Genomic DNA, 55,529 nt, shown 5'->3' on the forward strand with positions numbered 1-55,529 from the left:
TGTTATAAAAAGGAAAACGGGCAATTCCCTTTTTTTTTTTTTTTTTAAAGTTATCCTAGCCTTCAGTACAACATGCACTAAAAATAAAAATGAGATTTTGAAGATCTGATTTGCTATTGCAAATTCCCCATTCTCTTCCCACTGACGTTCCCTTTTACTGGGAAAATACTTAAGCCAGATACTACTGATAGTAGTTGTAGTGTTGTGTCCACTGCCTTACAGTTTCATTCAATACCTATCAAGTAAATCAGGGTCCTGCTGGCTTTTGTTCAGATCCCCACTGTCACAGGGTGGAGTCAGGGGATTCTGTCTAAGCTTCCACCATCTTTTCACTCAAGCTAACATTCAATACACTCACATTAATCTCAATCCAATACAGTTGTCCTCTCTTCCCCACAGTAGAATTGTCAAAGATATTTAATAGCAGAAGAAAACTTGGGAAGCATTATTACTTCAAGAAACCTAAGAATGGGTCTCTTTTATTATTAATTTCTTTTCCTTGCGCATCCAATACCTCCCAGCTCTGAGAGGGAGAGAACTTTTTGAGAATTGTATTTGTTTTGCATCTCATCAGAACAGATGATTAATAAAAGCAGCCTGACTTTCTCAGCAGTACTGGCCTGCTACCTCAATCATTGGACTACGTTGCTGTCCATTCTTAAGAAAGTTTTTGATCTTCCTGTGAAAGTTCTTGTCCAAACTAACTGGAATAAATGTTGAGTGAATGAATTCATGTAGTGGTGCAAGAAATGCTTTCCTGAAGTCCAAATAGGCATCTGAATGACCTTCATCTTGCATTTTGTAATTAAGTCCCAAAATAGTGACGTTTAGAAAAAGGATTTTTTTCTCTATATATGTTTTTTGCAGTTAGGAACTGTGAGAAATGAGTGGAAAGCACAGAGCGAATTATAGACTTGACTTAATCTTTTATCTCTTGGGAAGAATTAATAATTTAGCAGTGGATACTGAAATAGTTGATAGGAAATGTCTACAAACCCACTAGATATGAAAAGATTTGGACCATTAAAGGAACTGAGCTAAGGGGTGACTTTTGATATTGTGAAACATAAATAATCATGGACTGTGAATCAAAGCAGATAAATTCTGCCTTTGTTTATATAATATTGTATCTTTTAGATAAATAAAAATAAGCAAGGCTAAGTGAGGGCAGTATTTGAATATGCATTTTAAATTTGCCATCCAACATTTGTTTTAGCTTGAGGATTTTTGAAACTATTATAGAGAAAATTATTTTGAACTCTTGTGTGCATATATAGAAAAACATACACTAAATTATGGTTGCTATGTTCTACTTGATTGGTCTCTTTGCTTGTCCTGTGCACATTATTTATGGGTTTTAATCCTGCGCAGATGTGCTTTGGCATACTTTGGACAGAGAAGATTACTCAATTACTTTACAACCAAGTAGTTAACTCCGATTTCCTTAGAAGGCCAGTGTTTTTTTTTCCCCTTCCTAGGTAAACAGACACAACTATAAATGAATGAAACTTGTAATAGGTTTGAATTAACCTCCCTTGCCCCCAATTATCATGCAGTATTGAAATCATATTGCCTCTTTGCTAATTTAGATATCTCCATTTGTATTTGGGTTTCAGTCAATCTTTAGTCACTACACATAGATATTTTGATTTTTCTTTAGTTAACAGATAGTGGTTTTTACAATTATCTATTCACTGTAGTTCTCATCACACATGGATTTTCCAGAGAAGTATTAGCTCAAACCGAGAATATATTTCATGTATGCTAATTGGTCTTCCTGTTAGTGCTTTAAGAGCCTTCAGAACAGCATATTTGAATTTCAGTGTCTCGCTGAATTACCTGTGCAATTTCCAGCAATCAGTGTTAGAGGATTGCATGCCAGTGGTAAAAATAGAGGGAAGATAACTGATAGAGTTTTAGTCTGGGTTAAACAGACACAACAGTAACTGATTTTACAACACATTTCTTGTAGTTGCATCAAGCTGTACAATAAACAGCAGTGATCTCATATGTTGTAGTCAGTATATCCTACAAAATGCTGTTTATTGTATTATAGTTGTGTTAAGAGGACCCAGTCTTGGTGTAAAAGCAGAAAAGAAGTAGATATAGAATGCTTGCTTTTTGTGACTACGACAGGTTTGGTTTGGGTTTGTTTTTTTTTTAAAGGATGGGCTTTTTGTAAAATTACCTCTGCCAGCCCATGTACTGTCAGTTGTTTGTCATCCACCAGTCTCTCGTAGGACGTGCCTGCTGGATAAGAAAAACTTCCAAAGACAAGAGCAAGTGTGATCCAAGGGAGAATGTGGCTTGGGTTAGGAGGCAGGTTTGCATGTAGGTACTCGGCTCCCCACAGCCCTCTTGATTCGGTAGCAGTGGGATCTTTGAGCTAGGTATATGAGGACCTTTGGGGTACATGAGTTTTATATGTTAAGTAGCAGCATTTGTATTTGTATTATTTGTAGTGAATTAATCTGTACAAGGGAGCTAAACTCACTTAGATGTAGTCCCCTTTATATTGGCTGATAATAGCTTTGTTAATGCTAGTACAGTGAGATACTTAGATTTTGAAAGGTGGTTTAGTTGTAATAACTTAATCTAAATGTGGAGAGGTCTTTTGTACCGTGCAAGCAGAAGAGAAGCTCTTATCTCAATCCCAGGCTCAGCTTTGTGTTCTTCTGAGGATACTTCAGGGCACTGAAATATTGCATGAGAAATCTCTTACATGTTACCCTTCCTTTTGAGGGAGTTGTTACAGCAGGGTTATGCTTAATAGATGGTCTAGGTGCTTAATAAATAACTTTGTATATTTTATGTTTTAGGTGCATTTTACATTTCAAGAATCAATTCCAAGAACAGCCTGCACTCTAAGATGATTATAGCTGTTTTGGGTAGTTCTGTTTTCTTCAAACTACAGATAGAGTAACTAGTTTACAGCTACTGCAGATAAAAAAGCTAGTTTACATCTACTGCAGGTAAAAAAGCTAGTTTACAGCTACTGCAGATACAGAAACTATTTTACAGGTCACAATTAATCCTTGCATTGCCATTGTCATCCTCGCAAAGTTGTAACTTCAAGATAAAGTGGCTACTTACTAGATCAGTTCTTCCAGAAATGGCAAAATCAAAAATCAGCTGGTTTGAAGAGAACAGGAAATAATTGTGTGCGTGTGTGTTTGTGAAAGTCTAAGTCTACTTTAGAGGAAACTGAACTGCAGTTTGCTATGGTTGCCTGAAGGCAGAGATGTCGAGGAGTCAACTCGTATCTCAGGGCTAATTGCTTGCTACATAGCTGTTAGAGTTGATACCAGCTACCTGACTGAGACAAACCCTCTGGAGAATTGGTGTTAGTTGAGGCAATGGAGGCAGCAGTGCAGGAAAAACCCTGCTGCTGGAATTCACTGCGGATGAATTGAGTGCATTTTTTTTACATCATATTGTACATCTCCATGTATATCACATGGCGTCACTATGTGTGAATAAAAATTGAGAGGACCTCCACTGATTTGTTTTAATTCAGAAAGAACATATGAAGTCTTTTATCAGTTTTGGCTTTCATAAATTACTAAATTTCTTCCTACTTTTTTTCCATTGCAGTTTGAGTTCATTCAACTACAATATAAAATTCACTGCACCGGATATAAAAATGACAAAAAACTGGATCACATTTTTGCTGTTCTTATCAGTGACTATGGTGAGTCTTATGAATTTTTTTAAATCACTTCCAGTTTTAACAAATGTGTACAGAATACCATAGAAATTATTAATAAGGAAATGCAGAAACAACTAATCTTGCGTTCAAATGTAGTTTCTGCACAGCAGGATCTTTATCTACCTTCTGTTCTCCTTTTAATTCCTGTGGTAAAGGAACAGAAATAGTATTTACTTCTGCTGAACGCAGCATATCCTTTGCTGGCAGAGAACTTCACAGTAACAGTTGACAAGTGACATATAAGCAGTACTATGCAGACCCCAGGAAGAGTGGAGGAGACATCTAACTCAGATTCAGAGGACATCTTTGGAACTTTTAATTTCACCCCTTATATGATAGTGGTACAGTATTTCAATCTGCAGCTTTGTTTTTCCGTGAAGTTTAGTAGCTTCCTATAAAATATTTAACTCCTTTTAAAAATGCACTTAAAAGGTTCAGGTTTTGATCAAATTCCACTTTCTAAAATTTTTTTTTTTATTCTTTTCAATAACTATAAAAGTGGATGTCATGTCTTTTGAATACCTTTCTGTATTCTGAGGGTTGACTTTGTGGTTCACAAGATTATAGAGAAACCAAATAGCTCTAAACAAGCCAAAAGCTTCAGTGCGTAGAGTATATGGAAAGTCTCTTTTCATAAAGGATCATTTTGGGTGTGATTCAAATGCCTTTTAGACTAATGTAACTTCGATATATTTTACTGGATTTTGCAAAAGCTGTTTATATGCTTCTGACTGTCTCAGTGCTTACTATGCATTTTTCCATTATTATTTACAAACCTTGCAGATTGCTACTCCCCCATGCTCATTCAGGAGATATTTGTCAAGATTCAGTAGTAAGAAGAATTGCTATATTAACCAGAAAAACACAAAAACATATTGTCACTAATAAGATTTAAAGATCATTTTCCTTCAGTAAAATAATATTTAAAATATAATATTTAAAAAGATTGAAGTTTAAGAAGTTTATATTGGAGTTTGTACATGACTTGCTAAAAAAAAAGTCTTTTTCCTCTTAGTTTTTTGCCACTGCTATACCGTCTGAAGGGCATCAGAATATGACGGAGGACTTCACTCAACTGAGTGTTACACGGAATAAAATTATGACAGCACAGTATGAATGCTACCAGAAAATTATGCAAGATCCTATTCATAGGAAAGAAGGTAGAGATTCTTTTCTTATAAGGTTTTACAAAGGCAAATGGTCAACAGATATAATTACAGTAGTTCAGGATTCTTTAGTTATACTCATTTCTTGTCTTGGTAGCAATTGTTTTTCAGGCTGTAACTGTATTTGTACAATTTTTTAGAAATGTCACTTTGGGATTCATGAAGATAAAGTAATATGTTATATTACCTGTCCATAGCACCACTTCTTATATAACACAAAGCTTTTATTTCTGATGAGATAAGAAAATGTTAATTTAAATAGATATCCAGATTAAAAAATGGTGACTGATTAATCTTACCACTTTATTTCATTTCATGCTCTTACAATACCTCTTTCTCCTGGTCACATCTGCCTTTAAAAATTGAAAGTATCTTGATACACATAATTTTCCTGCTCTGAGGGTTGTGTTAGTGTCATTAATGCTTTTTCTGGTAACTCATTCAGAGATAACCTCAGTAACTCTACCTGTCACTGTATTCACTGTTTCTGACTTTATAACTTCTGGAAACATTGAATGGCTTTTGAGGCAAGAAGATGTAGTTGCATTCTTTTACAATGAGGTTTTTTTCTCTTCTGAAATGATTCTTTGGAGGAACTGAATGTCTGGAGGTCAGAAATGGATATGAGTATGACAGTGTAAGCTTATGTCCAGCCTGCGGCATCACAGCTTCAGAAGGATCTGGACAAATTGGAAAATCTTCTGATGAGACGAGGAGGAATTACATGATGTTTGAAAAATGCAGCCTTTGAGATGGGGGGCTTTATAACTTCTGGAAACATTGAATGGCTTTTGAGGCAAGAAGATGTAGTTGCATTCTTTTACAATGAGGTTTTTTTCTCTTCTGAAATGATTCTTTGGAGGAACTGAATGTCTGGAGGTCAGAAATGGATATGAGTATGACAGTGTAAGCTTATGTCCAGCCTGCGCATCACAGCTTTTCAGAAGGATGGACAAATTGGAAAATCTTCTGATGAGACGAGGAGGAATTACATGATGTTTGAAAAATGCAGCCTTTGAGATGGGGGGCGTTATTAAGTCTTAAAAAGAAAACTGAAGGAAGATGCTAAAAACATCTTCAAATTTGTAGAGAGGGTCAGTCATTCTGCGTGCCTTTTTGGAAAGGATTTGTTCATAAAACCCCAGCTCATTCTCAAGGGAGATTTATTTTAGATGTTAAAATTTGTGTGAGCGCAATGAGGCATTGAAACAGGCTCTTGAGGGACACTGTGGATTCCCTGACCCTGGAGCACTTAGAGAAGTGTCTGTCCACAATGACCGCTGCAGTCCCAGCTCTGCCTGAGGCAGAGGAGCTGTGGCTGCCTCCCAGCCAGGCTTTCTGATGGCTTCTAGGATACCACGGTGTTTTCAATTAACTAGTAAACACATGTATAGGCTTGTTATACATCCAAAATGTAAATAAATTCAGTAAAATGGTCTTTGCAAGCTTAAGGCTCTTTGCTAATGTGCATTATTTGGTCTGAATTGATTTAGGTTTTTTTGCCTACCGTGCTCTAGATCTGAGGTTTGTAAATTGTAGATGTAGACCGTTTCAAGGTGAGTGATGATGGATTTTAAAATGCGTTTGAAGAAACGTACATATAAGGAACTATTTTTATTAAGTGGAGTTTTAACTAACTACTGCTAAATCTTACGTTTCTGTTTTCTTTTTTTCTCATTGCTGTGAGAAACTTACCTTATGCAGTCTTACATCTTACTTTTGAAAGACTATTATGAAAGAAGGGTTGTTATTTTATTACCAGGTCTCTACTTGTTTGCAGGTCCTTACTGTAACAGGACATGGGATGGCTGGTTGTGCTGGAGTGATGTTGCTGCCGGAACTGTGTCAGTACAGCGTTGCCCTGACTACTTTCAGGATTTCAACCCATCAGGTAAGTGTGCATGGGCTTCTACATCAACATATTTCATAATAAAATGAGGTTTTGGGTGCTTGATGCCTCCTGTATCCCCACTCAAGTCACTAATGCTCCAGAATTTCAGTAACTCCAAACCCATTATTTGCATTTTACCTTTATCACATAGAAAACTGACAAGTTACTTATTTTCTTTTCTGAAATATGTCCTTGAGGGATTCTGTAGATTAGGAAATAGAAATTGAAGTTAGATCACAGTTTTTTCCTCTTAGAGATGAGCTTTTCTCTCTGACAGACAAGCAGAAATATGACTTACTCTTTTACCTCAATTTAGCAGCTGAAGTCGACAAGAGTTTCTCCCAGAAGTGAATCTTTTCCTGTTTCTGTAGGCTAAACTTCGCATCTGTGAGCATGTGGAAAATGTCATAGACTTCCACTCTTGTCTCTTTCTGCTGCGTTTGGTATTTCCCAGGGTCCTTTCATGCCTCTTTTTCTATTTGACAATAGAAATCATTATGCAGTCCCAGAAATTTTCCAGTTTGGTTCTTGAGCAGTTTCTCTATTGATGTTTTCCTGCGTGTCCAATCCTAATTTACAGTGGTAGGATGTCAGACTTCAGTTTAGATCTTGGATGTTAAACAAGCCATTTAAATATTCTTGTCACTTCATCTGGTAGTTCTCTAACAGTTAGTTTGATATATTTTGATACTTACTGGATTGGAGGAGGCAAATCTATTTGTTTTCTTAAGTAAAACACATCATCAGTTGCCCTTGCCAAACAAAAGCAATGGCCTCTAGTTTCTCATAATTCATAGTAACAAGCAATGTCTCTCTAGTCATATTAATAAAGCTGTCATTTGTTTGCCAATCTTTCTTCATTAAATACTAGGCATCAGGAAGTAGAACTTCAGTGCTGACTGTTGTGTTTTTCTTTTGTTTTTCTTTTTTGGTTTTCTTTCCATCTACTTTGACTGTAGAAAAAGTTACGAAGATCTGTGATCCAAGTGGGAATTGGTTTAGACACCCAGAAAGCAACAGGACGTGGACAAACTATACCCAGTGTAATATCTATACGCATGAAAAAGTGAAGGTAGGAAAAGAATGGATGCATGTTACCAGTGTCAAGAAACTGATCTGAAAAATTTCACAAGTTTCAAAACTCGAATGGCAGCAGAGTTGATGCAACATCAAAATGCAAAAAGAAGAAAGCACGACAAATAAAAAGGATGAATTCTGCATAACAGACTCAAAAAACCCCAATCCACCTGCTTTGGCTTTTACAGCTGATTTCAACTGCTTGAATAATATGATCATTTTTTTTTTTTTAATGGGTATTTTAAATGTGTAGGTACTAGTACTTGTTTAGGTCATCCACAGTCATCTAGTGGAAAGCAAAGTGTATGCCGTATAAGAGCAGACCTTTACATTTTGCTCTGTAATTTTGAAGTTCAGCAGAACTGCAGGAGGTTTGCACATCTCTGGAAGGCGTGCTGAGTGCATGGGTTTATCCAATTAACTCATAGTGACAGATTCTCAGCAAGTGCACAACCAGAGTTTTACTTGGGATTAATACATCTTCAGGGCAGCTTTAAGTAGAGTTCTGATGGTTTGATTTTTTCTCCCCAGTGTGAAAAGCAGAGCTAATCTTTTTTACAAAAGTGTAGGCAAGCTGTAGTTGAGTAGGTTCACCACAGGATCTTTGGAGGCCAAAGGGAAGTAAATGATGAGAAGTGTTAAATATAGGGTTTGGTTTTCCTTGTGATCTTTTTCCTGTGTACGTCTTGTGTCCTGACTCACAAGTGCCATTTTTTCAGTTTCTGAGATATTGAGCTGCTCACATGAATGAAAAACCTATACTTCAAGTTTATTTAAGTGAAATTTTGGAAGCATCCAAAATTATCTCAGGCCAGGCAGCAAAATGAGTTGAGAGTGTTGTTTTCTATATATCAAAGGTAGACTCTATGTACACACATACCCATGTGGGTATATGTATAGATAGTATTTTTAGAGACTTCAGTTTATCTTGAAGATGCCCATCCATTGACAGATTTAGGGGGAAAAAAAAAATCTGGTAAACCTCCAAATGCCCTCTTTCTGAGATACTCTGTAATATGTGAGGATATAATGGGCAAAATTTCATATTTTGCCCTCCCCCCCCCATGTCCACTAATATTCTTTATGTTTATGAAACATTCAGTCATGGGAAGCAGCAGTAAATTGAAACTGTAAATGCCCAAGAACTAGGAATATAAAATGCGGGTCAGGATAGACTGTAAATTAATTTGGACCTCATGGAAAAGAGCTCATAGTAGCAGATTGTGTCAAGAATACTGACATCTAGCAGAGATCCTAACTGCCTGCATCATTGCTGTCAAGAGTGCTCTAGGGTATTCACCTAGAAACCATATTGAGAAAAGGTGGTAATAGATGATAATAAGGCATTTTTGTATTGCTTTTTCTCAAATCATGAGACATTGAACACGCTAATGGCAGTTTAATTCTACTAGCAGAGATGCTATAATTCATTGATTCTTGCTAATATTTGGCTGGAAACTGAGAGAATATTATTCAGACAGGAGCAGATCCATGCAGGTCCTTCTTTATGAATAATGAGCTAGTTTTCCTCAGGCTGTTTTGCCAGCATATTTCAACTCTGTCATGCATCAGAAGCTATTGTTTAAATGGAATAATAGCTTCGAAGAAAGCCTTACTGCTTGCTACAGTTCTGTGTGTTGTTATATTAAACAACATTATCTTTTCACTTTGCTCGGAAGGCGGGTTAGATAATGCACAATAAATGTGACTTGTCCATTGTTCAGTTCTTATTGTTATTGCCCTCATCAGCAGTCCCTGCTGTACCGCTGTTCCGTGCCAGTTCTAAATTGTGTGGAAATCTTCTAAATCCTTAACATGCACCTTTGCCTAAATTGGTCACTGAGAGAGGTCGTGATATGGGATATGGACCTGTCATAGAAAGGCTGTCATTATGTATATGTAGCCCAGCTTTAGCATTTCGGGGGTAATCCTTTTTTTTTTCTCACTTCCAAATTTTTATGAAAGTTTCACTTAAACCTATTGCATTGCTTTTGGTTTTTGTTTTTTTTTTTTTAGTTATCTCATTGTTAAGCATAATGATAATTTGAAAAATTCTAGCATGAACAAAGAGGTACCCTTGTCTCATCTTACCACCTTCTTAAAGCTTTACCTGGAATCTTTTTATATTATTTCAAAAGTCAATATATGTAGCAAGCTGCAGTTAGTCTATCTTAAATTGGAATAATAAGTTCAGAGTATACATACAGTTTGGAGTAGATGAGCATTTGTATGTATGCTCTAATTCTTCCTGTAGAATCCAGATAGTTATGCTTTATTGTGATAGTATAAGGTTCAACCTGAAAATCTTCATTTCCTTATGTACAAAATGATGATCTTGCATTTAATCAGACAAGAGAAATTTTGTGAGGCAGATTCCATGACTGAAAGCAGGGGTTTGTTACTAGTGGAATTTAATATATTTATTAATTCAAAGAATTAATTATAACATGTTATATATATTCCAAATATTAATTTACTAGTTCCTCTTTTTACCTTTTGTATCTACCCAGCTTTTAATAATGCTATAATTTAGCTGTAGGCTTATTTAATAAGACTGTTTAGTCTTCACTATTTTTGAGTCATTGTTAATTTTTTTTCATGCCCTTCCTTAAATGCCGAATGAAAACTAAATTTCCAATATCATAATCACAGCTTCCTTTGAAGGAAGTATCTTTAAATGATAAGAAAAAACCTTCTATGAGGAAAAATATACATAAATTCATATAGGAAGCACATGTTTTACTTAAGAGTTGTGTTAATAGATGAATCAAGCTTCAGACAGGAATGCACTCAGTGCAGTAGCATAAACAGCCAGATTTATGTAAATACTCAGAAAACACATAGCAGTATATATTAGAAACCTAATGTTTTAACTGATAAAAAGTAAGTTATAGTGATGATTTCAATGAATCTGTTGTCTGTCCTACAGAAAGAGATTTTGGTAAGGTGTTGATTTGGATTGTTGATCAAGGATTCTAGACTTGACTCATCATTTTCTGTAATGTTTTTATTTTCTTAATCCTATTATAGTCATTTTGTATGCAGAAGAGATGTATAAGTATGTGCTTTATCAACAATAGTTCTGTATGCATCACAGGTGCTTGGTTTTGTTCTTGTATTGCAGACTGCTCTCAATTTGTATTACTTGGCCATCATTGGACATGGTCTTTCAATTGCATCACTTCTGATTTCTCTTGGCATATTCTTTTATTTTAAGTAAGTATATTTAAAATCCTTTACCAAATATCAGTGGTTGCAACAATCCTAATTTCGATACTTTGAAACACCAGCCATCCCAATGAAATTAGATGGAGCAAGAAGGTGAAGAAAGTCAGTATATTCATTTGGCATTGAACATTATATTGTGATAAAATTTTAGGTTTCTCAGAAACCTAAAATCCCAAATCTGCAAACCAAAAACTGTAGAATGTATTGAAAATAGAAAATGGGAACATTTTTGTTTGTTTGTTTTGCATTTGGGGTGTGTGTGTGTGTTTTTTAATAATAAGTTACAGTGTGGATATGCCAAGCATCAACCAAACTAAAGAGCAAATGGAAACCAAAATACTGACGACAGATGATAGGTACAGTAACATTCCAAAGTAGGTAGCCACAAAATACGATAAACTGTAAAGAAAGTAAGGCTAAGAGCTACAGTAGGAATGGGAATAATAAAAATAATCCTCGTTTTTTATTCACCATATTATGTCTGTGACAGTTATATCATATCCACTGACTAATAGTTATTATGTTACCTTCTCAAAAGAAAGTTTGAGCGGTGTATCACCTCTGTCACAACAACTTGTGATATAATGCACAGGTCTTTTAAAATTAGTCTTCTTATTACTTCACATTTTGTGAACTTACTTTTCTTTCCCCTGAAAGACTCTTTAAGAAGTTGATGAGGCTTAGTAGAAAGGTGAAACCAGGAGTGTTACCACATGAGCAGAGCTGAGAGAGACGAGTTGTTATCTCTGCCAAATACTGCACTGCACAGTGTAGGCTTTCTTTGTTAAACTGGCACTAGTTTAATCATGCCTGCATCGTTTTTCATTGGATAATATAGATCTGCTCTACGGTCTTACCTGTTTCTTACCGTTATATCCTACTGTCTCACTCCACCTTTTATTTTTTCCTAACATTTAGATATGAATAGCACATACACCAGCAACTCTAGGGCTAGCTCAGGTTTTGCTCTGGACTTTGATTAGGTAGGGGTAGCAGATATCCGATAAAAAATTATCCTGTTTAGTCACATCTGGCTGAATGTAGTGTTTCTAATTTAGATACGCATTATTTCCCCAGGTTCTGGGACAACATTTCCACAAATCCCCAACAAACCAGAGTGTTTCAACTTTGTAGCCTCTCTTTATGAAATCCAATATTCAAGATGACTTTTCAGCTCTTTCTGACTTCCTTTCATGAGGACAAACCAAAACATTTGTGTTTTTTAATCAATTTATTTGCATATGACCTGTAAAAACAATGCTTACCATTTCCAAATTCACTTTCCCTCCACAAAATCAACATGTGAAGTGGCTCTGAGCCCTTATAAGAAGCTTGATTTTGCATAAAAAAGGGCTATACTGTTGCTATAAATGTCACAAAAAGCGTAACACACTAAATACCTAATGTAACAGGAAAAATGCTGACATAGACTTCTCAGGAGCAAGCAAAAAGATTTGGAATGCAATATGATTTTAAATGTTCAGAGACAGTAAAGCATGATTTTTCCGTACTATATTATGAAAACCAAGCCAATTTCATCTTGGTTTGTGGCACTTAATGCAAAAGCAGGTGATCTGCTTTGCTACCATAATAACTATGTCATGTTTGTCTAACCTTCCAGGGATTTCTTTCTCCTTCTGGTAGAAGGATCATCTCTCCTCAGAGAACCACATGAAATTAATCCAGACCCACAAACCACGTTTTCTAGACTGTGGTTATGTTGGGATATAAAAGGGAATTAAAAAATTTAAAGGAAGCTAAAGAAAGTCCTCTACAAGTTGTTCTCTTGGGATGTACAGTTCCTCTAAAATATTTTTAGTACCAGAAGGGTATTTAAGGATCTAGATTAATACCAGGTTGTATTATGTATCGGCTGAAGCTTGTATAATTATTCATAGCTTTAACAGGTGGACTTTTTTTTTTTTTTTGCTATTGTGTGGGGGTGCCTTTGAATTTGTCATGTTTCCAAAACATTTATTCTGTTAGTCGATTGGTAGTTTCCAGATGACATTTGCTGGATTGCTGACCATTAGAATATCTTTAGGTTTGACTAGAAAGGTGGTACTTTTCTCCATAGGAAAAATGACAGTTTTTTTTCAAATATCTTCAGCTTTTCAAATATCGACCATTTGGGTTTTGAATTAAATTTTTTTTAAGATTAAAATGTTTTTGTGCATTTTATTTTTTCATTTGAAATTCTGTTTTTTCTTCAGGAAAATTGTCTCACTGGAAATACTTGTCCAGTTTGTGACTTGTGTTCCCCAGTGGATTGGAGTTCTTGGTTGAATAGCATAAAATGGGCTATAAACTTGGAACTCCAATCTTCCTCTCTGAAAATTCATCTATGACACATAAAAGTAACTTCATGCAGTGGCTCTGCTTTCTCGTTCTGTTACGTACTCTAGATCATACATGTGTTTATTATAAATCTTCTGTTATAGTAGTTGTATGGTTTTCATAAAGAAAGAAAAACAAGGCAAGAAAAAGCTTGAAAAAAACAGTGAATTCAGAGGAAGGGGAGCTATAATTTGAAAGATGCTTCTCCAACCCAAACAAAACCCAAAACAAACAAACAAAAAAACCCCCACCTGAAATAAAGGAGTTATTGTTGATCAAGCATCATGTCAAATCACATGACAGCACTCACAGAGGATAGCAACACTATGCTTAAAGAGTGGGCAAACAGCTGAATGATAGATTGATAGAGAGATAGGAGGTTCCTAAGTCACTTTAAGTTAATTTCAGCTGAATGGATAATTTCCCTTAGGTGCATATGTGGCTCTCACTGGTTGAATTTTGCAGTATTTGAATACCTTAAAAAATTAGATCTCAAACACGTCTGGGGGCTTTTGAAAACGTTACCTTTTTTCTTTTGGAGAAGTATTGGAGAAGTGAATTTTTCCCTAATGCCCAAGACATACAGGAGTCAAAATAGGAAGGAAAAAAGGTAATTTAGCAGAAGGTCTGTTTTCATTTTACTGCACGTGGTTTAATCCAGGGGTAGGTCATTCAAATGTTCTTAGATCATAATTATGAGAATTAAGTGATTAAAGGATATTATGTCATTAAGAAAAACAGTCAGAAAAAGGAATATAGGAAGGGTAACAGAAGAGGGAGGGTGGGGAGGCTTAGGAAAAAATCCTTTTATTACCAAAAGCAGTCTTCGTTTTTAAATGTCATCAGTCTTGCTTTCTTGTTTCTTGTCTGGTGATCCTTTCAATCCTTTTATGCATGGGTGGAGGTGGGTGTGGATGGGTGTGTTTGAATATTCAACAGGAACAGCTGCTGGATGACCCTGAGAGATGGCCCCATTAGCTGTACGTGCTTTTCCTTGCCTGTGCATTGAATCTTAACAATAAGCAGACAGAATTCCAGAGTTCTTCAGGACTTGTTTACACAAAGCCCTTGGCTGGAATCTAGCATTGCCTCTCTTTTCATATATAAACCATATAGGGGGGGGGAAGCATATAAAAATACAAAGAACATAAAAAACTGCATATTATAATAATCAAAACTTTATGCGTTTTGGGCATTAAAACGGAAGACAAAATTTAAGAAAGCCTAATGGAATATACTTTATCACTTAATTCATATCCAAACCTGTGTTCTGTATTTTGGATACTTTTTCTTTTCTGTTTTCTTCAGGCAAATAACACTTGGCAACCAGAGGTTCACGTAGGGTAGTTCCTTGTGCTGCATGGCAGCACTGGTTTCTAGAGTGGTTTCCTTCCCCCATCTTTAGTGACACGAGCCTTAGAATGCCTCAGGGCTCCCAGGCTTGACTTGCAGAAACTCTGCCTGATTCATGGTATTGCACTGTGCACATCTGAACCTGTTAGCTTACTCCATGTATCTGTGGGGTGCTTCATACGCTCTTCTTGTGATAGTTGCAAAGAATGCAACCAAGAAGTGCAGTCTCCTCTATAGCCAGTCTTTTTTGACTGTCTCTTTTGTTCAGTGGGGTCATTTTGTTTCTTGTTTCATCTGTCAGATTCTCAACAGTTTTCAACATACTCCTCCAGCTTTTGTGACTATTCCATATGTGCATTTCTCTGTTAAAATATAGTTCTTCTCCCTCCTGCCCACACAAATTAAAAATGAATCACCAATGTCCGTACTTCATCTTTTCTTCCAGGCATGCTATTTGAAAAGGTAGAAAACTTGATTTTTTTTTTTTCCCCCGGGTGATAGTTTAGACTTGTTCCCTGCTGACCTTGTCAATGTATTTCTGATTTCTTTAACAGTGAAGAGCAGTTGCATGTGTACGTGATAGATTTTGCTCCTCCAGTTAGTAATTTCATTCTGTCAATCAACTGCACTCCATATTGCTGGCTATAAAATGGAGGTAGGTAGGTGCGGTTATAAAGCACAGACTCTTTACAGCACAGGCTTCAGTAGATGCTTTCTCCGAAGTAACCAGAGAGTGTTTCCTGAGAGTGACTACAGCACCACGGGCTTCATCACTTCTCTTTGCGTGTGGGAGATGTTTCTCTGAGCAATGCTTACCCTGCAAAACCGGGCTCTGTTCCTGACTGCCAGCACTGACGTGCTGTATGACTCTGATCGAGTCAGTTTGCTCATATGTGCTGCGCACCCCCTAACTTAAATCTAAAAGAATCATTTTTACCCAACTTTGTAAATGGATCATCTGCTTTCATAACAAAATGGATGTTACTTGCTTTTTCAGGAATTTGGAGCAATAAGCTTTAATATCCCAGTGATCTGAATCGTTTATATATCCATATAGGCTTTCTATGTTCTTTTGTGTTTGTCTGTAAAGCTGAATTTCTTTGGAAAAACTTGAATGAGAAGCACTCCTGCCTCTTGGAATGGCGCTAAGTTAGACCTGCTTTCTCTAGAATGGCAGATAAACAGAAATGTGCTGTGACTATGTTCATCTTCTACTATTATTTAATATTATTGCACCTCTGTTTAAAAAAAGAAAGCCCTTCCAAAGATATTTTTCTCTTTAATTTTATTGCAAGATTAAAAGCAAACCTTGAAAATTAACACAATTAAATGCAGTTATATATTCCTTTTTGCAATTATATTCTATATACAGTTTATAACTTAGTTATATACAAAAGTCAAGATAAGATTTGAGTTATTTTACTTATTTGGGTATTTCTTTAGCTATAGTATTAAGGAAGAAAAATGGCAAGAATGTAAGTAAAAGAGAATTATCCTCAAAAAATCTTAACAGGTTTGGGTAAATGGAAACGTAGGGTAAGACAGCTTCTTCAAGCTCAGGTATGATAGTTAATTGGGAAATTCTTAAGGTACTAACAAAAAAAAAGGTGTAAGTCTTCTGAAACATGTTATATTATCACTCTTCAAATCTTTTTTAGATAGCCACTACAGAGCAGGTCCTTCACTGGAAACATACTGGAACTGAATGTACTTGCTTTGCCTCCTGTTGGCGTTTAAGGGAAGGTGTTACCTTTCACATCATTCTATTAAATTTGGACTGGAGCTGAAGAAAGGGTTGATGTAAGACTTGTTAATAAAATAAAGAGCTCTAGTATTTCAAAATTTGACGTCTCTCCCCAAGTACACACAGTTGTCCCCCTGTGTATTCATTTGTTCTTGTTTCTCTTTTCTAGGAGCTTGAGTTGCCAAAGGATTACCCTGCATAAAAATCTATTTTTCTCTTTTGTTTGCAACTCTGTTGTAACAATAATTTCACTGACTGCAGTTGCCAACAATCAGGAGTTAGTTGCAACTAATCCAGTAAGTGAAAGTATATTTGGCAGCCCTGTTGATTTGTATGTGAAAAACTTCAGCAACGCAGAAGAGTTGAGACATGAATACTTGATGAAATGTTGTATATAGCGAGGTTAAAATGTTCAGGAACGATGTATCCATGTTATGTATTACAACAGATGTCTAACAATGATATGGGCATTTCACATTTGAGGTTTCAAAATATTAAAAACACTCTAAGAGACAGAGCACGCTGAACTGCTTCTGAATTTGTACAAATCACTTTTGCACTGAAACAACTGCAAGAAAGTAGCCTATTCTAGATGATGTCAGTGAGGTTATGACAGTTGAATTCACCAAGGAAGGGCAGTAAAAACAGCTTTGGGGTGCATTTTGGATGTCAGCTACTTTCCTATGGCTTTAACTTTGTCATCTTCAGTTGAAATAAGAGAATTATTTTTTTTTGTGAAGGGAGATAAAGCTGACCCTTTTATTCCAAAAGTAAAAAGCAAAATAAAAAAGCCGGTGATTCGGGGCTGATTTTTCTCTCTCTCATTTCCTGATAATACTGGGGTAAGTGTGAATCAGTAGCCTCTCCCAAAAGGCTAGGAGTTATAGCAACAGAAAAGCCTGAAAATGAAATACATAAACAAACAAATCCCTAACTGTGGCTTTATTTTTATTTAGACCTGGAAGATAAATTTAAATTCTGTGAAAGTTAGGGCAAAACTCCAGAAGCTGAATCAAGTAAAAAGATAAATTCTCTTTCTCCTGTAAAAGCTCATCAAAGTGCTGGAAAATAGGCTTGAGATAGCTGGTAATAATCATCATCAAGTGAGTTAGGTAGCAAAATATGGTAAAACAACACTGATTTTTGGTTTGTTTTAAGCTAAGTGCCAGAAATAGATCAATCAAACATACAGCAATTTCAGAAGGAGAAAAAAAAAGGATCTGCTATGTCCAAATCTGGAAGTTACCTATTGCTCCTTTTTCACAACCTCACATTTTAGTCTGCACAGTAAGTTATATCATAACATTTCAATTGAAGAATATCTTTTGAATGAAGCTAAATACAAATATATGCCAACAAGAGAGCTTCCTTCCAGAACCTACTGTGCAAGTTCTCAACTGGCCCTGAGTGCAGCTATGACTAGGTTAAAATTGGAAGTATCGTAAGCATTTTAAAAACATAAATCGTTCTCTGGAGTAGTTATATGTTGTGATTGGTAAAACCAAGAGGGGATTACCCTCGCTAAAGTACATTTCCTTGTGCAGTTACCATCAGATAATTTAAGGATTCCCTATTGATTGGAATGGTCAAATGTGGCAATGTTTGCAATAAGGGAAAATATCATTAGAGCCTTCTGCCATCATGCTTGAGGATCTCGAGGTTCTCATGTTTGAATAATAAAGATATAGACTCAGTTACCAACTTTTTTGTCACCATGAAGTATGGAATTGTAATTCCTGAAAATTCTATTAAAAAAAGAAAATATGTAATTGTAGTGAAAACCAGAATAAACATTAACGTTTGACTCAATCAGTATTTTTTTCCATTTTGCAAATGAAGCTCTGAGATTTTTGCAACTTAAAAATTTATATTGTACTCGCTTTTTTCTACAGGTTAGTTGCAAAGTATCACAGTTCATCTACCTGTACCTAATGGGTTGCAACTACTTTTGGATGCTGTGTGAAGGCATTTACCTGCATACTCTCATTGTGGTGGCTGTTTTTGCTGAGAAACAACACTTGATGTGGTATTACCTTCTTGGCTGGGGTATGCAATTTCACGTTCTGTATTTTCAGGCTATTGCAATCTCTTACTCCTTTTCATGAGAATTTGAACATCTGTCCCTTTGCTTCTCTGAGCGGGTAGCTTTGAACAACGATGACACACCCCTCTTCTTTGTCTGTAGTGTTTTAACAGGCTTAGAAATGTTAACATAGGAAGTTGTATGTACCTCTATCTTTGCTGAAAGAGAGATTATGCATTTCTGGAGCCAGGAAGTGACTCCTCCTTTGTATAGAGAAAATAGTCTCCTATTATAAAAAAGACATTAAGAAGTAATTATTCATTGTTCCTCATCTTGAAGATGTTTATTCAGGAATGAATGTTTGTTTTCAGAGAAGTCTCGCCATGTCTAGGGTGGAGGGTCAGCACGGAGTTAGAGATGGCCAAGGATTTATTTTTCCAGCAGTTCCATTTGACCTGTATTGTTCACTAAGCAAATACAGAATAGCCGTAGCTGAAGGCCTCAAGTGATATCAGTATCAAAACTAACGAGCCCAACCTGGTCATTTCAGATAATGCACAAGAGCATGTTCACAAAGTGCAAGTGAGGACTTTCTCCTCAGCTTCAGTGTATTGGCCCATTCAGCTATAACATGACTTGGTACCTGGGTCGCTAGCTGTCCCACTACAGACACAACTGAGATGTGGTTAAAAGATCATAGGTGCTCGGTAGTTTCTGAAAATTAGGTACCACCAGGGTGTCAAGGACCCCAGATAACTATTTGTTTGTTTGTTTTTAAATTTTGAATTCAGCCTGATTTCCGGAGTCTGTTTTCAAATGGTTTTTTTGCAAGTGACCTTGTTTTCTGAATACCCAGCAAGTATCAGTGAGGACATAATCAACATTGATAATCATACTGTTAAAGCTATGATCGTATTATACAATTACCTTTCTAATGTTACTTACCTATTTAGCTTTATTGCAGATTGCAGTCTGAAAAACATCTGTGTTAATGAAAATTGATTGTTACATTCTAAAAAGTTATAACTTGATTTGCCTTTTCTTTCTGTGTGTTAGTATGGATTTCCTGGTAAAACAATGGCAATAAGGTTTCATACGCGCCTCTGAAAGAAATCTGACAAAATAGAAACGGAATTGGTCCCTGTTTCTTTATTCGCTCTGCAATTGTATAGTTTGGAAGAGGTGAAAATAGAGAAGATTGCTGCAAAAGATGCAGGTTTACTTAGTTATTAGCCAGGTTTATATATGAAGAAAACATTGTTTTTTTCTTCACAGGTTTTCCACTGATCCCTGCCTGCATACATGCCGTTGCTAGAAGTTTGTATTATAACGACAAGTAAGTAGCATCTCAACTTGCTGTGCAAAACTGTTATATTTTCTTTAAGGAAAAAAAAAAGAATACAACAGATAATAAAATGCCAATTTTTTTTTCTTTCCCTGTTTGTTTTCTCTAGTTGTTGGATCAGCTCTGATACTCATCTGCTGTACATCATCCATGGCCCTATTTGTGCCGCTCTGTTGGTAGGCATTTTTCAGATGATAATTGCTTTTCTTGTTTGTTTTCTGGCTGTTCTTCATGGGCTTATAAAGTTGGTAAGAGCCTAAAGCCAACATTTAGAGGTCACTGTCATTCGCAGGACTCTCACTTAACCCAGTAGGTGCCTTAGACATACCAGATACACAAGTCGGCCTTATTAAGGAGCTGTACCCCTGGTCCTTTGAGAAACTCAGGTTTTGCAATGTTGATTATCATTCCACTTAAATGCTAGTGACAAGGAAGGACTAAATATTACCTGGAGTAATGGAGGGCCATGTTCAAATCCTTCCTTTAGCTGAGAATGCTTTCTCACTGCCCAGGCCATTTGGCAGGTTGACCCTATACGAGCATCATTGTGTCACTGTGCTAATGTGGCCAAACAGCTACCAGACTGGACCTCACTGAGGCTCAGAAAGAGGACTCTTGAGTGTCAGGACTGACTGTGGGTGGGAATACGGGATGGAGAGAAACTAGAGCAGGCCCTTGGGAAAGAACCAGTGAAAATAGTTCTGCAAGAATCTGTGACTGCCCCTGTTCTGATACTAATCTAGCAATGTGTGCTTTGGCCACCGGGGTATTGCAACTCCTCTGCTTCATTAGTCCTCATGAACTCTTAGAGCGCAGTGTTCTGTCTTACACTCCAAGTTAATGCCAGCTCTATTACATGCATGTTTGCTACTGAAGACATTAAACTCTAGGTAAGTAACTGAAGACTCCCCTGTATAAAAATCAGTGTTGTACTTCAATTTTTCTAGGACTGAATTTAACCTATGAAATTTAGTCAATAGGTTATTGATAAATAGAAAGAGGTGGATAATAAAAGAAAATACTAATATGTACCTACTTATACAACTGTCTACATAATTTATATCCATGAATGCATAACGCAGAGAATGCTGCGGTGTAGAGGCATTCTATATGTGACCAGAATTAGCTGCTGACTATTACAGTCATCTCTCTTATTGTAACAGAAACTTCAAACTGATCTGGCAAAGGTATTGTATACATGTCTACTGACTTTTCTTATGGCTTTTCAGTTCATGCAAGGAAATTCATTAAGAATGAAAACATTAAGTAACTTTTTGGAAATAATTTCAGTTTCTGATCTACGTGAATTTCTTCTTCTGTTAAACTGTTTGCAGAGGGCATTCTGTGTGTAGAGAATTCTCTCTGAAGACTGTTGTATAAATCCTGTGGTTCTTGTGACTCCCATTTTCATCCACAGTGAAATTAGCTGGTGAACTTCTATTTTGAAGATTGTGTTGATACCATGACACACCTGAGGTCCTCTGCATGGGAAGCCAGAGGCAGTCCCCATGAAATTACTGAGATCCGTGGCCCTTGGGGTGTGAATTATTACTGATAATCCCTTGTTCTGTTAGTCAGGTCTGCAATGTATGTTCATGTTAAGACACTTCTACTAGTGCTCTAATCTGTAAACTTAAAACGAATTCTAAATCCTTTCAACTTTTCTTCTCTTTAATTTACGCAGAAGGTGGAATCCTGTTTTCACAGAAAGGGATAGGGGTTTTTTGCTCACTTCAGTGGTGCTGTACTTCACCCAGAAAATGTATGCTATTCTGCATTGCCTTGTTGGCTCTTACTTCCTTTCCCCAGGTGTCTCTTCACAGATATATCACTTAAGTAAAGCTCTTTAAAGCTGAAATATAATTCGTATTAGTCAGAGCTTGCTTAAATAACAACAGAAAAATTTGTTTAAAAGTTATGAGACTATACCATCTTCCATGAAATGACCTCATTTTAGGATGAAGGATCATTTTCTCCTTCCCAGCAGTGGCCTCCACAAAGTCACGCTGAAAACAGTGGTCAGACTCCTACTGGTCTCAAATGTACTGGATCAGTCCCAAACTGTCAAGTCTTCTTTCCATTGAAGGCAACGCTAAGAATGTCCTTTGATTTTACTGGAGGCATAATAATCGCTTCTGTGGGGTTGGTTTGGGCAGAATCTTTGTCCATTCTCTTTGTAATTTACAAATACGTATACTTTTGATATTCCTATATTTTTCACCAAGTTTAAACACAACTACACATCTTGCCTGTGATGTGAAAGTACCTTAAAGGAGTTGCTTTCCTTTCTGGTAACAAAAAAATGCAATATGTCAATTCAGAAAAGACAAGCCAGGGATAAAGACATTAGATGAAATACATGTGTTTAGGCTTTGTGAACAGAACCCTCATTTGCCTAAGCAGCTTGCTTGCCAAATACAACTTTCACACTTTACTAAGCATGACCTGCTTTAGTAGACATTTAAGCAACAATATTAAGCTGCAAATTAGATAACAAGGGAGAAGACACTGTTTCTACTTGCAGGAGCAAGATCTCAAAGAACATGAAGAGAACTGTCAAGTGGGTGCCAGGGAGAATTGGCAGAAGCCAATGGGCATTTAACTCATGTACATCACTGCAAATCCTACAGTTACATAAAGTTAACAATAACGCTGCTTTTACGGTCCCTGTTTTACATAACTGTGGTCAGATCCCTGCCAAAGAAACTGGAAATGGGAGAAGACATAGGTTGCATTTTGATTGGAATTGTCTTCAGTTGACCATTTAATTACAACTGTTTGCCTAAGCAACCACAATTAAAGAAATAGTGTGGGAATGAAACAGTAGAGGGTGATGTTAGTTTTTACACTAGACAAATATTGATCAAAATGGAGGGGGGGGTGAAAAAGCAATGGATTTGAACTTTAGTGAAAGCAGTATTGATTTCAGTGTAGATTTCAGATGTGCTAGTGCACTAGTGATGTAGTTTGCATTGGTGCCACTGAAAGAGTAGATTTTGATTTAGTTATGCCATTATTTATATAAATAATACTACAGGGATGTTTATTTTGCCATATAATAATGTTATGTATTGGTGTCTTAGACTGACAGCCTTTTATAGATGCAAATTCTTTTAGCAGAAGAAGTAAGCGTGCTCAGTGAACATGTACTAGAAGGAAGTTCAGGAGCTCCTAGCTTTGTCACTGACCCATTTAATGCCTTTAAGCTGGACTCAGTACAAGACTTAGGAGTTTAGGAGTTGAATGCTTAGCATTCATATACCCAGCCTTGGAAATGTCCACAGGCCAGGTATAAAACTTGTCTTCATGAGCACATACAGGTGTTCTGCCCAAGCAAGCTAGGCTCAAGCAGGCTAAGATCTGAAGCTGCATAACTGTATTAAAAGCCAAGCAATGGCTACCAGCTAGTATCTAAGAATATCTGAGCTTCTTGAGCTGAGAATGGTCTGTTTATATCATCCTAAGGAGGAATTTAAACAGAATTTAAACCTACATGCTAATAAAGATTACCATGCTGCTTAGCACAAACTCAACATGGAGAGAAGTAGAAATAGCAGGGACCTGAGGAAAGTTTAATTCAAGAACTGCAGCACCTATTGACTTATAAGCTCAGCTAAGTTCACAGCCACTCTTAAGGCAGAACCTAAATTCTACTAAGTTCCCATTATAGGCACAAACATTTCTTTTTATCTAGGATTGCCTTCTCTGCCTTTGTTTCCATTTTTGTTCGTTTGCCCGGTTCAATTTTCAGGTCACTGTGGAGCTGCTGGTATTTTACTATGTGTTCATACTGCAGCTAGCACAACAGGACTCCTTTGGTGTTTTCCAAACCATCACAGTCAATTTGATGATAATATATATGCGAGTAGTTCCACTGGCCTCCTTTTGCTTAAATGTAAAAATCTACTCACTACCTTGCTAAAATAAAGACCTGTTTTCATCACTTTAATTAAGAATTCAGTTCATCCTGATCTCACTGTTTTGTGACAGAAGAGATATTCATCAAAAATTAGTGCTGCATATTTTACTGACACTCATACTGTTCTCAATTCTGTCCTCTGCTTTGCCTCGTTCATCTTTTCTGTTTGCCCTAGTATCTATTTGCAAACTCTTTGCATGCTTATTTTTGTGCTTTTTGCTTTTGGTGGGTAAGGGGAACAATTAGAAAAATTCTGTGCATCTCACTGTGTTGTAAACAAAATAGTTTGCTGGGTGGTATTTTACTCCTGGCTGTTGCAACTTTCATCTTCAGTTAGCATTCAAGGATAGTATTATAGGAATTGGCCGTGCTACCAAAACACGAGAGAGCTGAAAACTCTGTGTTTGAGACACATTTAGAAATGGAGGAAGGTCTTATTGTCTATGTGTACTATAGGAAGTTGGATGAGGATCGTGGGCTGCATAAAATCTAAATAAATCCCTTGAGAAAGAATCAGACCTTGGTTGCTTGAACAAAGCTTAAAGATAGCTGGAGACTTCCAAGAGAAATTCATGCAGTAGTTTCCGATGTAAAACAATTTCCTGTTAAAATTATTTAAATAGCATGTAAGTAGAATATAAATAACATCACATCTCTGTCAAGGGCCATGTTGCCATAACAATACACAGCTGTTTATTGTGAAAACCTTAACTGACGTGAAAGAATTCTGCCGGGGTTGTGGGGGACATGGTGACACACATGGTCTGAAATGGATTCCATGTTTGCACTTGTCCTACAGCAAGACAGAGGCCTCCTCCTAGACCAGGAATTCCTAGTCTTTTTAGAAGGGAGTTGTCTGTCTGCTGGCTTCTTCCCCCGCCCCGCCCTTTTGTCTCTAGATTGTCTGTCCTTGCCAACAACTATTATCTGGAAGAAGAGATAGGACCAGACTCTAGGTCTCTCCCTTCCATAGTGGGTCCCCTAAGCAGCATTGTCTTGCCTCGGTGCCCTTGGGCAAGGCGATGGGACTGGCTGAGCTCTCAAGGTCTCTTCCAGCTGTAGTTTCTATAAGGGGCTGCCGTTATTGCACGATAGATGAAAATATGGTGTAATCATCCCTAACGTTGCTGTTGTGCTGGTTACTAACATCCTTAGGCTGGTGTGTGTGTGTATACACATACACATACGTGTGTGTGTATTAGTTTTGTAGTTGCTTACGAGTGCTCACATGTTGAAAGACGTAGTCTGCATAGTTGTGATTTCAGTTTGGGATTTTTTTTGTCAAACTGAATGAACAGATATACACCACTGTTAACGAGAAAAGCCTTAATAGCTATAGAAATAATCAAGTTCAGTAGTGCATGAGAATGATGTAGAGCATCATCTCAGTGCTTGCCCCATTTGCAGTTCTGCTGAATGATTCAAAAATCCAACCATTAGCCACTGTGAGAATGTTAAATCTGCTGTTTGTCTACAGGAGTATACAGTTCCTCGTAGCAGCATTTTGCCTGCAATTTTATTTCATTTTATTTCTTTTTTTTTAAAAAATCTGACTTTTTCTTCTCTATAAATTTGTCAAATTCATATTTGAAAAATAAAGTAGCAGCTTTTTGAAGAACCGTATTTAAATACAAAGAGGGAGAGTGTGTCATCCTCTTTCTTGACCAACCTAAAAAGACATAATCATTTTAAAAAACCTAATCATTCACCTGTGTGCTGTTATTGTGATAGCAGAGAGAAAGGTGCATGGATTGTTAGCACTGGAAGACTGACGGTTATCTGGGTGGATACTTGCTTAAAAAGTTAGAGGAATGGATGTGGATATTAGATGTTACAGCCACATCTTAGTTACTTGAAGGTGTTTTCAAAGAGTTTTAACTCATGTTTATTGTACAATCACAACACTATCCATGTAGTATGAGTTTTCTTGAGTTTCTGGTTTTTAGTATCACAAAACAGCATGTGGGATTCTTTTTCAGACTATCTTCAGTGTCATTTTCTTTTCTGACAGGTGAATCTTTTCTTCCTGCTAAATATCGTTCGTGTTCTCATAACCAAGCTGAAAGACACCCACAAGGCAGAATCCAACCTGTACATGAAAGCAGTGAGAGCTACCCTGATTCTTGTTCCGCTACTTGGCATTGAATTTGTGCTGTTTCCATGGCGACCAGAAGGCCGGATTGCTGAGGAAGTGTATGACTATGTGATGCACATCCTTATGCACTACCAGGTAGGAAGCATTACACAGTTTTTGCTCACTTGAGCTAGACAGCAGTTGGCATGTGAAGCAAATAAAAGATAAGTGATCGTGTTATTTCATTTTTAAAGACCTTCATGCAATATTCTTATAAATTACTTTAACTTTCTCATTATGCTGAATTTTCATTTCTTAAAGGAAAGAAACATCATGGTAAATAGCTGGCCCGATACTTCTTAGTAATGTACTTTTAGAAATAATTCACCAAGTTTAGATTTGTACTACATTTTGTTTGCTATCTATATCTGAATTTTATCAGGAACTTCTAATTATCTCAAACCTGGAAAAATCCATATGCATGTGAAATAAAGCAGAATCTTTTTATTTGTATTTTACAGGGTCTACTGGTGGCTACAATTTTCTGCTTCTTTAATGGAGAGGTAGAGTAACAGTTTTTAATATATTTATAATACTTTTCCTATTTTATATATTTTTGTTTTGTTTCAGCAACTAAAGAGATGGTAATTTTAAAATAATTTTTAAAAAATTTCTAAATCTAAATTTGTGAGGTAAAAACTAATTAAAAAAAATAATAATCTGGCTGCCAAGAGCAGAGCTTGGGAAAGACTATGCCATCATTTGTGGTATCATTAAGTTCTTTAGGACCGACCCTTTTGTGCTGAGCAATATACATGTCCCTTGATTATATACGGAATTGAAGACACTTGTCGCTTTGATATAAATTCTCAATAAATATCATATAGAAGTAAAATGTAATTCAATATCCCGAAGATATATTTGTCTATGTTAGAAGCTGTATAGCATCTGTTATCCTGGAGAATCACTGTATTTGGTCTCTCTGCAGCAGGACTAGAGCATATTGCATACATGTTGCTGTGCTGGGGTACTGTTGTGTTATGACAGCTTTTGGGATAAATTTAGGCTGAAGTTTGGAAAACTCTTTTTTAGCACAGCTGAAAAATATCATTCCAGAAATCAGAACTTAATAGTGTATTGTGCTTGGGTCAGAAATTTGTGCTGAATAAGAAGTGCACGTTTAAGAAACCATCATCAATCAATTCCAAGAACAAACTTCTTTATTCTTAAGTTAGAAGATTTCAGGATTTCAGTAATATGTAGTACTTATTCCGTTGAAGCTAACAAGCTTTGCTGTTACCTTGAATAGATCAAGGTCCAGTAAGTCTGGAGCGCACACAGTGACTTTCATCTAGAAACTCTGGCCCCCAAGCTGTACTTGAGAGTACACTTACAGGGCCTTACAGTGTCCGAGATCAAAGGGGTAGAAAGGCTAAAAAATATATATGCAAAATTGTTAATATGGCTCTTGCTTGCAAACACCTCCCCCCGCCCCCCCAGAAAACACCAACAAATGAACAAAAACACCCCACCAAAAAACTAACTGGTACTTTTCCAACACTTTGGCAGAGGAACAATTACAATCCTACACATCTGTTTGTTCTACATTTAGTGCAGTTGCAGTATATGGCTGTAAGCAGATGTGTGGGAGTAACCAGATGTTTTCATGTGACTGAACCCTTAGTTTCTTTTATCAGATGTTATAAAATTGTATCAGTGTGCTTATATAATATTATTGGACAGTAATACATACTTACCAGTAAATATTTGGCTAATACTAGAATTGATTCATGCAGATCGCCTTTCCTTCTCTTTCCAAGTCCGAAGCTGACTGAATTGCAATGAAACTTCCATGGGGTTTCAACGTTTATTTTTATTCCCCCCAGAAATGTATGTGTCTCAATGATTGGTTTTTTTTTTCCTGCCAAGGAGGTAGAAAAGATGAAGAGAGGCTTTCTCACAGTTTAGTGGGCATGGGGCAGTGGTTTTGATCTGGTTTTAAGATAAAGTAGATCCAGTTTCAAGTCCCTGCTTATATATTTGATTCAAAGCAGAACACATCATTAAGCGTCCTGGATCTGATCTGATCACTTGCCCACACTCAGTATTGATTATTTCACACACTCTTTCCCTTCTAAATTTTATAGTTCAGAATGCCTTCTAAAAACAGGTATTTGGAAAAAATCAAACAGAGAGTTTGTCCTGCTCCAGTGCAAAATGGTGTTGGGGGGACACCTTGAAATCTCTGCAGTTTCTATGAAACAACATTGTCCGTTGCTCAGTTCTGCCTTTTAATCCTTGTGGATCTTCTGAGGCTACTTGATTACTTAAACAAGTCAAAACTCTAATTTTAAAATATGATATAATCAGTAAGAATTGTATCTGTTAATATTCCATTGTTACAAACTCATATTTTTGCACGCTCCCTTTTGCTGTGTAAGAAAAGCAAACCCGAGTCATCCCACTAATTCAGTATCCTGAATTCACCATGGGCTGATCAGTGGTAAAAGATGAGCTCTTCCACAACTCCTACAAATGGTAACAGATTAATCACTTCTTGAACACCTGCCGGTGGGATAATGTTAAAAGGGTGATTTAGCCATTTTAACATTAATTAATTTAGGCATTTAATTTTTAGACCGTGCGCCTTGACTTTGTCAGTTAAATGTACGTGTCTGTATTTGCTGTCTGTAGAGTGGAGATTTATGCTTTTTAAACCAGTTTTGGCTTCAGTGCTTCAATGACCACTATTCACTTTTTTTTTTTTAATTGCAACTTGTTCAAGGGATTTGTGGCTTTTAAACAACTGTATCAGTAAGGAAATCCATGGGGAAGAATGACAGTGTAGTTAGGAAAAAATGTCTGCACAGAAAAAAAAAAGTGTTTCCTTTGTCTACTAAAAGATTCTGCTCCAGGCATGCGAGCCTGCAGGCACACGTGTGTTTTGTTGCCATTATAGTCTGTTGCTGTCATAACAACGCCTGAACAAAGCCTGCAACTGCGGCTTACCTGTTGTGTACGAGATGCTTCTTTATCATCACCTGTCACAGCAACACCTCATTAGAGACTGTACAAAAGGATGGGCATCAGAGAGTGGTGTTAATGCTTGTCTGCAGCAAGTCTGTGGTTTAAAGGTGAATACTGGTATTAGAATCGACACTGAAAATGGGGCAAAGCTTTTCCAGTGGGATATTAGCAATTAAAAATGCTAAAAGCACTACTTTCTTTCTGTCTAATCTTAGCATTTCCCAACTGCTACTGTACCGTTTAATGTTTTCTATACCAAATATCAGGAACCAAACAGGAGTTGTTCAAGTGTTGGTTTGCAGGCCACCTCTGGTGAAAAAGGGAATGAAAGTCGTCTGCTAGTGGAGAGCTCTAGTGTAAGAAACATAAGAAAAATAGCTGGTATGTCCTGCTGACTGTAGCCAAGGAACATCTCCAAACTTCTTGAGCAGCGCAGCCAGGGATGATCTGTCAAATCCAGTTCTAACATGCACTGCAGCTGTTTGTCCTAAACCTCCTACAGACAAGGGCGTCCGTGCAAACCCTTCATCTTTATCTTTTGTGGCAGGGCTACCCTAAGGACACTCGCATTCTGCTTATGTCCCAGCATCCCACAGACTGAGATGCTTCTCGACTACCTCATCACGTTTTCCAGTTTGAGTTGGACTAGAGCGGCCTTTGGGGTGACACAGGCTGCAGTCAGAGGAGAAGCTTGTCCCAGATCTCTGATAAATCAGCAGAAAGATTCCTATTGAGCTATTAATAACAGGTGATAATAAATGACCTACATTATCCATGTAAGGTTTGTGGGGCTTGTTTTTTTTTCTTTCCTTCCACTGGTCTATAGAAATGTTGCAGTAAAGCTTATGGTCTCAGGTCTGCAGGATTATACAATCCCTTGATCAATAGGCGAGGTTGCGTTGTAGGTTTTTTTCTCCTTGTTGGCTACTGAGCTGTTTAATTTGTGCTATACTGAACATCAAGCTACTAGTATTTTAAGGAGCTGATTGGAAGGAGCCCTACATGAAAACTCATCAAAAGAGCCGTTACTAACTAATAAGGTGAGAAAGCAAGAATCTGCCAGCTGGAACTGGCATCTCTATTAATGACGGAGAAACACAATTGTATTTATTACATTACTTTCTTTCATTAAATGCATTGCTTAATATCCTTTCTTGTAACAAAGTAACAAAGTGCTACCCCTCCGAAGCTGACTGCAACTGCTCAAAGCTGAGGAAAGAGTGATAAAAGTTCTGTTTTCAGTTCATGGGTAGACACGTATATTGTTAAACAGAGTATAATTACTGGTGAAAATTAGTTGTCTCGTTGATTTTTCCCATCTTCTTCTGTAAATGATTGATTGGACGGTTTAGAGAAGACTGCAAGACAGTAATAATAAAAGAAAGGATGTAACACCCTACAAGAATAGACACGTAGTAGGACAGAGGTGAAATACTGATTCAGCAGTAACCGAGAGGCTTTGGGAAGAATGCCAGAAATACGTGGCTTAGTTAGAAGTGCACCGAGAGCAGGATGGGCACTGGGGCGGGCATAGAGGAAACGGTGTTTGCCCATACAGGAAACGCTATTTATAGCAACCTGTCACTGGCCAGAGAGCAAGCTTGATGGGCTGTCTTCTCCCTAGAAGTAGCCCGAAGGCCCTTGTCTTGCAGGGATACTGATGGCTCTCTTGAGCTATGTGGACTTGATATCCTTTAGGACTGGTTTACAAATATTATTAACAACTGAAAATAAGACGAACAAATAAGTGTTACTGAAGCAACCAGGAGGAAGTGTGGGAGAGGACCTGAGTGTAAGGCTTTATTTCCCAGCTCTGCCAATAGACTTCTTTGAGCTTGGTTAAGCCATTTAGTTAGTTGCTGATGTTCTCCCATCTCAAGCCCGTCTTGTCTAAAGTGAAAATTGCTCAATATGTAATTTTTTTGTGTGTGCGTCTACAATAAAACACTAATCTTACTGAGGTAATTGACTGTGGAAAGGAGAACAAATGGAACATAGCTTAGTGATATGCACAGATTGATTGATATGATTTAAAAATAAATTCCAAGCTTCCTTCTTGGAAAAGATGGAATTTTGAATGTGCCTCTTCTCTTGGCTTTATGAGGGATTACAGGAAAGAGATTCAACCCGTGTGAAGATTTAAGGCTGTATATTGCTATGCAATGCAAATTAATTAGTCACAAACTTCCTGTGATGAAACAACAACTCGCCATTTAGACTCGGAAGAAATATAGAATTTTGATATGAAGAGTGATAAGATCAGATACTCAGAAGTATTAAGACACTTGATTTCTCTTCAGTGTTTGTAGATTCGTGTTTATATGTTTTGAGTGGATTGGAATGGTTTTATGAACAGTAAAAGAGCATCTCCTTTGCCCTAAAATAATAATTTCTTATGTTACTCAGTTGATACTTCTTCCCTTACCCTTTTACATTTTCTTTGTAAGGATTTTAAGAAATATGAAGTTCTCCTTTAAACAGAGGATTCTGATACCAGACTGCAGGAAAACTAAAAATTACATCCCTTTTCTTCTACTTATTTTTATTTTTCGTAATTAAAGCCAGAATAAAATTAGACAAAAGAAGGCATTGTGTTAGGGAAATGTAAAGCAAACACAAAAGAAACCCTGAAGACATATGGAAAATCCTAAAAATATTTACCCACAATATCAACATTTAACTGGGGGAATCGCTGTTCACTGTTTAGTTCTTTTGTATGTAACAAAGTGAAATGAAGGTCATGCTTGTGAATGAGGCCTGTGATTTGGGGTGCACTGCTGGATAAATGTGAGTGTCAGTGTCCCCCCCAGCATTTCTTGAAAGTCAGTGCCTTGCCAGTCAATGCAGGAATAATTTGTGTACAAAGTTTGGCTGAAGAGGAAGTTAAATATTCATGATCTGTGGGCAGTCTTTTTAACATTAAAAAAAATTCTCTTGAAAAAGCAACAACAATAGCTGTTACCATTCTTAGCATTCCTCACTTGGCATCTTCACTGTAAGACTAATTCTGTGTGAATTTCATGAATGTGATGCTTCATCAATCCAATATGCACAGGTGTTCAACCATATTGTAGGAGAGGAAGGCTATGATAAACATAACATCCTTTCAGTGGAGACATGTAAACCAGCTGGGGCCTACAGCTATTTCATCAGCTTTATTTTTAACCCTGGTAGAAATACAGAGTTTGGGAAATTGTCCTTCTATTCATTTGATTAAGGTATGGTCAGAAATTAAGAAAGGCTTTCTTGTGCCAGAAGGGCAACGAAGCTGGTGAAGGGTCTAGAGCACAAGTCTTATGAGGGGCGGCCGAGGGAACTGGGGTTGTTTAGCCTGGAGAACAGGAGGCTGAGGGGAGACCTCATTGCGCTCTACAACTACCTGAAAGGGGGTTGTAGCGAGGTGGGTGTCAGTCTCTCCTCCCAAGTAACAAGCGATAGGATGAGAGGAAATGGCCTCAAGTTGCACCAGGGGAGGTTTAGTTTGGATATTGGGAAAAATTTCTTCACCGAAAGGGTTGTCAAGCACTGGAACAGGCTGCCCAGGGAAGGGGTTGAGTCCCCATCCCTGGAGGTATTTAAAAGATGTGTAGGTATGGTGCTTAGGAACATGGTTTATTGGTGGACTTGGCAGTGCCAGGTTAACGGTTGGACTTGATGATCTTAAAGGCCTTTTCCAGCTATGGTTTTCTGAGGGTATAAGAATTTACAGCTGCTGAGGATGTGGCCCTTTGAATATAAGGGTGAATAGAAATGCCCTTTTTCACCTGTAAATCTGATCTGTCCACACTGGACTTCAGTCCACAGGGGAGAAAGCAGACAATTGTGTTGCTGCTGCTCCTCCTGTAATCTGTGCTTTTCCTGAGCAACTAGTACGCTACAATTATAAAAGGTAATTATTTCACACCAAATTTGCCAAAGAATAATGCCTACTTAAATTGTAAATCTTTCAGAACATCTCATGTGACAGATCACATGTTGGTACCCCCATTTTCCAGGATTACTGAGCCTTACTACCTAATTTGCTTAGACACATTTATTATGGCACTCATGCATCGAAGAATGAAGTCCAATGATATCTTTCCAAGTGTTTTATGTGCATTTCTTTTTGTTTTCTGGCATAGGTCCAAGCTGTTTTGAGAAGGCACTGGAATCAGTACAAAATCCAATTTGAGCACAGCTTCAGCCACTCGGATGCTATGCGCACTGCTTCCTACACCGTATCGTCAATCAGCGATGTTCAAGGCTACAGCTACAATCACGACTGCACCAGTGAACATTTAAATGGGAAGGGCTACCATGACACGGAGAGTGTCGTTTTAAAAACGGAAAAGCTGTATGGTTGACTGCTAAAGGCTTGGCATATGCCAAGCCCTCGTGAACTCCAAGTTTGATTTAATGACTTCACGGCCAGAAGTTTTTACCTAACTCGGGATATGTTATTCTCCTGAATGATGCAAACTAAACCAACACGTTTTTCATATGTATGTATATGTATGCATATATACATATGTTTGTGTTTCTGTGTATCTATATAGTATGGACATCTGTACATATATATCTATATATGTATGTGCATTTATATAAGGATACAAACTTTGCCTCTTCAGTTTCTACTGTGTAGACAAAGTTGGCAATTTTTTGTACAAAGGGAATCAATGAAGGATTTCTTATTTTCTTGGAAGTTTGTATAAGACTGTGTTGTGTTGAAGCCACTTCATTTGCCTATAGAATCTTAGAGTGTAAATACCATACTGTATTGTCTTAATTCAACCTAAAACAGAACAAAGGAAAATGGTTAAAGTAGGTGCAATAATAACAATAGATTGTCCAGGTTAATTTTGTGTCCAGCATTTGACTGTCAAAAAAGCCCAACAGGTAGTCTGAGATAACAGACTCGAAGATATTGATGGTTTAGTCTGGTCAAAGATATTGATCGTTTCGTTTGGTTTGGCCAGTTTGTTTTTTCCACTGTTTAAAATCAAGCATAGAGACACCAGTGCAAGTCTGAGACTCTACTTACTTCTGTACTGCAATGTAATATTTTACAGCAAGCTTTGAGCAATTTTATTTAAACTATTTTTTCATATACAGGGGTGTCTCCTTCTCTTCAAGTTTATGGAAGTTCTTTATTGGCTTTAACACAGACAAGATCAATGAGGCCTTACTGCCAGAAAGAAATGTAGTAACCTGAATAAATGTAAATCCTTCCAGACACTAATACATAATTGAAGCTGATGGAACTTCACTGTGTGATTAAGGAATTTACTCAACTGGGAAAAGATCATGTACAGAATTTGTTGTAGCCATGTTGTTGTTTTGTTTGTTTTATTTTTAAGTATTTCCCTGGCCATATGCTTGATAATTTATTCCTTCATTCTTGGGGCAAAGTTTTGATTAATATTGTTTGTTTGGGGTTTTTTTGTCTGAGAAAAGCATGCAAGACTGAACGCAGTGCAAATGACATACTACCTTTAAAGCCAGTCTATGAGATTCAGACTAATCAAGCAAACTAACATTAGTAATTATCATTACTTGGAAAATCCAATACAAGGTTTGTGTTATAAAGGTTCAAGACATTATGGATTGAGAATTTTAATATTATTTTGGAGTGCTTGATTCTGAATCTCTATCTCAGTTACTTAGCTTAGAACAGTACTTTATAAGTTGTTTCTTTGGTTCTACTGGTGAATAAAGGTCTCATTGAAAATGAGGAAGTGGTCAGAAAGATCTTGAGAAAATGTGTCTTTATAGCAACATCTGTTTTTGTAAATCTTTATGCTTTAAAGAAATAGTAGTTTTCTTAAGTGAAATGACAAAAATGCTCAAGACTGAGGGCGTGGTATGAGGTGAGTTTAGAAAAGTCTTATTAAAAATCACAAAAGTAGAAAAAGGTTTCATTGGTTTATTTTGCAGATAAGCCTACTTCAAGTGGGGAAAAACCAAAACTAAGTAGAAGAAAAGTAGATGCTGGAGTTGGTAGACTATTATGCTAATTAATGTATATCTGGTGCATGCAAGCCAGTCAAAAAAGTGAAAGACAGTTCTTTCTGAGACCACTTCAGTTTTAAATACTTAATTTTGTATATGAACAACTTGATTTTAACATTTAAACATTTTTGTCAGTAGCCTTTCTGTAAGCTTCATTAGCACCTAGTTAATTTGCTGTCACAGTGTTTATTGGTTTGTGACTTCATCAGGCTTCAAATGCTTTGTATTTAGAAGGAAAACATAAGGAGGATGCGGTAAGTTCATGCCACTTGCACCTTTTTGTAGTTTTTTACAGTTCTTATGTCTGGAGTTTGAATTTAGAAAGTGTTTTCTTAATTATTTAGTTTCATAATATAGAATCTCAGCTAGGATGCACAAATCAAGATTTCTGTTCTTCTGCAAGGCTGTCTGGTTGATTGGTGGGAATGATTTGAAAATCAGTCAGATTCTGTACTTTAGAATAGTGTGGAATCTGGCAATCAGATGTCACAATCTCTTAAATTGTAAGAATACAGTAACGATATCTGCTACAACATGATTAGAGGTTGCTTACAACTCTGCTTGCTGATCTATATAGTGTTACTTAAAATCTGTGCAATGTTCTGAAAATATTAGCAGTGCAGAAAATCCCTGCTCTGGTATAGCAGCTTTACACTTGGGGAACCAGACCATCAACTGGTATAAATCTGTCTTGAGTTTCATTTTCAGAATCAGGGGGTACCAGCTGAGAATCAAAGCCCAGGCAGACATCTGTCCATTTAAAGTGCTTTGAAGTCCTTTATGGCATGTTATCAGACAATTATTTCAATGGTACCTGGAGGGTTGTTGTAATTAAAACGTGATAGTTTAGAGTGTGATGCAGTATTAGATTTTCAATTAAGCTTCTTTCTCAGCTAGGCAGTTCAAATTTAATAGCCTATAAATTTTTATCATTTAATACAAAGTACTAGTTGCTAATTGCTCTCTGTCCTCTGTTAGAGGAACTTGTAGTGCTAAGTTAGGAGGGAAAATTGTTTGTCCACAGAAATCATCCTATTTCTCGGTGGACAATCAGAGCATGCTTCTAGGCACACATCTGTCTTCACTTTGGAAAAGAAACACACATCCAGCTGGATGTGCAAGAAAATGTTTGTGGCTGTGGAGGGTTACATGGCATAGGAGAGCTACATTTCCCCCCTCCTCATGAGGTTAACTACCGTATTTCCTATTTTGCATTGGAAAACATAAATTCCGTATTTTGTCTTCCTACCTCACCTTTTTCAGTTCCTACACAACCAAAAGAAGGGTCTGCTTCTTAAAATGTTTTTCTGTCACAATAAATTAAAATCAAATCCTTATGTTGATTTCTCATGGCTTATTTTCTTCTTTACAGAATGTTGTAGTCCTTATCTGTATTCTCTGGGATGGAAGTAAACTCTGTTTTGGTGGGGCTGTGAGATTCCTTTGAACACGCAAACAGTTATCTGTTATTATTTGCTCTTTATTTCTTTGTTATTTAGTGAGGATTTATTGTATCAATCTACAGGGGCTACAGAAATACTTGTCTTATATTTGGTATCTGTAATATCAGCATGTTAGTATTCTATGAGAGGGAATGTCTATTTTTAATGCTACTGTCTTCAATTAATAAAATGCTCCATTGCAGGGTCCCCTCAGTTGTTTGTTTGTTTGATGTTAGCGTTTATGCTATGTATTTTTTCATTGTGATGATCTACTAGAGTATTTGGCTGTAGAAATGCTGCAACATGTACTCCTTTTCATGTCATGAAACATTTGGGCTGGAAACCAGGCAACATTCAAGTATAGTACTATGTAAATAAGATTAATAGAAGCTATAGCATTGTATTTATTGCTTACACTAAGAATGAAATGGAAAAAATGTGAAGTTATTTTTTGGTTGTTCTTTGTTTTCACTTTGTCCATATGAATCATCATGCATTTTAATTGCTGAAAGAAGTATTATGTTTGTGATCAATAAAATATTACTACATTTATTCAGATCTCATGCTGTAATACGGAAATAACAAAGCTGATCTAAACTAGGCTTTCACAGATGTCTTAACTGTGTTTTAATTAAATATTAATCCAGGGAGAAGGTCATTACATAGAGTTACTAACAATTATTCAGTTTTTAAGTGTTTGTTTATTTAATACTTACATTTTTAATGCATAGTAGAGTGTTGCCTTTCTGGAGGAAGCTTGCATAGATGACTTAATGTAAGATGGCTGCACTTAAAATTATTTACTCAAAAGCTTCATATTCCTATTTCTTGTCTCCTGAATCTGCCTTTTAATAACAATCTGTTAATACTTACTTATGTTAAGAAGCCAAATTTTCTGTTCCATCATGAGCTGGCAGCAGAGTAGAGACTAAATATCTATCTTCTTCATTCCATCAGTCTAGGTGGAGTTCCTCTCAACATGGTGTTCAACCAAATCTCAGCCAAAGAGATTTATTTGTGCAGAAGCTGTTTTGTTCTGTAAGACCTACAAGAAGCAAAGCAGTAGAAAAAATAGGTGAGATTTCCGCCCCCCCCCCCCAATAGAATTGATGGTGTCTGCACAAAAGCTATGAATGACAGGTATGTTTTAAATCTGTAGAATTGAGTCCGTTCTTTGAATACTGAAGCCTATCTGCCTTTAGAGAGATGCCTACCAGCATGTAATTGCTAAACTTTTGAATGGTATCAGCTGATGATCAAACCACTCTAACAGAGATAGGGGAAATACCAAAGGGCGCTTAATCTACAGCTTAATTTATCACTCACCCAACTGGCACTAGCCACAGCAAGACATGGGTGTAGCAGCTCTAGTGGGGAAGCATTATAATTGTAGTTATATTGGGCCAACTTGGGTCTCCCTGCACTGTTGCAGGTCTAAGTTTCATAAGCTAACAGGGTTAAGTGTGCTTCCACCTACAATGATGACACATGAAATTCAGGCATCTGTTTTCAAGTGCAATCTGCAGGAATTCTGTTTAACTTGCTCAGTCATCCAAAACTGGGAAGGTATTCTTTTTGTATGCCTTTGAGCAAATCCCATTAAATTTAGAGCTGGACTGCTTACCTGCTTCCAGAGTGAAACACACTGCTTCAGGTTGGTTTTTTTTAGTAACTCATTTGAGTGAGTTTCTAATATAGCTACTAAAAAGATCCAGCAAAACAGCTTTAGAATAACCCATAACCTGTCTGCGTTTTTTTTCGTCTCAGACTGCTGCTCCTAGACTTTATGTCTGGGTGAACTGAAGGTATGGATCACAGCTCAAGAAGTACCAGCAAACTCCTCTCCTTCAGCAGACTTTTATTAAAAGGCACACAGGAAATCGCCATCTAGAATTGTTAAAAGTCTCAGGTCAACAAACAAACATGGTCCTTTGCTATTAGCTATCTTATAGCCATGAAAAGCAGTTCAATACTGGACTTAGCCTGAATTTCCTCATTTCAGAGATTTGGTTTACAAATGAGCACGTAAGATGATTCTGTTTACAGTTTCCTTGTGATACAAGATTAAAAGCTAAGATAGCACAAAAAAATTCAACTGAGGGCCAGAAAAAACCCCAAACTAACACTTGGTAATTTATTTTCTATTGCTATTTAAAGGCCTTGCTATAGTAAGAGTTGCCATGGCCCTACACCCTTAACCTATTTCCAAATAGAAGGTAATATAACCCAGAACAGACAGAAATACAGCTAGAAGTCTTACCTTAATTGATAATTAAATTTCAGTTCTGTTGAGCTGTGATACAATACTAACTGGAATAAGCTATGACTGACTAGTTCAATTATTTTTGTACACTTCTAAGGTGCATAAATCGCTTTAGTATATATTGTATACCAGAACAGCAGATAAGTGCTGGTAAGTACAGGGCATTTTTTATTCTTTTTTTGAAATCGAAAGCTCTTCAAATTCTGTACACATAGTAAGAATTCATACCTCATTATCCATGTGAAAAAGCTGAAAGATGGATTAAGTGGTTTAACCAGTGATAATGTTGGGACGGATCCTATGTCCAACTGATGGATTAAAGTTGTGCTTAGGGCATGGAATGATGGAAGCCATCAGCTATTTGGCAGCTCTGGGGAAAAAAAAAAAAAAGAAAGAAAAAAGCTACATTTTTCCTATATTTACTTTGTGGGGAAAATGCAAGTATGAGAGTGAATAAGTACTCAAACAGAAGAATAATGAAATGGGTTATTACCTTTTTAAAAAAAACAGTTAAAGACTACAGAGCTTAAGGGATTTATGGGGGTGGTGGTTTTAGGAGACAAAGAAAATAATAGAAAGAATATATTTTCATTGCACACAGAGCTGTAGCCACTCTAGAAGACAGCAGAGTGAGGGAAGGGAAGATAAGTACAAACCAGAGAATGGTGACTGACTTTAAAAAAATGCTCAAAATAAAGTGGAAACTGAATTAGGGAAGGTTGTTTCGGACTCAATTGTTTAGCCTAGCTCTGTTTATTTTTGGGCAAGCTAGGAAAAAGTATTTTTTAAAACCTTTAAAAAAAAAAAAAAAAAAAAGAATAAAACCTGTGCCTCTGTTTGCTTCAAGTGAGACAGTATCCTTTTGAGGTTGGATGTCAGGAGAAGATGTGTGGTAGTGGTTGAGGGTGGAGAAGGAAGATGAAGAAGTCATTGTCCTGGGGCTTTAAAACAACTTCACTCTGAAATCTCATATCAGCTAAGGTATATAAGCAATCCTGAGCTAAAGAAATGTACTCAAGAAAAAAAGAAAACAAGACTGCCTAATTAAGCCAAACAATATTGGAACACACAGGGATCTTAATACCGAGTCTTAATACTACTGTGTGTATGATACCCATATTAAAGTGTGCTAATGTCCAATCAACAAATGCACAGTCTCCCAACTCCCATTCCTGACTCTTGAGCAGGAGCCCGTAATTCCAGGTTATTTTGTCGATCTCTAGTTCCTAGGACCAAATGTCAGTTAGTGGAAATTGTTACAGCCTCTACTAATACTAATTTATGTCTATTACTCCAGCTAAGCGTGTATGGCTTACTGTTTTCTACCAATACCTACTAATACCACTTACTGCTGCTTGGTGATACAGATTGTCTCTATCTGCATATGCAGAGTTCAAACGCTTACATTTAACAATTATTTTATACTTTTATATAAGTAACTATAGAGAAAAAGAAGTAAAGCAAATCCCAAGTTACTGCCTACAACATTTTGTCCTTATACCCAGCAGTAGAAAAGTAATACAAATTATATCCACAGTAGCATTTGCAATTGGAGTATATGCGCCTAAAAGCACGTAAACACAGTATTTTTCTGCTGAAAGAAAAATAAAACATAGCCTCCTAACCTCCGTAGATAAGAGTAAACAGCGATTCTTACATTTTATACATAATTTTAAAAGAGGAAATGCTCTTACAGCACAAGTAGCCTTGTAATATTTAGACATGGCAGGAAATATGCTAGAAAATAAAACAGAAAAAAAAAAAACCCAACTAATTTCATATCACCTATTGCCACAGAATACCATTCCACTCTCTGCAAGATATGAAGATTACGTCCTTTGAAAGTATTCCAAGTGCTCTACTAGTATATCTTGCATGGTCTTGTCATGGCAGTAACCATCAAAGAAAAAGTTTTAATCCAAAGTTTTAGTTTTTTATAGTTATCTGATTCTAAAAAAAAAAAAATACGGTCAAAGAAAATACAAAACTCACTTTGAACTAGTGGACCAAATACATGCCAAAGTGAGTAATTCCCATTGTTAACACTAAGCCTGCAAACTGATCTACTACACATTGAAGATAAATTAACAGAATTGAAGTAACAGAATTAAAATTAAAACCCTAGTGAACATGAGTAAGCTGCTTTGTAGCTAGTGTTTGACTACAGTGTGGGCTCTCTATTCATTGAGAGTCATTATTAACCTTTTGAGAAAGGACAAGCTGAAACAAAATGCAAAACTCCACATCACATCACGTTTTGTTTGGCGCAACAATTTGTGTTCAAACCCATACTTGAAACTAGAATAGGCAAGTGGAGGACAGGGGAAAGCAGGTGGATGTGCCGACACACGCATTCCACAGTCTACAGGCATGTGGCTGCTGAAGGCTGCTATGAAGATTATGTAAAGCTATCAACGCTAGCTATTATACCAGGCCAGAAGCAACGAGTGTAGAGTTTAGGAATCCTGTGGGAACAGCAGGATAATTCTTACTTGTATTGAAATAGCAATAACACACAAAATGCATTTAACACATAAGCAAACACAAGTATGGACACAAAAACCTTAGGAAAAAAACAATTAACCTTTTTAAAATCTGACAGAAAAGCCTGAGTAAGGTCTATTTTTACATATGCTACTCCTATAAATAATAATCAATGAACAAAGCAAAAGTTTTTTCCCTGTCACTTCATCTTTATAGACTGCAAACATTCTCTTTTTCAGGAGCCCATCTCTAAACTGTAACAAGAGCCTGACGGGAAGTTCAGAGCTGACAACCCCCTGTTTATAATTAGAATTATTATCTATCACCCCACAGCTGTATATTTTTAATAACTTTTAAAACCTACTGCCTAAATGAAGAATTTAGATTCATCCACATGGAGTTCATGGTTCATTTGAGACAAATGACATAGGATTGCTTTTTAAGTTAAACTCAGTTTTATCACTACACAAAATAAAAATGTGCACACTAAACTGGAAAGGTCTTTGCAACTACAATTCCTAATGACTATTTCAAAGTCTTCTTCCCCTCAGCAAAACTCACCACTTTCTAAATGAAAACTGTTATAAAGGGAAAATATCTTCTGATTAGTGCTAACTCACATAAGGCTTAATACATTGTTTCATGTGGACTTAACAGACTATAAACACAGAAAAATTAAAGCCTCTAAAGCATGTTTTCTGAAAAAGTACTTACACGTTATTGTTAATTCCTGCTTTCAGATGATCAAGCTTTTCTGGAAATTCAGATTGCCCAATCAGTGACAAACCAAAAAACACCACAAAGGAAAAAGAGGTGAACACGGGTGCTGGGGCCCCTGGTGCTGTCTGGTTAAAGCAAGTGTTAACGGTAAGTGCAGTCACCTGGGATGCAGGCACTCTAAACCGAGTTTTTCACTCTGTAGGAGCTAGAGTTGACCACGAACGCAAGCCTCCTGCTTCTTAGTGTAAGGTAACAATAGTGCCCTTCTCTGACCTGGAAGAGCATGCATACTTTTTTATGTAGACAAATGGTTTGAAGTTGCCAGTGGGCCTACGGCCAGAGTTTGGGGCAGAGTTTAGGAATGGATCCTAAAGTTCTACAGCAAATATATACATAAGGACTGCACAAATTATGAAAGTAGAAAATAAGCTTGAATACAAATACGTATTTGCTTAGTTTCTTACCTTGATATTTGCAAATGAAACCTGACAAATGTGTGCCTGTAGCAGAGAAAGTGCTTCTGAAGGTCCTCCATGCATTGGATAGGGATCTCTGTTAAACTGGCGCTGTCTTTGACACAGTGCAGTAAAGTCCATGATCATCAGGTCTGTTCCTTCAGACTGTTGCTCCATGTTGTGACAGTCCATTGTATGAGCAATAGCTTTGCATATAAATATATAAGAAAATAAAATATTGAATTAGGAGGTAACAACAACCTTTTGATGTTACAAAAAGTGTATTGCACTGAACAGAAATACCTATCAAAAAGTTTTGTTATTTTAAACACAATGATAAACATGATGATAAAAACATTGCTGGGTATATTGGATTTAAAGTAAAAAAAAAAAAGTAGAATGAACTATTTTGTGCCTATTTTTATAAACGCGCTACAGAAAGGTTTAAAATCAGAGTATTTTTACCTTTCATACCACATACTTGTAGACTTAGACAAACGATAATGACTGTCCCCTAAGTTCCACTGGATGTAAGACCTTAAATATCAGTGAAGAGCTAGGAACATAAATACTTAATCACATTTTACTTTGCTAACCTTGAATATGAGCCAAATACATGCATTTAACAGAGGGTTCAAAAGCGCATTTGGCTAGGTTTCCCGGCAGGATCTGTGGCCATATATTCCATAGCCCAATTTGTTTCTGTTACTCACAAGGGACTCCCGTCATGTGATTCCTAATGTACTCCAGGAGCTGTCTTCAGGCACTGGCTCCTTCTGTCACATTTTGGGCAGATGATGACAGTAGGAGTTTCCTTGTTCAAGGGTCTCTTTCAATATTCTGCGGGCAGACAGTCACCATGGATACTTCAGAATCTGCGACAAGAACAAAATTCACAGCAAGAGATCTCAGACTTAGATGCCTCGAAAAATCATAATGAAGTTGTATTACTATTCTGTGGTTTGTAATACGGTACAGTGATACTGCCTTGTTTTTCATATTCACAACTCTCTTACAAAAAGCATCTCAGTTTAACATAATTGCGATACACTTTATCCAGATGATGCAATGGACTAACTGCAAGAATTTAGAAAGTTAGAGTATCAATTCCTTCAAAATCTTCATAGCAAATACCTGTGGTAAAACTAATTCAATTTCAGATATTTTCAAGGTTTGGACTCTGACCCAAACAGTCCCTTCCAGTCCAGGTCTGCATTTGCTGCAAGGTATAGAAAACGTTTCCCTTTCTTTCTAATCTTCATAGCAAATACCTGTGGTAAAACTAATTCAATTTCAGATATTTTCAAGGTTTGGACTCTGACCCAAACAGTCCCTTCCAGTCCAGGTCTGCATTTGCCATTTGCTGCAGAAAATGTTTCCCTTTCTTTCTGACAGTGGAAAAAAGACAGTAGCTATTCTTCATTTTTATTTAAAGCTAATCACCTCTTTTTTTTCTTATTTTTCCCCACAGGGACTTGTTTATAACAGTCAGAAGTGCTGTAAATAACCTGCTCTAGCTGTAATTAAAAAGCTGATTAAAATGATCTGTAACTGAAATATAAGAAATTCAAAATGTTTCCCTTTCTTTCTGACAGTGGAAAAAAGACAGTAGCTATTCTTCATTTTTATTTAAAGCTAATCACCTCTTTTTTTTCTTATTTTTCCCCACAGGGACTTGTTTATAACAGTCAGAAGTGCTGTAAATAACCTGCTCTAGCTGTAATTAAAAAGCTGATTAAAATGATCTGTAACTGAAATATAAGAAATTCTTAATGAAGAAAGTTGAATCAGGAAGCTTTCACAGAAATAAGAAAAATATTGAAAGCAAAAATGGAAACATTAGCACCAGAATGCTGGAAATGTGTCTTTGTTGCAGACAATAACAGCGCTATATACAGTTATGTTATTTCATCATATAATGGAAAAAGACTTTTTAAAAAGTCATGTAACGTAATTTAGAAATAAGAGCACTTAAAGTGGTAAAATACGCTTTTTATGTAAGTTCTAGCAAAATATTTTGAGTTTTACACCTTACTCTCCCACCACCTCAGACCTCAGTACTTCACTAGCATTCACATGATTATTTTTTTTATTCTTCCAAATAAAATCTTCCCCTCATTTATTAGTATTCTCCAAAGACCAGCACCCAGCGGGCATCCACATCCCTGCAAGATGCTTTCCCTTCCACCAGCTATCTCCAAAGGTCTTGGGAACTGGAGGTAATACTGCTCCAGCCTAGCATCTTCTTCCCAACCCCACCAGCTGCGCCAGGACCACAGGAGGAGAGCAGCAGGCCAGTCACTAGCACTCACTGACTTTCCATTTCAGTTGAGGTACACTTGGCACAGGAATGAAGGAAGCGAAGCCTCAGGGAGTCTTTAATTCACACCCATTTCCTCAGTAAACTTGTTCTGGCACTTGGGAATAACTGGCATTGTGCCTTCCTGCAAGGAAGAATGCACTGAGCTGGTTTTCTGGCTGTAGTCTCCTCACTGTGCTGTGGAATCTCTGGCCTTCTCCTCAATCACTCCCCGTTTATGCCTTTTTAATGCTGTTGAAACAACTGAAGGGAGAAGGAATCCCCATCAGTTTCTACATGCAGAGGCAGCTGCAAGTTGAAAGCCAGACAAATCTAAGAATTCATCATATTTCTAATCCAGCAGAAGCATAAAATAAATAAAGCATAAAATTACTAAACATACATAGACAGTATGAACACCCTGCAAGCCAGTGGCAATATTGCAAATACGCAAAGACAATATTAGCATGCAAAGCCTATGGAGCGGTGCTACCAAAAAAAAAAAAAAACCACACCAAACTTGTACAGATATGGGCTGTCGGTGATTTAAGAACTCCAAAAAAGAATCTCTCTTCTATCATTGCAAAAGAATTGTACTTTAGAATAAAGAAAAATTGCATATCCCTCTATTTACAGACATTCTCCACTTGCTTCCCAGGCACACACATGCTGATGAGAGGAAAAGTTAAAAGGGAGCCTGAGGCTTCTGCCATTAGCACCAGTGGGCACGGCTCATATGCTTAAGAGAAAGGATAGGGTAGCAACTTTACACATTCCTCTCTTTTTCCTTTTCCTTCCTTGAACACCCCTGGCCCCTTCTTTTATTCACAACATAATATCATCTGGCTTTAACTACAGTGATTCTACATGATGAACTCCTTAGCCATCCAGCCCAGTTGCCTACAATGGATGCCAAGATAAAGAAATCATTTCTATTTCCATTAAAGCAATATTTACTGTTGAAGGTATTTACTGTAGAGTTAAATACTATCTCCCATTTCTAGACTAGATAAGAAAGTTCTCATAGACTTAAGTAAGGCAGTTTAAATAAGAAGATGTCTAGACCAACCTAACTCTCTGGAAGTGAGCATGAGCTTTTTAAAGGTTGAAAATACTTTCTTTTTTAATAATGTCTCCCTTGGTTGCAGCTAAAAACAACAATATATGAATATAATGAGAACGACTAGTCTAGCAATGGTTCACTCTGAACTGTAACTAACTAAATTGTACAGAACTAGCACGGGTTTGGATTAAATACATGTGGATGCGCATAATAATTTAAAAAAAAAAAAAATCAAATTTGCCCTGCTTGCTTCCACCTGACCCTTGAATTAGTATTGCCATCACATTCACAAATCAGCAGCATCTATGTGGTCTACCCAAGGAACACCTTTTTGCCATGGTCCATTCACTAGCTTCTTAACAACCACTATGAGACCATAGATTACAACTAATGCACTCGGTTGCATTTGACCTGCTGCCCCTGCAGCCTCTGTGTTCGTTGTAACTTTCCTATAGGTTCTGCACTATCTTTGTTTGAAGTCTTATACATTTATTTCAGAGCGTTTATTTGAAGTAGTCTCTGAAAGCTTATTATCACCTACATGCAGGAAAAACATCAGATTTTAAAACTGACAATAGTGGTGTGTTCTCTAATCAAGGGCACAATAGTTGTCTGTGCATACTGATGGACAAGCTGTGTGTTTAGTGAGATACACTTGAATCATAGTTTCCTTCAAGTCGCAAGTAATTGACATTTACTGGAGAATGTGAGTTACCACAAAGGGAGAGAATATGCTCTGAAGTACATTAAAATACAAAATGAAAAATCAAATTAACAGTGCTTTCAGAAAATCCTAACACCCAAATTATTACCCTTTTCCAGGCCTATGGTATTATGTTTCTAGGCCCACAATGAACTGAAAGATGTGATGTATTAAAATCACTATATGTACATCTGGCTTCAGAGTGCAGCTGGAAAGAACAGAGGGGTACCTGGCAAAAATGTGTTCCACTGTTGCTAAAATTAAAGAGTTTTTTTCACTGCTGCCTTATTGCAGTCATCTTCAGGATACTGTAGTGAATCTCCTTTTCTGGACTCAGTGTGACTTTGAACAGTCCAGCTAATGCACTGCTGCTTGATAGTTACAGGTCCAAGATGACACTTCATTGCGTAAGAGTGATGTTTAATTTTAAAGGACGATCCTGGCAGATGTTACTGTATCATCACTTTCAATGCAGCTCAAGGGATATACTAAAGGCACATGAAATATGATCCAGTACGTTCTTTTGAATGCAGAAAAAGGCCAGACTTTTTCTGATGTATAGTATTGCCTTTCAGTATAAATAGCTGTTTAAAAATTGAGAACATGAGATCCCCTCAGTAACAAATGGTGTGAGCAGCATGTTCTCATTTCAGTGATGACAGAAAGCACAATTCAGCAAAAAAGATCTTGCTTCTCCCCACTTGCTTTGAACTTGTCTTTTTTTTTTTTTGCAAGCTTTCTTTATCATCTGTAAATACTTAGCATGGCCATGTGATAGGGAATTATAATATTATATCCCCTCCAACTATGTGTCATTAAAATTATCCCACTTTGCTTTGAGATTCAAAGTCAATTCATCTGCAGATTAGTTTAACTGCCTCTGAAGTCTGCAATCACAAGAAGATGTGAACCTCAAACCTACACTGCAAGTCTGCAATGGGAGTGCAACAGCGGTGCACCTGTCCTACCAGAGCTCCTGAAAACCATAGGCAGGACCTGAACTCTCAGAGCTAAATACTTATGACAAGATCCATTTTTACCTGCCAGTTCAGTGAAAGTCTGTGACCACCCAGCCATCTTGACAGTAAACTAGTTCAGGTATCCTTTTTAGTTGACACTGTCTGGTGCTGGATTATTCTCTTATTCTTTCCAGTAAGCCATATAGGAACATCTGCAAGAGAAGAGCTCCTTGAGACTTCCACCTCTCATGTGAATTTGAACAGGGCCAAACATATTCTGGTCCTCTTTTGTTTAAATATTTAGTTTATTTGGTTTTCTTGCCTCCTTTGAGTCTATCTTGGCTCTGTTCTAAGAGCCAAGATGTTCTTTTCAACATCTAATGTCTTTTTTTTAAAAGGGTTTTTTAAAAGGCCCCTACAGTACCCGTCAGCAAGTGCTTCATACACTGGCAGTTTACCACAATAGCTATTGCAGACTAGTTATTTCAGAACTCCCTCCGTGGACACTGTTCCTCCAGAATAAAATAGGGTTGTGTGTTTTTGTTCTCAATTTGCTTTATTCATGTTGGAACAAAACATTTTAACCATAAATATTTTTTCTGGAATGTCTACTTTGGCAAATTTCCAAGCACAGTCATCCCATCAGTAGCTAATGAGGAAGAAAAATGTAAGGCTCTTCAAGACTCCAGGGCATATTTTGGATCTATAAATCAGCATCCTCTATATTAGGTCCTTGAACAATCTTTGTTTAATAATTTTGTGCTAACAATTATTGTACTTGTACAGTTGCCACATGACTCCATATCTGGTATGGCCCACCATTCAGCAAATAGCCATGATAGTAAAAATGTACTGTACGAGCTTACCATTCTTCTAGACAAAAACGTGAAGATATCTGGGTTTGCCGAAAGACACGATGAAAAAAACTTTGCAGAAAGCTTATATTTAAGTCTTCAAGAACTGTGTCACTAAAAATCTGTGTGGGTGTATGTGTATTTTACAAATGCACAAAAGCACAGAAATTGCAACCAGTGTTTGCAAGAGCATTAAAAAGAAGGCTATATAGTCAAGCCAATTCCCCAGTAACTTTGGCTTTATTCCTGTATAACTCTTCTGAACTCAATATACTTCAGCATATCTGACATCAGAATCTTCACCCAAGAGGCAGGCTACTTGGAGACAAAGAAACAAACCCATTCTTTTCTCAATTTAGGTCATACTCATTCAACATGATTTTCTATAACAGCAACTGAATGTGTTAATCAACAAGCTTTCAATCTGCGAAAAGCTCTAAGCAATCAAATCTGTTGAAATTTTCAAGGCTGCCTTACCTATGCAAGGTTCTGGTATATGATGCTTTGTTGTCTACCAGGCTTCATCCAAATGAGAGAAATTTGTCATATAAGAAGTCTGACAGAAATATGCCAGACCTGCACTCTTTGGTGGAACAGGATGCAGAATTGCTGCTGTTCGTTCATTTTGCTGCTGGGGTCTCCATCAGAGGTGGTTTGTTAGTACATGAAAGATCAGGTTCTAAATCGAATGGCAATAAACCGAATGTTACAGATGAAACTCTGTTTCCATCACTCCGGAAGAAATACAGTAACTAAACTGCCCTGTAAGAAATTAATCCTTTTAATCTTTTTTGGTTTTTTAAAGTTATTCACTGCATGACAATTTCCAAATATTGAGGAAATAGTGAAGGAAAGGATTGTTTACTTTTAGGACAAGTTGAAGTTATTCACTAAAAAATAATTTTGCCAGGAGAGAGATCATTATTTTTAAGAGGCTATGATAAAATATGGAACACAAAATCAAAATATGTAACACTTCAAAAAATACGGAACACAAAAAGCAAAATTCTGAAACGCTAAAATTTCCCATATTCCCTTCTCTCTGGTCTTTTGTCATTATAGCCAACACACCTTGGGTTTATTTTTCCCTGACATTTTCCTTTTGTCAATGTGTCATATCATTTCAAACTTGGTAGATTAAACCTATTCTCATCACAGATGCTTTAATTGCTGGAGCAGATCCCTGTTTTTAAATCCCTGATTGCAGTGTAGGTCTATCTTAGAAATAACACGGTTCTATCTACCGTTCAGATCTGCTCTAAATGCAAACTCCTACTTTCCTACCAACCAGCTGTTTTCTTCAGGTTCTAGAGCCATCTTTCAAAGGCTCTGGATAGATTTGTTTTTCTTAACTCCCTTCAAACACACTAAGCCTTATGATGGGTCTGTAGCAGCGGTGTTGAATGAACTCTAAAGAATTATGCCTCAGTAGTTTATGTTACTATGCACAGCTCCAGCCCCAGCTGCCCTCACAAAGCTGACTGTCGTCTCAGCAGCAAAACCATATTATCAGTGTTTCTGTACTATTCTGCTTACACGCTGGATATAACAAGGCAGATCTACTGTGTCGGTTAACCCCTTCTAGTGGGTATCCTGTCCTGTTTCAGCTGAAAAACAGCTAATGCCTACTTCATAGTTTTTCTCATGTATTTTAGCATTATGCAGCGCACAGACTTGCGATTAAGCAGGTTATTTAAATGTACCTAATTTCTGGTATTAAGGAAGATACATATCTCCTCAATAGCTTTAAACAAACACCTCCTCTAATTTATATAGTACTCAATCTGATAACAGTTAACATATATAATGATATGCATGTAACACCCTTCAAGAGATAACAGCAAACTGTCTTAACATCTTTAATAACATTTTGGAGTTTCTCACCTTGAGCAATAGCTTGAGAATTTATAAAAATCTTGAATATAGCATTCATATTTTAGGCAAAATAAGACAACTGTGGGTTTGTTTTGTGTTTTCTGATGTCACTCAAAGCAAAGAGATGCTTTGGGGTTTGTCCTTTTAGCCAGTGCACTCAAATCCATAAACCATTTCAGGTTTACATTCAATTTGCGAATCATGCTTTTGTATCTAAAACACTCATCTGTCTACTCTTGGAAAGGAGAAGAATTTGCCAGGATAATTTTTGCAATAGAAATTTTTTCCTTTCAGACTGTTTCAAACAACGTGGCCCTTCCATGATTCCAGACTTCTTTTCCCCAGCCCAACCCAATTAGATTACAAATATTTTTTTTTAATCTGATCACACTAGCACTAAGATTTGTTAGTGTCTGTGATGCACAAGCTGAAAAAAAAACCAGTTTTGCTTATAGCAGGACTGTGCCAGTATTCTTCTTGGAAAGGTCTCCAAACAGCTGAAGTTTACACTTGTTGTCCCAGTAACATAACTACTCAGACTAGTCACTAAGACCTCGGTCCGGCTCTCATCCCATCGCAAAGCAGCAGTGTCAGATTGCTGATTCATGCAGCTAGGTTAGGCAAAAATGTCTCCATAAAGGCACCCTTCCAAAGGAATCGATACACTCAGTCAGCTGAGGCAGGCAGGACGCTTACTTTGACTTACTTATAAATCTTTGTGCATTCACCTCTTTCCCAAGATTATTATCTCCAGTACCATAAATTACATTATCGTTTAGCTATAGGCTGACGTTCCTGTTTCTTTCCAATGTTGTTCTGAGCCTCTGTGATGATCTCCTGTTTCCTCTTTTAGGTTTCTAACTAAATCCCTATACTACTACACTTGCCTTATGTTCAGCAACGTATCTGAAGTGCTGAGAAGAAGTAAAATTGCAGCGTGCTGCAATGGAGAGTCCAAAAGGCCACAAGTTTGTATTCTGCCTGTTTCTTTAAATTAGTACAGAAAAGTACCAACTGTTGGAAAAATATCTGACATACAGCTATCTTGCAAATTATATTTTTTTAAAGAAGTGAAAATATTCTCTTTCTTATTTATTTAATTATTTTGAGTCTGTTCATACAACATGGCTCTTTGGATGTTTTTGTTCTCTCCTACAACAAAGTGCCTATTATTGTTTCTCTGTATTTCTCCCCAGAATGATAAATATCCAACTATGGACACAGGCGTGCTAGGCTCTGCTTACAGCTTTCTTCATGTTACCTGCAGAATGGGTACTTAACAAATCTTGCTGGCATGTTGCTGACCACGCATGAAAAGCATATTGGAGAGGCTACGTATTCTAAGTCACAAAAACTTCCAGATGGTCCCTATACTTTTTAAATTGATATTAAAAAAATAAGGAGTTCTTTCCAACTTCATCGATATATGATGAGCTTATCTGTCACACTATTCATAGAGGTTAGGTAGTTGTATGTTGAAGCCATGCATAAGACTGAAAGTGGAGTGAAGATGACTTGTCTACCAAAATGAAAATACAGATTAATTTGGCACTGGTTTTTTTCAACCCATAGTTAGGATAATTATTTTTTGTTAATTTATGTGTGTGAAGTAAAGAAAGTAAAAACTGGTGAAAAAAAGAAAAATTACCCATAGACATCAGAAGCTTTCTCCAAAGCTAGATTTCCTCTTAAGAAGGATACTTCTGCTGCCTGTCATGTATTTTTGTGAATTTACTCTTATATGGCTGTTTTCCTTCTCACTGACAATAAGAGCGTGTGAATTTTGAACAGTGACTGTGAATTGCTGTGAATTGCTCTGAATATTCTCCAATTTTTGTCATTATTTCAGTTCCTTAGAATGTATTAACAACAATCTTTGTTACTGCAATTTCAGCTGTCCAAATTCAATATTTGACAAGAAGCAGCAGCAGCCCTGGGGCAATACGGTCCCCAAGCTAGAGATTTTCTGATTGCTTGTCTCAAGACAATCAGGAACAAAGGGTACAAGGCCCAGGGGCTGGAGGAATTTCCTCCAAACAGATGACTGAGCTACTTCACCTGGAAATACTATCACTGCCTACAACAGAATGATATACTTTAGGTGCTCTTAGAATTTTGCATTCTTCCCCCTGCCTCCCCCATGACAGATAAACCTTCTAGGGTGAATCATGCTGCATGTAACATAATGAGTTACTGAAGACAAGGAAGCTGCAAATAAATGTTTTTCTTACATTGAGTTCATATGCATTTTGTTGGAAGAGTTAGAAAAAGGAGTGTTTGATAATTGAATTACTGTGCTTCCTTACTGAAGTCACTTCCTGATAAGCAGCCAAACTAATTTTCTAAAATAAATAAATGAGAGAGCTTGAATAACCCAGTCACCTCAGCTGGTCACAATTGGTGCAGTATTATTCTGGCTAAGACAACCTATGGTATTACTTTACTCCTAAACAATATGTACAAGCCAACTGAAAACATTATGAATTTATTGTAACATTCAGTTTCTACATTCGAAGAGGTAAAACCATTTACAGCAAACCACTGTCAAAGAAATTAATGCTACCTTCACCTTTAACCTTTGTTTTTATTTTCCTCCCCAAAATGAAGTCCTGCTCAGGTTTGGCAGGTAATAAATTGTATTTTCATAAAATATGTTTAAAATACTTGCACATATAAGAAACCCCAAGAAACCACAACTTCCATGTGAAACTCACAATGAAATAAGCATAGGACTAGTCCCACAGAATTTAAAAAGCAGGTTAAATGATAATATCTATAGAATATAAAGCTAAGTAGTGCTGAATATGTTTGTAGGACTTTTTAATATACCTGAAATCAAAGAGAACATGCAAACTCCAAACATCTTAAAAAGCTTTTTGGAAGTTCTATTAAAGCCATTCCTGATGTTTTATTGGAAGTAGTTCCCATCCTCAGTAAATTTCTTTCATGTTCTGCCATCATGTCAATGAATCTTTGTAGTCATGCTTTGTCTTCTATAAGAAACCAAGCCAGAGGAAGTAGCTTTCTTTTTTTCACTTTTATAGTAACTACATTTTCCATGTTATGACCTTAATTCAGAACATTTGGTTGCATTTTAAAAATGCTCATTGAATTTAAAGCAATAAGCTTGCAAACCCTCTCAAAAGTTCTGCTGACTAGAAAGCATTCTGTTTCTGCATATTAGAGCACTTAGCTACACAAATAGGATTGATAATCAATCTAATGCTTAAAAGCTATCAATCCTTTATGGGAACACTCTTAAATTAGTTTAAAAACTTCTGTGTTACTGGAGATGATAGACTGTCAAGTGGAAGTAATATGATTTACAAGCGTTCTTTACCAAATCTGCCACCCTCTTGGCCCTCTCCTATGAAGAAAGGAAGGCATAGTGGCCTTTCTAGGCATACCTCAGTCACTTTGGCACAAAGTCTGAGCCTGGTTACACAGCTTAAATGACTTTAAACTTACTTTTGTTGAACAAGTGACCAGACTTTGTAATGAAGTGCTTAAAGAGAATATCCACATGAGCAAAATGCTCCACAGAGGGTCTGCAACAGCAGCAATAGCTTTCCAAGCAAATGTGTGTTTGAGATAGTACATCATCATATTATTGCTCAGCGTATTTCATTGTTGCATTCTAAAATGTTGGAAATCCTCACTGTGTAAATGCAGGGCTTTATTACTGAGAATACTAACATCACGGGAGGCTGTCCACAGCATCAAGCACAGTGATCAGACTGCAGTGAAGATAACTAGAGGTCATTGGTCACCGAAGCCCTCCACTGATTATGACTCAAGCAAATGGTAAAATAACAGTTTTTATAAAAATTATTCCCTAGTGAACAAGTGTTTCCCTGAACTAATAAAGTGATACTCCGTGAAGGAGCTGGTTCACTAGCATCAAAAGTTTTAGGCAGAAAACTAATTTTAAACCTAAAATATTGATGCCGTTTGGTATAGTGGACCTGATATCAAATTGTGCATGGAAACAAACACAGACACTAAGTTTGGTACTGGAAACTTAACTATGAAAGAGGCGGCAGTATCCAGAGTCAAATTCATTAAGCCTTATCCTGAAATAGCACTTACTTTGATGATTACTTTAAACCGACAAAAGGCTGTGTTTCCAGCTTCAACACGGGCTGTATACTGAACCCAACAAGTTCTGTACTGGAAGCAGGAGGCACTGGATATAGAAGCATCTCCACCGCTGGCACTATTTCAGGTTGTTACCAGCTGACTTGTACTGGATGTGTCTTGGTGGTTATGATGATAGTCTGTGGACTGTAATGGTTGGAGGAATAGTGTCAGTGGAGTTTGAGAGAGATATGGTGAGCATGTTAGGATGCTGTAAAATAATAAAGCATATTTCAGAAAGCATAAGGAACAAAACCACTGATAGATTTCATGTACTAATCTCTGTAGAAAATATTTCCTACCTAACCAGATTCGAAAGTGGTAACAATTTCACTGTGTATGAAACAGTGTGGCATTGCCAGTTATGAAACAGGATGTAAAAAACCTAACAGTGAATACCAACAACCTGCATTAATGGCATCCAAGATGTATAGGGAATTCTAGAACATCAAAAATGAAAATATTCTGCAAGTTCACTCTTTAAAGTAGAGGAGCACTTAACATTACTGCACAGCAAAGTGATCACTCTTAAATACATTACCTTCTCACCTAAATTTTAGACCAGACTGACACCTTCACAAACCCTATGAATTTAATTGATTTAGACTTCAAAGTAGAAGATTTAAAGAGCTAAGAAGTGCAGACTCTTTATTCAAATTTTAAATGATTTTTCAGTTCAGTTGAAAGTACAGGGTGTAAATTTCTCTTTATAGAACGTAATTTAATCTATGACATCATTAATAGTCTAGCACACCACTCTGTCACTCTGTTTACAGTGGCTAAGAAAAAGGAACCAACCCAACAACTATAAAAACATCCAATGGCGATTTTCAAAATGACACCTACCTGCTGTATCTGAATTACTCTGAGACTATTTCTAGAGATTTTTTATACACATGTGCCTGAATGAAACAATAATTACAAGGTAATACTGTGCAATAACTACTGAACATTTTTTCTATTTTCTCCTTCCTCCTTTCCTTTACCCTCTTGCTTCCTAGGGCAAAAGTTCACAAACACAGGACTGTCCCATCTGTTTGCAAGATGACTGTTACCACAGTTGCTCTCAGCAACTTCAGTTTATAAATATTTGGCTGCAGTAAGAGATGATGTGCTTTTTATTGTTAGGGTTTTTTTTCCCACCCAGAATGAACTCTCACACAAAACTGTTATTAAGTCCACCTTAATAGTGATAATCAGTGCTTAAATGAGTAGATTACTATTTATTATCACCATTTATTTGTATTCTGTAATATTCAGAAGTCCATAAGGGATCAGGACTATATGCTGTGGGAATCTGGAGAGTTTACAGTTTTATCAGAAAAAAAACAAGCAAACAAAAAAAAAACCCCAAACCAACCAACCAAACACCCGCCCCCCCCCCCCAAAACAAA

At 36.9% G+C, this 55,529-nt stretch overlaps 1 protein-coding gene across 1 annotated transcript; it reads left to right on the forward strand.

Annotated features, from left to right (window-relative positions):
* The first annotated feature begins 3,599 nt into the window (after positions 1–3,599).
* Positions 3,600–36,867, forward strand: CALCRL (calcitonin receptor like receptor). The gene is made up of 12 exons (XM_009290967.2): positions 3,600–3,691; positions 4,725–4,869; positions 6,656–6,766; positions 7,726–7,838; positions 10,968–11,059; positions 16,675–16,801; positions 18,398–18,551; positions 19,804–19,864; positions 19,983–20,049; positions 25,804–26,022; positions 26,388–26,429; positions 33,015–36,867. Exons 1-12 carry the CDS (start codon positions 3,644–3,646, stop codon positions 33,234–33,236), a joined length of 1,401 nt encoding a protein of 466 aa, XP_009289242.1. The 5' UTR covers positions 3,600–3,643; the 3' UTR covers positions 33,237–36,867.
* The last annotated feature ends 18,662 nt before the right edge of the window (positions 36,868–55,529 follow it).

This window comes from Aptenodytes forsteri, unplaced genomic scaffold (assembly GCF_000699145.1).
Source record: "Aptenodytes forsteri isolate BGI_AS27 unplaced genomic scaffold, ASM69914v1 Scaffold318, whole genome shotgun sequence".
Classification (NCBI taxonomy): Eukaryota; Metazoa; Chordata; class Aves; order Sphenisciformes; family Spheniscidae; genus Aptenodytes; species Aptenodytes forsteri.

What these genes read in the sequence shown, in the direction of transcription:
- CALCRL (XM_009290967.2), top strand. Translation starts at nt 3,644, where the DNA reads ATGACAAAAAACTGGATCACATTTTTGCTGTTCTTATCAGTGACTATG. An exon ending in TCAGGATTTCAACCCATCAG is followed by an intron (nt 6,767 to 7,725) that starts GTAAGTGTGCAT and finishes CTTTGACTGTAG; the next exon opens with AAAAAGTTACGAAGATCTGT. An exon ending in GGCATATTCTTTTATTTTAA is followed by an intron (nt 11,060 to 16,674) that starts GTAAGTATATTT and finishes TCTCTTTTCTAG; the next exon opens with GAGCTTGAGTTGCCAAAGGA.